Genomic DNA, 58,417 nt, shown 5'->3' with positions numbered 1-58,417 from the left:
ATGTCATAGGTATTAAAGGCACTGCGCTGCGGTGGTTTGAATCATATTTGTCTAATAGATTACAGTTTGTTCATGTAAATGGGGAATCTTCTTCACAGACTAAAGTTAATTATGGAGTTCCACAAGGTTCTGTGCTGGGACCAATTTATTCACTTTATACATGCTTCCCTTAGGCAGTATTATTAGACGGTATTGCTTAAATTTTCATTGTTACGCAGATGATACCCAGCTTTATCTATCCATGAAGCCAGAGGACACACACCAATTAGCTAAACTGCAGGATTGTCTTACAGACATAAAGACATGGATGACCTCTAATTTCCTGCTTTTAAACTCAGATAAAACTGAAGTTATTGTACTTGGCCCCACAAATCTTAGAAGCATGGTGTCTAACCAGATCTTTACTCTGGATGGCATTTCCCTGACCTCTAGTAATACTGTGAGAAATCTTGGAGTCATTTTTGATCAGGATATGTCATTCAAAGCGCATATTAAACAAATATGTAGGACTGCCTTTTTGCATTTACGCAATATCTCTAAAATCAGAAAGGTCTTGTCTCAGAGTGATGCTGAAAAACTAATTCATGCATTTATTTCCTCTAGGCTGGACTATTGTAATTCTTTATTATCAGGTTGTCCTTTGTTCAAAATTCAAATTCAAAATGCTGCAGCTAGAGTACTGACGGGGACTAGCAGGAGAGAGCATATCTCACCCGTGTTGGCCTCTCTTCATTGGCTTCCTGTTAATTCTAGAATAGAATTTAAAATTCTTCTTCTTAATTATAAGGTTTTGAATAATCAGGTCCCATCTTATCTTAGGGACCTCGTAGTACCATATCACCCTAATAGAGCGCTTCGCTCTCAGACTGCAGGCTTACTTGTAGTTCCTAGGGTTTGTAAGAGTAGAATGGGAGGCAGAGCCTTCAGCTTTCAGGCTCCTCTCCTGTGGAACCAGCTCCCAATTCAGATCAGGGAGACAGATACCCTCTCTACTTTTAAGATTAGGCTTAAAACTTTCCTTTTCGCTAAGGCTTATAGTTAGGGCTGGATCGGGTGACCCTGGACTATCCCTTGGTTATGCTGCTTTAGACGTAGACTGTGGGGGGGTTCCCATGATGCACTGTTTCTTTCTCTTTTTGCTCTGTATGCATCACTCCGCATTTAATCATTAGTGATCGATCTCTGCCCCCCTCCACAGCATGTCTTTTTCCTGGTTCTTTCCCTCAGCCCCAACCAGTCTCAGCAGAAGACTGCCCCTCCCTGAGCCTGGTTCTGCTGGAGGTTTCTTCCTGTTAAGAGGGAGTTTTTCCTTCCCACTGTTGCCAAGTGCTTGCTCACAGGGGGTCGTTTTGACCGTTGGGGTTTTTCATAATTATTGTATGGCCTTGCCTTACAATATAAAGCGCCTTGGGGCAACTGTTTGTTGTGATTTGGCGCTATATAAAAAAAAAGTTGATTGATTGATTGATCCATCCATCCATTTTCTTCTGCTACATCCGAGCTCGGGTCGCGGGGACAGCAGCTCAAGTAAAACTGCCCAGACCTCCCGATCCACACACATCTCCCCCAGCTCCTCCAGGGGAATCCCGAGGCGTTCCCAAGCCAGCTACAAGACATAGTCCCTCGAGTGTGTCCTGGGTCTTCCCCGGGGCCTCCTCCCGATGGGTGTTCCCGAAACACCTCTCCAGGGAGGCGTTCAGGGGGCATCCAGAAAAGATGCCCGAGCCACCTCACCTGGCTCCTTTTGACGTGGAGGAGCAGCGGCTCGACTCCGAGCTCTTCCCGAGTGACAGCGCTCCTCGCCCTATCTCTAAGGGAGCGCCCAGCCACCCTGCAGAGGCAACTTATCTCGGCCGCTTGTACTCGTGATCTTGTTCTTTCGGTCATGAGCCAAATCTCATGACCATAGGTGAGGGTCGGAATGTAGAACATAGATCGATCAGTAGCTCAGCTCTCTCTTCACCACGACGGTCCGATACAGCAACCACATCACTGCAGACGCTGCACCGATCCGTCTGTCAATCTCACGCTCCATCCGTCCGTCTCTCGTGAACAAGACCCTGACATACTTAAACTCCTTCACTTGAAGCAAGGACACTCCACCGAATAAAATATTAGCTAAGCAAAGATAAACCTTGGATCACAAAGGGACTTCGAATGCATGCAAAAAGAACATTTTTTGAACAAGCAGTTTTTAAAATGTAGAACCAACTGAAGCTGAGAAAAGATATAAGACATATAAAAACAAACTAACACACATTATGCGATCGTGTAAAAGGCAGTATTACAGTGATTTTCTGGAAAAAAATAAAACAAATATAAAGAGTACTTGGAGGTTTTTAAATGAAATCATAAATAAGAAAAAAGTTGTTAAAGAATATCCTGCCTATTTTTATACAAATGCTGACACAATTGTTAAAGAAAACAAAGCTATAGCAGACTGGATGACTGGATAGAGAGCTACTTATATAGTAGGTATCAGTGTATCCACTATGGTGGGACAAATTCCGAATTTTTGAAGATTACTTGTGGGGTGCCCCAGGGTTCAGTCCTTGGGCCACTGTTGTTTCTTTTGTATGTTAATCAGATATGTTTGGTTTCAAAGTATGTAAGATGTATTTTATTTGTGGATGATATGACTGTGTTTTGTAGTGGGGATCATTTGGGACAAATCATGGACAAGATAAAGAACGAATTACATAAATGTAAACAGTAGTTTGATTTAAATAAATTATCGCTCCATTTTGGTAAAACTAAGTGTTAGGGTTTGGGAATAAGTCCAGGAACTTGAGCAAAAATCTATTACATGATATTGAAATTGAAATTGTAACAGATACAAAATTTCTTGGTGTTCATATTGAAGATAGATTAAGCTGGAAAACACATTAACTATGTTACAGCCTTACTTTAAAGCTAAAAGAAACAAGGCATCAGACTAAAACATGGAAGAGTGTTGAAATGTGTGCAGCTGCACAGGAGCTAATTTATACACAGCAGTTTACTACAGAAAATCATTACAATTTTTTTTTAGTTGAAGAATAATTTCTGATTACATTTTGAAGTTTAAAAAACACCAAAGAAGGCCCTTTATGAGCAAAAAAAAAAGCAAAAGCTTAAGTGGGGTAGAAGCCTAAGCAGCCCCCGAACCCTCAGCTTCAACTACACACCCGGGTATACATGGAATAAATACATTATATTGTATGTTGATATTAAAAATGTAACATAACTTACATTGTGATATTCAACCACTTCCTCAATGAAATCCATCCCATCAGCTAGCGGAATCTGAACTCCTCTCTTTGTCCAGTCTGAAACACAATTAATGTATCTGTTGTGAAGCTGGGTCTGGTTTGGCATTGGAACACTTTATTGTGTGGATGCATATATATATATATATATATATATATATATATATATACGAGGTCTGTGATAAAAATAACGGACCTTTTTATTTTTTTCAAAAACCATATGGATTTGAATCACGTGTGATTACATCAGACATGCTTGAACCCTCGTGGGCATGCGAGAGTTTTTTCACGCCTGTTGGTTACGTCATTCGCCTGTGGGCAGTCTTTGAGTGAGGAGTGGCCCACCCTCTCGTCGTTTTTTCATTGTTTAGGAATGGCTCAGAGACTGCTGCTTTGTTTGATAAAAATTTTTTCAAAAACTGTAAGGCACAACTGAGTGGACACCATTCAATAAATTCAGCTGGTTTTCGGTAAAAGTTTTAACGGCTGATGAGAGATTTTGGTCTGGTAGTGTTGCTTTAAGGACGACCCACGGTGCCTGACGGCGATCTGCGCTTCAAGGCGGCAGCGTCTCGCCGTTTCAAGTTGAAAACTTCCACATTTCAGGCTCTGTTGACCCAGTAAGTCGTCAGAGAACAAAGAACTTTCAGAAGAAGTCGGCATGAGGAGTTTATTCGGACATTCCATTGTTAACGGACATTTTGTAATGAAAGAATGTGCGGGCAGAGTCGCATGTTGGGCCAGACCCGACCGCGGGGGTTGCGACAGGAAAAACACCTCTGTTGGAAACCTTAATGGGCAAGTTGGAACATGCCCAAGCTGTTAAACAATTTCTCAGTTACTCACTTGTTGAAAGCCATCAAAAGCCGCCTGAATTTTACAAATGGTTTTCAACACGGAGGTGTTTTTCCTGTCGCGGTGCACACAGATTTGCGCGCACGTCTTTCATTACAAAATGTCCTTAAACAGTGGAATGTCCGCATAAAGTCCTCATGCCGGCCTCTTCTGAATCTTCTCTGTTCTCTCACGACGTCCTGGGTGAATTAAGCCTTAAATTAGGATGTTTTCAGCTCGAAACAGGCTGACGACGGCACCTGGAAGCGCTACACGACGTCCCGCTCCGTGGGAAGTCCTTACAGTGACAGAAACACTCCATAATCTCTCATCAGCCGTTAAACCTTTCATCGAAAACCAGCTTAATTTCTCGAATAGTGTCCACTCGGATATTCCTCACAGGTCCAGAAAAAATGTTGATAAAGCAACGCGCACCGTCCGCAGTGGCTATTCAGACAAAGAGATTCCAATGGGTGGGGTGGAGCACTCCTCACTCAAGGCCTGCCCACAGGCGAATGACGTCACCGACACGCGTGAAAAAACTCACGCATGCGCAGAGTTCAAGCTTGTCTGACATAAAAACATATGAATCAAATCCATTTATTTTTTGAAAAAAATAAAAAGGACCGCTTTTTTCATCACAGACCTCGTATATATATATATAGATAGATAGATAGAGAGAGAGAGAGAGAGAGAGAGAGAGAGAGAGAGAATAGAATGCTTTTTATTATCATTATACACAAGGTACAATGAAATTAAAAGACAACTCCCATAGTACAAAGGTATAAAAGTAAATATAAAAAGACAAATAAGAATAGATACATGTATTTACAAGGAGCCTTGTAGTCCTTAGTCTGGGTCTCATTAACATAAGATCACTGTCCTCAAAATCATTGTTGATTAATGATCTAACTATTGATCATCAATCAATCAATCAATCAATTTTATTTATATAGCGCCAAATCACAACAAACAGCTGCCCCAAGGCACTTTATATTGTAAGGCAAAGCCATACAATAATTACAGAAAAACCCCAACGGTCAAAACGACCCCCTGTGAGCAAGCACTTGGCGACAGTGGGAAGGAAAAACTCCCTTTTAACAGGAAGAAACCTCCAACAGAACCAGGCTCAGGGAGGGGCAGTCTTCTGCTGGAACTGCTTGGGGCTGAGGGAGAAAACCAGGAAAAAGACATGCTGTGGAAGAGAGCAGAGATCAATCACTAATGATTAAATGCAGAGTGGTGCATCTAAGTCTATACCAGCATAACTAAGGGATGGTTCAGGGTCACCTGATCCAGCCCTAACTATAAGCTTTAGCAAAAAGGAAAGTTTTAAGCCTAATCTTAAAAGTAGAGAGGGTGTTTGTCTCCCTGATCCGAATTGGGAGCTGGTTCCAGAGGAGAGGAGCCTGAAAGCTGAAGGCTCTGCCTCCCATTCTACTCTTAAAAACCCTAGGAACTACAAGTAAGCCTGCAGTCTGAGAGCGAAGCGCTCTATTGGGGTGATATGGTACTATGAGGTCCCTAAGATAAGATGGGACCTGATTATTCAAAACCTTATAAGTAAGAAGAAGAATTTTAAATTCTATTCTAGAATTAACAGGAAGCCAATGAAGAGAGGCCAATATGGGTGAGATATGCTTTCTCCTTCTAGTCCCTGACAGTACTCTAGCTGCAGCATTTTGAATTAATTGAAGGCTTTTCAGGGAACTATTAGGACAACCTGATAATAATGAATTACAATAGTCCAGCCTAGAGGAAATAAATGCATGAATTAGTTTTTCAGCATCACTCTGAGACAAGACCTTTCTAATTTTAGAGATATTGCGCAAATGCCATCCAGAGTAAGGATCTGGTTAGACACCATGTTTCTAAGATTTGTGGGGCCAAGTACAATAACTTCAGTTTCATCTGAGTTTAAAAGCAGGAAATTAGAGGTCATCCATGTCTTTATGTCTGTAAAACAATCCTGCAGTTTAGCTAATTGGTGTGTGTCCTCTGGCTTCATGGATAGATAAAGCTGGGTATCATCTGCGTAACAATGAAAATTTAAGCAATGCTGTCTAATAATACTGCCAAAGGGAAACATGTATAAAGTGAATAAAATTGGTCCTAGCACAGAACCTTGTGGAACTCCATAATTAACCGTAGTCTGTGAAGAAGATTCCCCATTTACATGAACAAATTGTAATCTATTAGATAAATATGATTCAAACCACCGCAGCGCAGTGCCTTTAATACCTATAGCATGCTCTAATCTCTGTAATAAAATTTTATGGTCAACAGTATCAAAAGCAGCACTGAGGTCTAACAGAACAAGCAGAGATGAGTCCACTGTCTGAGGCCATAAGAAGATCATTTGTAACCTTCACTAATGCTGTTTCTGTACTATGATGAATTCTAAAACCTGACTGAAACTCTTCAAATAGACCACTCCTCTGCAGATGATCAGTTAGCTGTTTTACAACTACCCTTTCAAGAATTTTTGAGAGAAAAGGAAGGTTGGAGATTGGCCTATAATTAGCTAAGATAGCTGGGTCAAGTGATGGCTTTTTTTGTTTTTGAACTTTTTATTTAGCCGTTTAAAACATTGAACAGAACAATTCTTGACATCTCATTTCCCTTAAAATAAGAGGGTACACTCCATACATATATGATTTAGGGGTATAGTGAATAGAGTCTATACATGGTGTCTAGGGTAAACTTTTCACAATCTAATGGGGAGGTAATATTTTGTTACATTTCTCGTCAAACCTCCACGTATCTCAAGATGCATGTCCATTTTTGTTCAAAGATGTCCATAGATAGCTGGAGATTTGCACGTCAGCCGCTCCATTATGTACACATTTTTCAGTTTCTGTTTCCATTGTTCTATAGTTGGCGGTTTTACCTCTTTCCAATTTACCGTAATCATTTTCTTTGCTATCAGCAAGAGGATCCTCAATATGTATCGCTGATTAGTATTATATAGGTCTCTAGGAATAACTCCCAGTAGGAACAACATAGGTTCTGGGGTAATATTTATTCCTAGAATAGTGTCTATCTCTTTTTTAATGTTGTCCCAATATTCCTTTATTACCGGACAATCCCAAAAAATATGTGTTGTATCTCCTATATTTCCACAGTTCCTCCAACAGAGTGCTGTGGTAGGTTTCTCTGCAAATGAAGAGGTGATAAGAGGGGTATAAAAATATCTAGTTTTCGCTTTCCAGTCGAATTCCTTCCACAATTGGCTGTTAATTCCCTTATGGCAACCTATACATATATCATTCCATGTGGAATCTTCAATTATTATATTCATTTCCATCTCCCATTTTTCTTTGATATAGTTTGTGTTTTGTAGAGTGTCTGTTTTCAACCTTTTGTATATATTAGATATATGTCTTTTTGTTGGAAAGTGTTTTTCCACAATGCTGATAAAATACTCCTCCATCTCATTTGGGGCTTCACTAATCATTTCCTTTTCTTTGTGGCTTGTAATATAATGCCTAATCTGAAGATATCTATAGAAGTCATTCGACGGAAGGTCAAATTGCTCTCGAAGTTGGGAGAAGGATTTGAGTTCTGTTTCTGTAAAAAGTTGGTTAATTATATGGAGGCCTTTTTCTGCCCATCTTCTAAACCCATTGTCCCACATCGAAGGGGGAAAATCAATATTTCCTACTATAGGCATAGCCCTTGAGATTGACTGAGGCCCCCCAAGCGCTTTTTTAACTGTTGTCCAAATTTTTAAGGTGTATTTTATCCATTCATTCTTTAATTTAATCTTTTTGACTGACTTTGTGTCCATAAAGGATAGTATTGATAAAGGAACACCCTCAGTTGAATTTTGCTCTATCTGAGTCCATATTGTTTCCTGATCATTTCTAAGCCATGCCACAATTGCATTTATTTGTGCTGCCCAATAGTAGTTTTTAAAATTTGGTAAACTCAGTCCTCCTCTATCATTAGGCAGATGGAGGCATTTCAATTTTATCCTCGGCCTCTTCCTTTGCCAAATAAATGTTGATATTAGTTTATCTAACATTTTTAAGGTGGAAGCAGGTACTCTTATTGGGAGGGATTGGAACAAAAAAAGAAGTCTGGGCAGTAGGTTCATTTTTATTGTCTCTACTCTACCAAATAAAGACAGGGGAAGCACCTCCCAACGTGTCACATCTTTCTTTAATTGTCTAATTAATTTGTTATAGTTGGCCTCAAACAATTGAGTGGAGTTGGGTGTAAGAATAACTCCTAGATATCTGAATCCTTGTTTGGACCAGTGAAAGGAGACACTATCATTCAATTGTGTAGGCCAAGTACCCGAGATCATCATAGCTTCTGATTTAGTCTCATTAATTTTGTATCCCGATACTGACCCGTATTTATGCAAGCATTTTATAAGTGTGGGAATGGAAAGGACAGGGTTTTTTATAAAGAGCAAAATATCATCCACGAATAAGGCTATTTTGTGGATTGTCCCTCCTTCATCTGCTATCCCTTGGATCTGCGTGTTTTGGCGTATTGCCTCTGCCAGAGGTTCAATACTTAAGGCAAATAAAATGGGAGATAATGAGTCTCCCTGTCTCACACCTCGCTCAATCCTGAAGGAGCTAGAGCAATGGCCATTGACTCTTACTTTGGAACGAGGTTCTTTATATAGAAGACTAATCCATGTCACAAATTCTTTTCCAAAACCCATTTCTAACAATGTCTGTCTCAAAAATATCCAGTCAACTCGATCAAATGCTTTCTCCGCATCTAAACCGAGAAGCATCGACGATTGTTTCTCCCTTGCTGCAATTGTTTGCAAATTCAGGGCTCTTCTAATGTTATTTGTTCCATGACGTCCTGGTATGAACCCCGTTTGTTCTGGGTGTATTAATTTCTTAATATTTTTTTGAATTCTGGTAACTAATATAGAGGTCAGGATTTTATAATCCACACACAAAAGGCTTATTGGGCGGTAACTAGCACACTGAAGAGGATCCTTTCCCTCCTTATGTATAACCGTTATCATGGCTTCTGACCATGAATTTGGGGGATTTCCTGATTTCAGTGCGTAATTGTATACTTTACATAATACAGGAGTGAGTTCCTTCATAAATATTTTATAATATTCACCTGAGAAACCATCTGTTCCTGGTGATTTATTATTTTCAGTTTAGTAATAGATTCTTTAATTTCATTTTCTGTAATAGGTTTTATTAATAGTTCTGCTTCCTCACTTGTTAGTTTATTCAATTTAAGTGGCTTTAAGAATTCTACGCTCTCCTGTCTCCTAGATTCTGATTCATCTGTCCTATATAATTGTTTGTAATATGTTGCAAAGGAGTCTGATATTTTAATTGGGTCGGTTTCTATCTGGTTAGTTTCTGGGTTCCTTATCTTAGGGACTGCGTGGTTAGATTGGGTTTTTCTAAGTTGGAAAGCCAGTAGCCTACTGGCTTTATTACCCATTTCATAGTATTTTCTGTTGGTGTATCTAAGAGCTCCCTCTGCCTTATATGTCAAAAGTTCATCTAATTGTTGTCTAACCTTTTTTATTTTGTCAAGGGTGTCTTTATTTCCATATTGTTTGTGTTCCCCTGTTAATTTTTTTATTTCTGCTTCCAATCCTTGTTGTTTTACATGCCTTTGCTTCTTTATTCTAGATCCTATAGATATAATTGGGGTTTTTCATAATTATTATATGGCCTTGCCTTACAATATAAAGCGCCTTGGGGCAACTGTTTGTTGTGATTTGGCGCTATATAAAAAAAAAGTTGAAGTTGATTGATATAATCTTCCCTCTAATTGTGACTTTACTGGCATCCCATACAACTGAGGGTGAAACACTACCATCATCATTAATAGCAAAGTATTCAGTCAGAGCTTTTTGTATTTCTTGTCTAATATTTGAGTCCGTTAATAATGAAACATTAAGTCTCCAGTGTTTAAAGTAGTTTTCTGCTCCCAGGTTAATTTTCATGGTCACAGGGCCATGATCCGAAATAGTTATTGGTTCAATTGTACACTCTTTTACCCTGTGGAATTCGGTTTTTGATAAGCAGAAGAAGTCTATCCTCGAATAGCTTCCGTGTGCTTGAGACATAAACGTAAAGTCTCTCTCATTAGGGTGAAGTTGGCGCCAAATATCTACGAGGCCCAGTTCTTTCATCATGTCCGTCAGCCCCTTAGCCATTTTGGATTGAGATAATCTTATTTTAGGTAGCCTATCTAGCTTTGAATTTAGAGTGCAGTTAAAATCACCCCCTATCAGTATGATCCCCTCGCTTTTCTCCGCTAATAAAGCTGTTATTTTTTTAATAAAATGTGGACAGTCTTCATTTGGGGCGTACACATTAACTATAGTTATTTTCTTTCCTGCAATCGTGCCTATCACCATCACATACCTTCCTTCCTCATCTTGAAAGAGTTTCTCATTATTATAGTACACAGATTTGTGAAACAATATGGCAACCCCTCTCTTCTTTGCTCTCTCGCATGATGAGCTATAAACCTGATCTACTCATTCTCTCTTCAATTTTAAATGCTCCACCGTTGATAGGTGTGTTTCCTGTATCAGAGCAACAGAGCAATGTAGTTTCTTTAATTGTCCCAGAATTTTTTTCCTCTTGATCTGGTTGTTGATTCCTCTTATATTATAACTTATGAAATTCAACTCAGTCATAGTCCCCATAGAGTCTCACCATATAATTCTCTATCTGTTCACCCTTAAACATCATATTGAAGTTAACCCCCAACCAAGTGATATCAGTTATGTATGTCAAGAGAACCAAAACACAAAGAACATAAGAAAAAGAAAAAAATGCTTCCACTACATCAATCTGACATATCGGCTGAGCTATGACCATGTCAGATCCCCGTTGGTATTGGGGCAGAGAGGTGTGACCTACCTTCTCTGTGGAAAAAAGTACATACAATGCAAATGTGACCAATGTTACACTAAACTGTAAGAGAGGTCCAGCAGAGTGTATACCACTCACAGGGTCAGCGTATCCGCCTTGGACCATCTATCATATATCCTTGTTTTGTGACAACAAAATATACTCAAATCATAGAACATAGTGACGCTTGTTGTGTTCCTTTAAGTCCGTTAGATGTATCTACTATAAGTCCAGAAACCTTATCTCTATGCTAGTTAGAATATGCTTATTGTCCACCTTAATGGTAGGGACCCTTCAGTCTTCTCCTTGCAGAAAGGTTTTGAGATCAGCTGAAGACAAAGGCATCCCTCTCCTTCTCTTTTCTTTGCTCCTCCATCCATCCTTCAGTTCTTCCTCAATGCGTTCCTTCTCCTCGTATCGCCCCTCGATCCCCAGCTCCTTCAGCAATGTGGCAGCGCTCATTAGTGATCTGAACGTCTTCTCTCCGGTGCTCAGCTTAATTTTCAGTTGTGCCGGGTACACACACTTTGCCTGGATGTTCTTCTTTTTAAGTTGTTTGATAACTTCAAGGACCCTCATTCGTTTCTGTTGCAGATCGGGAGAATAGTCCTGGTCGAAGTAAATCCTTTTACCTTGGTAGACCACCTTCCCCTGGCTCCATGCCTGCTTTATAATCGTGTCCTTTACCGCTGCATCCAGGAATCTCACTATTATCGACCTCGGTGGGGCTGTTGGATCCTTGGGTTTGGCCGCCAGGGAGCGGTGTGCCCTTTCGATTTTTATGTCTAAGTTTGGTGGTAGTTTAAGCTCTTTCAGGAGCAAGTCTTTAACAAAGCCAGCTACATCCCCTCCTTCACTATCCTCTGGGATTTGAAAGATCCTGATATTGTTTCTTCTCAATCTGTTTTGGAGGTCATCACACTTTGCTGTAAGCTCAATATCGCGGTGCAGCAAATACCTCAGTGCTCTGTGGTGACGCGTCTCTGTGTCCTCCACCGTGCTAATTCTCTCCTCCAACCTCCCCATTTGTTGTTCGTGTTCAGCCAGTTGGTTTTTTAAATCGGAAATAGATTGTTCCACACGGTTAAGAGACAGTTTAGTTTGACTGTGTCCGTCTTGGTTTTCTTTTCGAAGTTTTCTCAGTTCTTCCAGTACCATTGTATCTGGTTGATTTATGCTGCTACTAGCCGAATTCTTGCTAGTTGGGCTCGGCGGGTTCAGCTTGTTATCGTCTTTTCCTCGCGTGGGGTCAAGTTTCTCCTGTCTTCTTTGTCCCGCAGAGGAACTCATGTTTTAGTATTCTGTTTCTAACGTTTCAGCGTCGAATTATTATAGTTGTCACCTTTATTTTCTTTTATGTCCGGCGGAGCTCCGTTACTTTGCTACCGCTGCATCCATGACGTCACCGGAAGTCCGTGATGGCTTTTTAAGTAATGGTTTAATTACTGCCACCTTAAAAGCCTGTGGTACATAGCCAACTAATAAAGATAGATTGATCATATTTAAGATTGAAGCATTAATTAATGGTAGGGCTTCCTTGAGCAGCCTGGTAGGAATGGGGTCTAATAGACATGTTGATGGTTTGGAGGAAGTAACTAATGAAAATAACTCAGAACAATCGGAGAGAAAGAGTCTAACCAAATACCGGCATCACTGAAAGCAGCCAAAGATAACGATATGTCTTTGGGATGGTTATGAGTATTTTTTTCTCTAATAGTTAAAATTTTATTAGCAAAGAAAGTCATGAAGTCATTACTAGTTAAAGTTAAAGGAATACTCGGCTCAATAGAGCTCCGACTCTTTGTCAGCCTGGCTACAGTGCTGAAAAGAAACCTGGGGTTGTTCTTATTTTCTTCAATAAGTGATGAGTAGTAAGATGTCCTAGCTTTACGGAGGGCTTTTTTATAGAGCAACAGACTCTTTTTCCAGGCTAAATGAAGATCTTCTAAATTAGTGAGACGCCATTTCCTCTCCAACTTACGGGAAATCTGCTTTCAGCTGTGAGTTTGTGAGTTATACCACAGAGTCAGGCACTTCTGATTTAAGGCTCTCTTTTTCAGAGGAGCTACAGCATCCAAAGTTGTCCTCAAAGAGGATGTAAAACTATTGACGAGATACTCTATCTCACTTACAGAGTTTAGGTAGCTACTCTGCACTGTGTTGGTATATGGCATTAGAGAACATAAAGAAGGAATCATATCCTTAAACCTAGTTACAGCGCTTTCTGAAAGACTTCTAGTGTAATGAAACTTATTCCCCACTGCTGGGTAGTCCATCAGAGTAAATGTAAATGTTATTAAGAAATGGTCAGACAGAAGGGAGTTTTCAGGGAATACTGTTAAGTCTTCAATTTCCATACCATAAGTCAGAACAAGATCTAAGATATGATTAAAGTGGTTGAGTGAAGCCAATTGAGTCTAATAATAGATTAAATGCAGTGTTGAGGCTATTCTCAGCATCTATATGGAAATCCGTCACTCCTTGCTTGCCTCTACTGGTGGTTGGCTCTCACTGCGGTATTGTATCACTTCCTGTTCCGGAACACAGCGGTGTTTTGCTGTATCTGTTAGCTGTTTAATCTGCGCAGTTAGATTGATCTAGTTATCTAGATTACGATTTGTTTCCCAGTGTAATCTTTACGTGCCTTAACTAAAGCACTCCTTCTGCTGAATCACCTCTAAATTATTTACACATTATTCACTTTGCGTGTTTTTAGGAATCCGCTAGCTTAGCGTAGCTACTAGCTCTTAGCCGATTTAGCATGGCGGCTTCTCCTGTCTCTCCTGCACTTTTCTGCTCTGGGTGTGAAATGTTTAGTTATTCCTCGGCCTCCTTTAGCAGTAACGGTACTTGTAATAAGTGTAGCTTATTCGTAGCTTTGGAGGCCAGGCTGGGCGAATTGGAGACTCGGCTCCGCACCGTGGAAAATTCTACAGCTAGCCAGGCCCCTGTAGTCGGTGCGGACCAAGGTAGCTTAGCCGCCGTTAGTTACCCTCTGGCAGATCCCGAGCAGCCGGGAAAGCAGGCCGACTGGGTGACTGTGAGGAGGAAGCGTAGCCCTAAACAGAAGCCCCGTGTACACCACCAACCCGTTCACATCTCTAACCGTTTTTCCCCACTCGACGACACACCCGCCGAGGATCAAACTCTGGTTATTGGCGACTCTGTTTTGCGAAATGTGAAGTTAGCGACACCAGCAACCATAGTCAATTGTCTTCCGGGGGCCAGAGCAGGCGACATTGAAGGAAATTTGAAACTGCTGGCTAAGGCTAAGCGTAAATTTGGTAAGATTGTAATTCACGTCGGCAGTAATGACACCCGGTTACGCCAATCGGAGGTCACTAAAATTAACATTAAATCGGTGTGTAACTTTGCAAAAACAATGTCGGACTCTGTAGTTTTCTCTGGGCCCCTCCCCAATCAGACCGGGAGTGACATGTTTAGCCGCATGTTCTCCTTGAATTGCTGGCTGTCTGAGTGGTGTCCAATAAATGAGGTGGGCTTCATAGATAATTGGCAAAGCTTCTGGGGAAAACCTGGTCTTGTTAGGAGAAGCGGCATCCATCCCACTTTGGATGGAGCAGCTCTCATTTCTAGAAATCTGGCCAATTTTCTTAAATCCTCCAAACCGTGACTATCCAGGGTTGGGACCAGGAAGCAGAGTTGTAGTCTTACACACCTCTCTGCAGCTTCTCTCCCGCTGCCATCCCCTCATTACCCCATCCCCGTAGAGACGGTGCCTGCTCCCAGACTACCAATAACCAGTAAAAATCTATTTAAGCATAAAAATTCAAAAAGAAAAAATAATATAGCACCTTCAACTGCACCACAGACTAAAACAGTTAAATGTGGTCTATTAAACATTAGGTCTCTCTCTTCTAAGTCCCTGTTGGTAAATGATATAATAATTGATCAACATATTGATTTATTCTGCCTAACAGAAACCTGGTTACAGCAGGATGAATATGTTAGTTTAAATGAGTCAACACCCCCGAGTCACACTAACTGTCAGAATGCTCGTAGCACGGGCCGAGGCGAAGGATTAGCAGCAATCTTCCATTCCAGCTTATTAATTAATCAAAAACCCAGACAGAGCTTTAATTCATTTGAAAGCTTGACTCTTAGTCTTGTCCATCCAAATTGGAAGTCCCAAAAAACAGTTTTATTTGTTATTATCTATCGTCCACCTGGTCGTTACTGTGAGTTTCTCTGTGAATTTTCAGACCTTTTGTCTGACTTAGTGCTTAGCTCAGATAAGATAATTATAGTGGGCGATTTTAACATCCACACAGATGCTGAGAATGACAGCCTCAACACTGCATTTAATCTATTATTAGACTCTATTGGCTTTGCTCAAAAAGTAAATGAGTCCACCCACCACTTTAATCATATCTTAGATCTTGTTCTGACTTATGGTATGGAAATAGAAGACTTAACAGTATTCCCTGAAAACTCCCTTCTGTCTGATCATTTCTTAATAACATTTACATTTACTCTGATGGACTACCCAGCAGTGGGGAATAAGTTTCATTACACTAGAAGTCTTTCAGAAAGCGCTGTAACTAGGTTTAAGGATATGATTCCTTCTTTATGTTCTCTTATGCCATATACCAACACAGTGCAGAGTAGCTACCTAAACTCTGTAAGTGAGATAGAGTATCTCGTCAATAGTTTTACATCCTCATTGAAGACAACTTTGGATGCTGTAGCTCCTCTAAAAAAGAGAGCTTTAAATCAGAAGTGCCTGACTCCAGTGGTATAACTCACAAACTCGTAGCTTAAAGCAGATAACCCGTAAGTTGGAGAGGAAATGGCGTCTCACTAATTTAGAAGATCTTCACTTAGCCTGGAAAAAGAGTCTGTTGCTCTATAAAAAAGCCCTCCGTAAAGCTAGGACATCTTTCTACTCATCACTAATTGAAGAAAATAAGAACAACCCCAGGTTTCTTTTCAGCACTGTAGCCAGGCTGACAAAGAGTCAGAGCTCTATTGAGCTGAGTATTCCATTAACTTTAACTAGTAATGACTTCATGACTTTCTTTGCTAACAAAATTTTAACTATTAGAGAAAAAATTACACATAACCATCCCAAAGACGTATCGTTATCTTTGGCTGCTTTCAGTGATGCCGGTATTTGGTTAGACTCTTTCTCTCCGATTGTTCTGTCTGAGTTATTTTCATTAGTTACTTCATCCAAACCATCAACATGTTTATTAGACCCCATTCCTACCAGGCTGCTCAAGGAAGCCCTACCATTATTTAATGCTTCGATCTTAAATATGATCAATCTATCTTTGTTAGTTGGCTATGTACCACAGGCTTTTAAGGTGGCAGTAATTAAACCATTACTTAAAAAGCCATCACTTGACCCAGCTATCTTAGCTAATTATAGGCCAATCTCCAACCTTCCTTTTCTCTCAAAAATTCTTGAAAGGGTAGTTGTAAAACAGCTAACTGATCACCTGCAGAGGAATGGTCTATTTGAAGAGTTTCAGTCAGGTTTTAGAATTCATCATAGTACAGAAACAGCATTAGTGAAGGTTACAAATGATCTTCTTATGGCCTCGGACAGTGGACTCATCTCTGTGCTTGTTCTGTTAGACCTCAGTGCTGCTTTTGATACTGTTGACCATAAAATTTTATTACAGAGATTAGAGCATGCCATAGGTATTAAAGGCACTGCGCTGCGATGGTTTGAATCATATTTGTCTAATAGATTACAATTTGTTCATGTAAATGGGGAATCTTCTTCACAGACTAAAGTTAATTATGGAGTTCCACAAGGTTCTGTGCTAGGACCAATTTTATTCACTTTATACATGCTTCCCTTAGGCAGTATTATTAGACGGTATTGCTTAAATTTTCATTGTTACGCAGATGATACCCAGCTTTATCTATCCATGAAGCCAGAGGACACACACCAAGTTATTGTACTTGGCCCCACAAATCTTAGAAACATGGTGTCTAACCAGATCCTTACTCTGGATGGCATTACCCTGACCTCTAGTAATACTGTGAGAAATCTTGGAGTCATTTTTGATCAGGATATGTCATTCAAAGCGCATATTAAACAAATATGTAGGACTGCTTTTTTGCATTTACGAAATATCTCTAAAATCAGAAAGGTCTTGTCTCAGAGTGATGCTGAATAATTAATTCATGCATTTATTTCCTCTAGGCTGGACTATTGTAATTCATTATTATCAGGTTGTCCTAAAAGTTCCCTAAAAAGCCTTCAGTTAATTCAAAATGCTGCAGCTAGAGTACTGACGGGGACTAGAAGGAGAGAGCATATCTCACCCATATTGGCCTCTCTTCATTGGCTTCCTGTTAATTCTAGAATAGAATTTAAAATTCTTCTTCTTACTTATAAGGTTTTGAATAATCAGGTCCCATCTTATCTTAGGGACCTCGTAGTACCATATCACCCCAATAGAGCGCTTCGCTGTCAGACTGCAGGCTTACTTGTAGTTCCTAGGGTTTGTAAGAGTAGAATGGGAGGCAGAGCCTTCAGCTTTCAGGCTCCTCTCCTGTGGAACCAGCTCCCAATTCAGATCAGGGAGACAGACACCCTCTCTACTTTTAAGATTAGGCTTAAAACTTTCCTTTTTGCTAAAGCTTATAGTTAGGGCTGGATCGGGTGACCCTGAACCATCCCTTAGTTATGCTGCTATAGACGTAGACTTCTGGGGGGTTCCCATGATGCACTGTTTCTTTCTCTTTTTGCTCTGTATGCACCACTCTGCATTTAATCATTAGTGATCGATCTCTGCTCCCCTCCACAGCATGTCTTTTTCCTGGTTCTCTCCCTCAGCCCCAACCAGTCCCAGCAGAAGACTGCCCCTCCCTGAGCCTGGTTCTGCTGGAGGTTTCTTCCTGTTAAAAGGGAGTTTTTCCTTCCCACTGTAGCCAAGTGCTTGCTCACAGGGGGTCGTTTTGACCGTTGGGGTTTTACATAATTATTGTATGGCCTTGCCTTACAATATAAAGCGCCTTGGGGCAACTGTTTGTTGTGATTTTGCGCTATATAAAAAAATTGATTGATTGATTGTTTAATCTGCGCAGTTAGACTGATCTAGTTATCTAGATAACGATTTGTTTCACAGTGTAATCTTCACGTGCCTTAACTAAAGCACTCCCTCTGCTGAATCACCTCTAAATTATTTACACATTATTCACTTTGTGTGTTTGTAGGAATCCGCTAGCTTAGCATAGCTACTAGCTCTTAGCCGGTTTAGCATGGCGGCTTCTGTCTCTCCCGCACCTTTCCCGCTCTGGGTGTGAAATGTTTAGTTATTCCTCGGCCTCCTTTAGCCGTAATGGTAGCTTTGGAGACCAGGCTGGGCGAATTGGAGACTCGGCTACGTCTACGTAATTATTGTATGGCCTTGCCTTACAATATCAATCAACTTCAATCAACTTTTTTTTTATATAGCGCCAAATCACAACAAACAGTTGCCCCAAGGCGCTTTATATTGTAAGGCAAGGCCATACAACAATCATGAAAAACCCCAACGGTCAAAACGACCCCCTGTGAGCAAGCACTTGGCAATATAAGGCGCCTTGGGGCAACTGTTTGTTGTGATTGGCGCTATATAAATAAAACTGATTGAAATTGATTGATATCTGATGATCCACTGGGATTACTTTGTGCAATACCGTGACTGGTATCAAAGTATATGGCATTCAAATCAATCAAATCAATTTTATTTATATAGCACCAAATCACAACAAACAGTCGCCCCAAGGCAAAAGCCATACAATAATTACAGAAAAACCCCCAACGGTCAAAACGACCCCCTGTGAGCAAGCACTTGGCGACAGTGGGAAGGAAAAACTCCCTTTTAACAGGAAGAAACCTCCAGCAGAACCAGGCTCAGGGAGGGGCAGTCTTCTGCTGGGACTGGTTGGGGCTGAGGGAGAGAACCAGGAAAAAGACATGCTGTGGAGGGGAGCAGAGATCAATCACTAATGATTAAATGCAGAGTGGTGCATACAGAGCAAAAAGAGAAAGAAACACTCAGTGCATCATGGGAACCCCCCAGCAGTCTACGTCTATAGCAGCATAACTAAGGGATGGTTCAGGGTCACCTGATCCAGCCCTAACTATAAGCTTTAGCAAAAAGGAAAGTTTTAAGCCTAATCTTAAAAGTAGAGAGGGTGTCTGTCTCCCTGATCTGAATTGGGAGCTGGTTCCACAGGAGAGGAGCCTGAAAGCTGAAGGCTCTGCCTCCCATTCTACTCTTACAAACCCTAGGAACTACAAGTAAGCCTGCAGTCTGAGAGCGAAGCGCTCTATTGGGGTGATATGGTACTATGAGGTCCCTAAGATAAGATGGGACCTGATTATTCAAAACCTTATAAGTAAGAAGAAGAATTTTAAATTCTATTCTAGAATTAACAGGAAGCCAATGAAGAGAGGCTCGCAGCAAACAGCTACAGAGACATCCCAAAACAACACTCAGGTGTTTCCGACAGGTAACGTAGTTACTCAAAGCATCCCAGCGTGCGCTTCAATGAGCTGAGGCACAGATTAATGCCAAGGTTTACACACGTGTGATCAGACTTCAGACTTCAGACAACTTTATTGATCCCAAAAAAGGGCAATTATGTTTACACTCCAATTACCTCATGCAAGATACAGCAATTAATCCACAATTATTACTTCTTTACCGTAATAATGGCACACATCAAAATTAAAGACAACACATATACATTTGACATTGTTTATGTGCACTAAACTTGAAGCAGTCCGTCATCCAAATGGAGGCAAAGTGGGTGAAGGCCCCTGCAACTCTAAGTCGCGCCACCAGGCCAGCTTGGGGAGAACGAGGCCTGCCGCAGTGAGGGAGGGGCAGAGAGTGATAAGAGGATATTCTACATGCTTTGGTCAATGTGCAAATCTGTCAGTTTACTGTCCTTGTGGGTTGAGATACGATTGGAGCCAAATAATCTCAGAGCCTAGATAAATTCCACTGGAGGAAAAACAGTGGGCAATTGACCTTGATGCCTGTAGTGTTGCAGCCGAGCAGTGAAAAACACTTTTTATAGTTCCACACAGTCAGCCAAATCCCAATTATGAATTAAGAATATTCCTAACTTTGAATTAAGAATATTCACCGGCCTCCGAAATCTTCAGCTTCATCTGCAAGGCACGCATCAGCTCCAAGGTGTCATCCAATTTGCGTCTGAGTTCAAGAGTCAATGCAGTCTGAGAATGCACTGCCTTGCCAACCTCATTAGTCATGACGGACAAGCGAGGGGCCGTGGTTCTTGATGCCGCCGTCTTGCCAATTTTCCGGTAGATCAGGGCAGCACATAAGCCAAAAAGTACCAGCCCTGCTACCATAAGACCAAAAATGAATAGGTCCTCGATGTCCTCCACAGAGAAAGGCTCCAAGCACGCCACACGCCAGGAACTCCAGGAGTCGAGAACATAGCCCGCAGGATACGTTCCATCTGGGCAGGTTAGATCCCCCGGTCCTGACCTTCTTGTAGAAAAGATGGTGTCAATAGCGTTCAGAGACCAGTTGATCAATTCCATGGTTAATCCAATAGTAGTCCAATAGATCCAGAATCCAATATAGTTTTGAGGAATTCACAAGTCTGGTGAAGTAGGGACTTGAAGGTTAAAAGCAGAGAGATAAGGGAGAGTGGAGGAGATGCGACCGCCCTCGTCGGCGTCTCAAGCTGTGATGTTGCGTTACGATAAGTAATAACTGTTCATTTTGATGCAGTCACAGTAAAAGCAGTAGCTGTGAGAAGGTTTTGTGCACCTGCAGCAATTAGTCATTAACGCAGCCTGTTAACAACGCTAATAAGTGTTTTATATAACTGTGAAAAAACTAATAAATGTAAATACAGTAGTGTTCAGAATAATAGTAGTGCTATGTGACTAAAAAGATTAAACCAGGTTTTGAGTATATTTCTTATTGTTAATTTCAAAAATTCTTGAAAGGGTAGTTGTAAAACAGCTAACTGATCATCTGCAGAGGAATGGTCTATTTGAAGAGTTTCAGTCAGGTTTTAGAATTCATCATAGTACAGAAACAGCATTAGTGAAGGTTACAAATGATCTTCTTATGGCCTCGGACAGTGGACTCATCTCTGTGCTTGTTCTGTTAGACCTCAGTGCTGCTTTTGATACTGTTGACCATAAAATTTTATTACAGAGATTAGAGCATGCCATAGGTATTAAAGGCACTGCGCTGCGGTGGTTTGAATCATATTTGTCTAATAGATTACAATTTGTTCATGTTAATGGGGAATCTTCTTCACAGACTAAAGTTAATTATGGAGTTCCACAAGGTTCTGTGCTAGGACCAATTTTATTCACTTTATACATGCTTCCCTTAGGCAGTATTATTAGACGGTATTGCTTAAATTTTCATTGTTACGCAGATGATACCCAGCTTTATCTATCCATGAAGCCAGAGGACACACACCAATTAGCTAAACTGCAGGATTGTCTTACAGACATAAAGACATGGATGACCTCTAATTTCCTGCTTTTAAACTCAGATAAAACTGAAGTTACTGTACTTGGCCCCACAAATCTTAGAAACATGGTGTCTAACCAGATCCTTACTCTGGATGGCATTACCCTGACCTCTAGTAATACTGTGAGAAATCTTGGAGTCATTTTTGATCAGGATATGTCATTCAAAGCGCATATTAAACAAATATGTAGGACTGCTTTTTTGCATTTACGCAATATCTCTAAAATCAGAAAGGTCTTGTCTCAGAGTGATGCTGAAAAACTAATTCATGCATTTATTTCCTCTAGGCTGGACTATTGTAATTCATTATTATCAGGTTGTCCTAAAAGTTCCCTAAAAAGCCTTCAGTTAATTCAAAATGCTGCAGCTAGAGTACTGACGGGGACTAGAAGGAGAGAGCATATCTCACCCATATTGGCCTCTCTTCATTGGCTTCCTGTTAATTCTAGAATAGAATTTAAAATTCTTCTTCTTACTTATAAGGTTTTGAATAATCAGGTCCCATCTTATCTTAGGGACCTCGTAGTACCATATCACCCCAATAGAGCGCTTCGCTCTCAGACTGCAGGCTTACTTGTAGTTCCTAGGGTTTGTAAGAGTAGAATGGGAGGCAGAGCCTTCAGCTTTCAGGCTCCTCTCCTGTGGAACCAGCTCCCAATTCAGATCAGGGAGACAGACACCCTCTCTACTTTTAAGATTAGGCTTAAAACTTTCCTTTTTGCTAAAGCTTATAGTTAGGGCTGGATCAGGTGACCCTGAACCATCCCTTAGTTATGCTGCTATAGACGTAGACTGCTGGGGGGTTCCCATGATGCACTGTTTCTTTCTCTTTTTGCTCTGTATGCACCACTCTGCATTTAATCATTAGTGATCGATCTCTGCTCCTCTCCACAGCATGTCTTTTTCCTGGTTCTCTCCCTCAGCCCCAACCAGTCCCAGCAGAAGACTGCCCCTCCCTGAGCCTGGTTCTGCTGGAGGTTTCTTCCTGTTAAAAGGGAGTTTTTCCTTCCCACTGTAGCCAAGTGCTTGCTCACAGGGGGTCGTTTTGACCGTTGGGGTTTTACATAATTATTGTATGGCCTTGCCTTACAATATAAAGCGCCTTGGGGCAACTGTTTGTTGTGATTTGGCGCTATATAAAAAAATTGATTGATTGATTGATTGATACATGGGAAACAAGGTACCAGTAGATTCAGTAGATTCTCACAAATCCAACAAGACCAAACATTCATTCATCATTCAGGGGAGGTGATGGTCTAGTGGTTAAGGTGTTGGGCTTGAGTCCAGAAGATCATGGGTTCAAATCCCCACCTGACTGGAAAATCACTAAGGGCCCTTGGGCAAAGCCTTTAATCCCCTATTGCTCCCTATTGTACTGCACGTCTTGTATGGCAGCACAGGTGAATGTGAGGCATTATTGTAAAGTGCTTTGAGCGTCTGATACAGATGGAAAAGCGCTATATAAATGCAGTCCATTTACCATTTACCATTCATGATATGCACACTCTTAAGGCTATGAAATTGGGCTATTAGTAAAAAAAAAGTAGAAAAGGGGGTGTTCACAATAATAGTAGTGTGGCATTCAGTCAGTGAGTTCGTCGATTTTGTGGAACAAACAGGTGTGAATCAGGTGTCCCCTATTTAAGGATGAAGCCAGCACCTGTTGAACATGCTTTTCTCTTTGAAAGCCTGAGGAAAATGGGACGTTCAAGACATCGTTCAGAAGAACAGCGTAGTTTGATTTAAAAGTTGATTGGAGAGGGGAAAACATATACGCAGGTGCAAAAAATTACAGGCTGTTCATCTACAATGATCTCCAATGCTTTAAAATGGACAAAAAACCAGAGACGCGTGGAAGAAAACAGAAAACAACCATCAAAATGGATAGAAGAATAACCAGAATGGCAAAGGCTCACCCACTGATCAGCTCCAGGATGATCAAAGACAGTCTGGAGTTACCAGTAAGTGCTGTGACAGTTAGAAGACACCTGTGTGAAGCTAATTTATTTGCAAGAATCCCCCGCAAAGTCCCTCTGTTAAATAAAAGACGTGCAGAAGAGGTTACAATTTGCCAAAGAACACATCAACTGGCCTAAAGAGAAATGGAGGAATATTTTGTGGACTGATGAGAGTAAAATTGTTCTTTTTGGGTCCAAGGGCCGCAGACAGTTTGTGAGACGACCCCTAAACTCTGAATTCAAGCCACAGTTCACAGTGAAGACAGTGAAGCATGGTGGTGCAAGCATCATGATATGGGCATGTTTCTCCTACTATGGTGTTGGGCCTATATATCGCATACCAGGTATCATGGATCAGTTTGGATATGTCAAAAATACTTGAAGAGGTCATGTTGCCTTATGCTGAAGAGGACATGCCCTTGAAATGGGTGTTTCAACAAGACAATGACCCCAAGCACACTAGTAAACCAGCAAAATATTGGTTCCAAACCAACAAAATTAATGCCTCGCAGATGTGAAGAAATCATGAAAAACTGTGGTTATACAACTAAATACAAGTTTAGTGATTCACAGGATTGATAAAAAAAGCAGTTTGAACATAATAGTTTTGAGTTTGTAGTGTCAACAGCTGATGCTACTATTATTGTGAACACCCCCTTTTCTCCTTTTTTTTTACTAATAGCCCAATTTCATAGAAGTCTGTGCTATTCATTGCATTCACCTTTATAAAAAAATAAATGCAATGAATGGTGCAGACTAAAGGTTAATGTGCATTCAATACTCGTATTACACTTGGGTAGAACATGTTGGTGAGTCTGGATGTGAGGGCCTTGATGGACCGGTACCTCTTTCCTGAGGGCAGCAGTGAGAACAGGCTGTGCCCGGGGTGTGAACTATCCAAGCTGATGCTTCTGGCCCTGCGCAGACATCTGGTGTTATAGATGTCTGACAGAGAGGACAGCTGCGCTCCTATGATGTTCTATGCTGTTCTGTTTTGCTCTGTCTGTCTCTGTCTGGGATCTTTCTGTTTTTCTCTTAACTACGTCACACACAGAGAAATGCCAAGAATTGCTGAGCAAGACATATTCTGGAAATGCACCTGTTTCCTCGCTTCAAGAGAGGAATAAAAAACATCAGGAACCACTAATTATGAGTGCATTTGCATAGGGAGACTTACAATCATGAGTACTTTGATGATGTGATGATGCTAACTGGGACATTAAAACACATGCAGCATGTCCTTTAAGAATGTGTTTGCAGTTAAGTGAGTGTCTGACAGGGTGAAGAGTGCAAAGCTGGGTTAGGGTTAGCCTGACTGATTTTAATTAGTTCAGCCTAAGGCAGGGGTGGGCAATTAATTTTTACAAGGGGCCACATAGGGAACCTGAATTATGTCCGAGGGCCACGCCATCAATAACTCGGCTGTCTCCCATTACAAATTTTACAAAAAATTACCTATTTAATAGCTTTTATAGGTAATTTTTATTATTGTAATAATATGTAAATATTTAAATATACCTAAATAAACCTCTCTAATGATTTGCAACACACAAGCTTGACATTTTTAATATATGTAATAATATTCACAGACCTCATGAGGGCCAGACAGAGACATGCAAAGGGCCGCATGTGGCCCCGGGCCGCAGTTTGCCCAGGTCTGGCCTAAGGACAGGATCCCTATTTACAAACAGAGCAATGTAGTGTATTCTATCAGATGTCAGGGAAACTGTAATGAACACTACATAGGTCAGACTAAGCAGCCGTTACACAAAAGGCACCACAGAGAGGGCGCCAGTGGACCTCAATCTGCAGTTCATCTCCACCTTAAAGACACTAACCACACGTTTGAGGACAAGGAAGTTAAAATATTAGCCAGAGAGAAGAAATGGTTTGAGATAGGGGTGAAGGAGGCATTGTATATGAAACAGTTGAAACCCAGCCTTAACCGGGGAGGGGGTCTGAGACACGCTTTGTCCCCTGTTTACAATGGGGTACTCAGGTCAAAGCAGTTTCAGTCTTTTGTTCATGGTAATGAGTTATTCACGTCATCAGGAGACGCGTTAGGAGAGCTGTCAGGGGAGCCGTCAGTCCCATCATTAGGAGGGACAGCTACCCTGTCATTAGAACTGTGCTAACTGGAGCACAACAGGTGCTAATTAAAGCAAGTGTTTAGTCACTAGCCAATAGCAGTCTGCCTCTTGGTAGGAGGGGTCTGGTTAGGTTTAAAACTCCAGCTTTTGTGGCTTCTGTTTGTTCTTCTCTACAAGAGTCAAGACAGAAGTCAGACTACCAGAGCAAGAATTTTAGCTGAGGAAGCTTCTGCGATTTGAAGCTAAACATCCACGCGTCAATCAACCCAGTCCAGTCGAAGATTCAAGCTTCTCTACTTTGCACTGGTAACAATCTGGATGGTCTTTTTCCTCTTTTGTCTGGAGGACATATGCTTTCTAAAAACAATTTGAAATGTGGCCTCATCAGACCACAGCACACTTTTCCACTTTGCATCTGTCCATTTCAAATGAGCTCGGGCCCAGAGAAGGCGGCAGCGTTTCTGGATGTTGTTGATGTTTGGCTTTTGCTTTGCATGGTAGAGTTTTAACTTGCACTTGTAGATGTAGTGACGAACTGTTTAACTGACAATGGTTTTCTGAAGTGTTCCTGAGCCCACACAGTAAGATCCTTTACACAATGATGTTGGTTTTTAATGCAGTGCCGCCTGAGGGATCGAAGGTCACGAGCATTCAATGTTGGTTTTCGGACTTGCCGCTTACGTGTAGAAAGTTCTCCAGATTCTCTGAATCTTCTGATTATATTATGGACTGTAGATGATGGAATCCCTAAATTCCTTGCAACTGAATGTTGAGAAACATTGTTCTTAAACTGTTGGACTATTTTTAATGCAGATGTTCACAAAGTGGTGATCCTCACCCATCTTTGCTTGTGAACGGCTGCTCCTTTTATACCCAATCATGATGCTCACCTGTTTCCAATTAGGTGTTCTTTGAACATTCATCAGCCTTCCCAGTCTTTTGTTGTCCAGTTCCAACTTTTTTGAAACGTGTTACAGGCATCCTGACAGGACATTTTAATATATTATCAATTATTACTGTCTTTACTTTGATTTGCTGTCTTTGATTTTGTCTTTGATCTCATTCTTCATATACACATTTATGTACATGTGTTTCATTTAATATTACTGTCTTAGTTAATCACTGATTTACTAAAGTAATTATATACACTGAACTGTTTAAGTAATCATTAAACTGCTCACACGGGAAGATGAACAGATGAACTTTGGCTCAGTGAGAGTGCAGACTGTTTTGCTAAGACCATGTTTTTGCTGAGCACAGATGTACATTTTAATTAACAGTCCAATCTTGAGCAGAGAGCGGTGTGACCTGCACACTAGCTCAGGGTTGAGTGCTGTTTTCCTGTTTCCTTTATGTTATGAGACAACCCGTGAGACTGGAGGTTTTAAAACCATAACAATGTTCATATCCATGTGAGAAAAGACTTCGTGTCGCTGCTTGTTTGGCATTTTGTCTCTTTCATATCTGTCTGTATGCAAGTTATTCTAATAAATACAGGAAGCAAGTGGGTGGGGCCCTTCAGAGCTGACAAGACGGTCGGTGACGAGGGTCACGTTCATTTTGCTCTCTCCTGATTCAGGAAAAGAAATTCAGTGTCTCCTGCGTGATTATTTTCTGGGTTAACTGAGGTGTTCTTTTTCAGGTCCAACTCTGACACATCCATTTCAAAATGAGCAAATATCTGCACAATAACAAAAATAACTATCAGTTTGAACATGAAATATCTTGTCTTTGTGGTGTATGTTAGATAAATTATACTGTAAAAAACATGTTTATCTTTTATTATCATCTCATTTGCAAATTGTTCTTTCGGTATGTTAAAATCTGCAAATTGTTTCTTTTAGATATTCACAGCTGCAGCCTGTTTATAGTTTTTGGCAAGCTTCAGCAAAACCACTCACTCTGTACATAAAGATCGGATGATTCAGTTGTTTGCAAACGTATCTACACATGACTAATGGCACATGAATGATTCAGTTGATTACAAACGTATCTGTACAACATGTTGTGACCATGGACTCAACTCACTCCTCTCTTATCCTTGTTTTTCCTTATACAATAAAAGGGCTCCGCCAGGAGGTCACAGTCAGAGAACTGCATGAAGCTGCCAGCCTCTGCTGTTTCTCTCCTTTGCAAAGCTCACTAAAGACATGTCAAGTCTCTGTCTGAGTTATTTTGTGTATGTCAGAACAAGGTCAAACCTGACAGTGTATTCATCTGAATATAGGTTGAAGAGGATTTGCAAATCATTGTATTCTATTTTATTTATATTTTACACAACATCCCAACTTCATTGGAATTGGGGTTGTATGTGGATGAGACAAGTCCAGAATTAAGATGCACTTATTTTCCCTTTCGTATGGCTAGCATACTGGCATAGTATGTTACTATGCTTTTTACTCCTTTAATTCATTTTATTAGTAAACGGAGTGTGCCGCGGCCTCAACTTTACCTAAATTCTGGGTGTTTTAGTGAAGCTTAGGGCCAGTGGCCGACGAGGACCTTAGTATTTCTTCTGTTTTTCTTGTTGTTTATTGCTGACAAATTATACTGTATTTCTTGTCTTTCTGATGCCTGATTGTTTTTTTTTTCTCTCTGTTTGAGGTGTGGTTCCATCCAGAGATGGGTGTGGTGTCTGCTTTGGAAACCCTCCTGTCCTGTGCACTGGCAACATTTCCTCTATATTGTTTTGTAAATTCTTTTGTAATTTGTGTCTGTATCATGGCCCAAGCAGAGGTTCACCCCTTTGAGTTTGGTCTGTTTGAGGTTTCTTCCTCAGAGGGAGTTTTTTTCTGACCACTGTTGCCTGTGTTCTTGCTCTGGGGGTTGGTAATTTCAGACCTTACTTATGTGAAGCACCTTGAGGCAACTTTGTTGTGATTTGCTGCTATACAAATGAAATAAATTAAACTGAAATGAGATTACCAGCAGTTATCGGCATATATAACTGAGTATCATCAGCATAGCAATGAAAGGTAAGTACACACCTTACTTGTGTGAAGTGCTATGAGGCAGCTTTGTTGTGATTTGTTACTATGTAAACTAAATAAACTGAAACATAAATTGAAAAGCTAATGAAAAGGCATACAGCAAGCTGTACAAGAAGTTGAATACTGTAACTCCGGACTATAGAACCTGAATATTAGCTGCACCCACAAATTTTAAAAAGAAAAAAAGAAATTGTACATAAATAGGCCACACTTGTCTATAAGCCGCGAGTCTCCATGTTGTAACGAGATATTTACACAGAAAGATGTTAGACAGAAAGATTTTTTAACTTTTAATTACTGTAAATACGTACCCTAAATGCTTTTTTCCCTGAAGAGTCACACGTAAATATTGACACGCATGTCACCCAACACGCACACGATGTCACTGCTCCACACGGAGAACTGAGTAATTTTAACTTTTTCTTGAGATTTCATCACGTGCAGCCAGAATCGGATGGAGTCTGTGGTGAATGAGATGTTAATGAGACTTTTTCGACTTGTTGTGCCAAGACAGAACCAGAACCGCTGGGGAAGGGTGGGGGGAGATGGCTCCGCTCCGCTAACTGATCTGACGGAGCAACTCCGGCACAAACTGCCGGAGAGGGACTTTTCTTCAGCCACTACACGGAATTAAAGTATGATTAATCCACTAAAACAAACAGGTAAGACCTTATATTTACACTGTGTGTGAATTTACATCGCATGAGGAGCGAAGATTTCAGGAAATCAATTGACAGCATCAATTGTCAGCATCAACTGACGTATTTGGACTTATGAAAACGCCTGTAAAAATCCATAAATTAGCCTCGTCATTGTAAAAGCCACAGTGTACAAAGCATGTGAAAAAAGCATTAGGAATGAACATATCAGAGGGACAGCTCAGGTGGGACGGTTTGGAGACAAAGTCAGAGAGGTGAGACTGAGATGGTTTGGGCAGAGGAGGGACCCAGGGTATATAGGGAGAAGGATGCTGAGGATGGAGCCACCAGGCAGGAGGAGAAGAGGGAGACCAAAGAGGAGGTTCATGATGTGCTGAGAGAGGACATGCAGGTGGTTGGTGAGACAGAGGAAGATACAGAAGACAGGGTGAGATGGAAACAATTGAGCTGCTGTAGCGACACCTAACGGGAGCAGCCAAAAGAAGAAGAAGCGATGGGGGCAAAAAAAACCTGATCGGGACATCCAGAGTTCTTTGCATTCATTTAGAAATCAGTTTACTGCTTACTGTTTATCAAAGGAACCACTGACATCTGCAACATGGCCTTCAGAGGACCCTGTAGAGGAATTAGCTAAGAGACATATAAGGAGTTAGACACAAATTCCTGTCAACAGAGAGACAGACAGACAGACAGGTTCTTACTGCAAGTGACTCCAACGCTGACTGATTAGAGAAGATCTTAAACCTAGAAAATAAAAAAGATTTAAATGTCAGCATCTGAACTTCTGTTTATGAGTTTGAGGTTTTCACTTTCACATGTGATCATCTTAAACAGTTTTGAGAGTAAATAGTTAGTCACCTGTTCCACAACTTATGACATATCATGTAGTGTAGGCCTGTGAGGCACCTGGAGTGGATGTTCTAAAAATAACCAGTGGTGGATAGTGAGTAGACGTACCTTCTCATAAAACATTAAACAATAATTTGATGCAAACTTACACAGTGGCTCAATGATATTGAGGTCAGGAGATCGAGATGGCCACTCAAAAACCTTTACTTTATTTTGCTGTAGCTCCTGTCGACTTGGCTTTGTGTTTCGGATCATTGTCATGTTAGAACATCCAAGTATGTCTCATGTGCAGCTTCCGGGCTGATGACTACAAATATTCCTCCACTATTTTCTGATAACATGCTGCAATCACCCTGCCATCAATTTTGACAAAGTTTCCTGTGCCTTTGTAGCTCACACTTCCCCAAAACATGTATTGATGACTCGGAACTTATTTCTACCATTGAGCTTGCTTCTCAGCACCTGTCTTACCTTCTGGAGGTATATGGCTGTAGCTGACCATTCAACCACAATTATCAAATCCAAATGACATCCCGATATCCTCACTGTAGATCCTGGTGAGGTGGATCAATGAGTCAATGTCTCACTCAGTCTTGGCATACAGCTTGATGTCATCCATGTACAGGAGGTGGCTGATGGTTACTCCATTTCTGAATTGATAGCCATAGCCACTCTTTGTGATGAGTTGACTGAGGGGGTTGATGCCTTGCAGAACAGCAGTGGGGACAGTGCATCATCTTGGTATATTCCACACTTGATGGTGACTTATGCAATTGACTTGGAGCCTCCAGTGACATCTTCCACAGTCCCATTGAGTTCATGATGAAGGTTATCAGTGCACTGTTAGCCTTGTATAGTGCCAAGGACTCCAGTATCCATGTGTGAGGCAGAGTCATAAGTCTTCCTGTAGTCAATCCAGGCTGTGCTCAGGTTGGTCAAGTTTTTCTTTAAGAAGCCCTCTTATTCTGCACTCTTTACCTGTATTAATTGCACCTGTTTGAACTTGTTCCCTGTATAAAAGACACCTGTTCACACACTCAATCAATCACACTCCAACCTGTCCACCATAGCCAAGACCAAAGAGCTGTCTAAGGACACCAGGGACAAAACTGTAGACCTGCACAAGGCTGGGATGGACTACAGGACAACAGGCAAGCAGCTTGGTAGAAGACAACAACTGTTATGATTATTTATTAGAAAGTGGACGAAACACAAGATGACTGTCAATCTCCCTCGGTCTGGTATTCCATGCAAGATCTCACTTTGTGGGGTAAGGATGATTCTGTTTGGTCCTGGAGTGGCCTGGTCAGTCTCCAGACCTGAACTCAATAGAAAATCTTTGGAGGGAGCTGAAACTCCAAAGCTGAAAGATTTGGAAAAGATCTGTATGGAGGAGTGGACCAAAATCCCTGCTGCAGTTTGTGAAAACCTGGTGGAAAAACTACAGGAAACGTTTGACCTCTGTAATTGCAAACAAAGGCTACTGTACCAAATATTAAGGTCTGTTTTTCTATTGGATCAAATACTTATTTAATGCAATAAAATGCAAATTAACAATTTAAAATCACACAATGTGATTTTCTGAATTTGTTTTTAGATTCTGTCTCTCACAGTTGAAGTGTACCTATGATAAAAATTTAACTTTTTCATTTCATTTATTTATTTAAAAGGGACAACACATATTGATGGACACATAAAGTGTAAATATGTCAGATTGTAGCCATGGACTAATTTCCATCTGTAGTCCCTGACAGACTGTAAAAATTAACAAACAATTTACAGTAGAAAACACACAGACATCACGGGAGCTTACAGTACAACAACAGACTATATTACATAAGGGTCACTAACTACAACACCAACAAGACACAGACTGGACAAGAGACAGGAAACAAGAGGACACTGATGTGATCTGAGTGTGAACGGTTATCTTACACAAACCAAACTCAGTCAAAGGAGGGCACACAGTTTAAAAAAAAAATTACAGACCTCTCCATTCTTTGTAGACCTCTCCATTCTTTGGGAAAACTTGCAAAATCAACAGTGGAATATATATATATATATATATATATATATATATACACACACACACATACACACACACACATATATATACGAGGTCTGTTAGAAAAGTATCCGACCTTTTGATTTTTTTCAAAAACCTGATGGATTTGATTCACGTGTGTTTGCATGTGCAAACCTTGAACCTTCGTGCGCATGCGTGAACTTTTTTCACGGCTGTTGATTTCGTCATTTTCTGTTAAGCAGCCTTTGTGTGGGACATGTGTGGTGCACTCGGCGTTTTTTTCACTACAAGGAAAAGACGGAACGACTGGAGCAGCGCGACTGCATCAAATTTTGCTAGAATCCTCTGGGCATCACATAGATTAAGGAGCGGTACAACCGGTTTAAAGACGTCCGCACAACGGTGGAGAGCGAGCCACGCTCCAGTCGGCCATCAACATGCTGAAATGACCAGATCATTTCCAAAGTGAATGCTGTGGTGATATGCGACCGTCGTGTGACTATCCAAGAAACTGTGGAAGAGGTGGACATCAGCACTTTTTTGGCACATTCCACTGTGACAGAAGATTTTGGCCATGAAAAGTTTTGTAGCGAAATTCATCGGCACGAAGCTGATGGCGCAGCAAAAGCGCCACCGTGTTGAAGCCCCACAGGACATGTTGTAACATGCCCAGCTCATCCACCATTCGGAAGATTCAGACGGCTTTCGGTGGCTTTTCAGTGTGACTATCCAAGAAATTGTGGGCATTGTATCACTTCCTGTTCCGGAGCACAGCGGTGTTTTTCTGTATCTGTTAGCTGTTTAATAGGTAGGTAGGTAGATAGGTATTAAAGGCACTGCGCTGCGGTGGTTTGAATCATATTTGTCTAATAGATTACAGTTTGTTCATGTAAATGGGGAATCTTCTTCACAGACTAAAGTTAATTATGGAGTTCCACAAGGTTCTGTGCTAGGACCAATTTTATTCACTTTATACATGCTTCCCTTAGGCAGTATTATTAGACGGTATTGCTTAAATTTTCATTGTTACGCAGATGATACCCAGCTTTATCTATCCATTAAGCCAGAGGACACACACCAATTAGCTAAACTGCAGGATTGTCTTACAGACATAAAGACATGGATGACCTCTAATTTCCTGCTTTTAAACTCAGATAAAACTGAAGTTATTGTACTTGGCCCCACAAATCTTAGAAGCATGGTGTCTAACCAGATCGTTACTCTGGATGGCATTTCCCTGATCTCTAGTAATACTGTGAGAAATCTTGGAGTCATTTTTGATCAGGATATGTCATTCAAAGCGCATATTAAACAAATATGTAGGACTGCCTTTTTGCATTTACGCAATATCTCTAAAATCAGAAAGGTCTTGTCTCAGAGTGATGCTGAAAAACTAATTCATGCATTTATTTCCTCTAGGCTGGACTATTGTAATTCATTATTATCAGGTTGTCCTAAAAGTTCCCTAAAAAGCCTTCAGTTGGTTCAGAATGCTGCAGCTAGAGTACTGACGGGGACTAGCAGGAGAGAGCATATCTCACCCGTGTTGGCCTCGCTTCATTGGCTTCCTGTTAATTCTAGAATAGAATTTAAAATTATTCTTCTTACTTATAAGGTTTTGAATAATCAGGTCCCATCTTATCTTAGGGACCTCGTAGTACCATATTACCCCATTAGAGCGCTTCACTCTCAGACTGCGGGCTTACTTGTAGTTCCTAGGGTTTGTAAGAGTAGAATGGGAGGCAGAGCCTTCAGCTTTCAGGCTCCTCTCCTGTGGAACCAGCTCCCAATTCAGATCAGGGAGACAGATACCCTCTCTACTTTTAAGATTAGGCTTAAAACTTTCCTTTTCGCTAAGGCTTATAGTTAGGGCTGGATCAGGTGACCCTGGACCATCCCTTGGTTATGCTGCTTTAGACGTAGATTGTGGGGGGTTCCCATGATGCACTGTTTCTTTCTCTTTTTGCTCCGTATGCATCACTCTGCATTTAATCATTAGTGATCGATCTCTGCCCCCCTTCACAGCATGTCTTTTTCCTGTTTTTTTCCCTCAGCCCCAACCAGTCTCAGCGGAAGACTGCCCCTCCCTGAGCCTGGTTCTGCTGGAGGTTTCTTCCTGTTAAAAGGGAGTTTTTCCTTCCCACTGTTGCCAAGTGCTTGCTCATAGGGGGTCGTTTTGACCGTTGGGGTTTTTCATAATTATTGTATGGCCTTGCCTTACAATATGGAGCGCCTTGGGGCAACTGTTTGTTGTGATTTGGCGCTATATAAGAAAAAAGTTGATTGATTGATTGATTAATCTGCGCAGTTAGATTGATCTAGTTACCTAGATAACGATTTGTTTCACAGTGTAATCTTCACATGCCTTAACTAAAGCACTCCCTCTGCTGAATCACCTCTAAATTATTTACACATTATTCACTTTGTGTGTTTTTAGGAATCCGCTAACTTAACGCAGCTACTAGCTCTTAGCCGGTTTAGCATGGCGGCTTCTCCTGTCTCTCCCGCACGTTTCTGCTCTGGGTGTGAAATGTTTAGTTATTCCTTGGCCTCCTTTAGCAGTAATGGTACTTGTAATAAGTGTAGCTTATTCGTAGCTTTGGAGGCCAGGCTGGGCGAATTGGAGACTCGGCTCCGCACCGTGGAAAATTCTACAGCTAGCCAGGCCCCTGTAGTCGGTGCGGACCAAGGTAGCTTAGCCGCCGTTAGTTTCCCTCTGGCAGATCCCGAGCAGCCGGGAAAGCAGGCCGACTGGGTGACTGTGAGGAGGAAGCGTAGCCCTAAACAGAAGCCCCGTGTACACCGCCAACCCGTTCACATCTCTAACCGTTTTTCCCCACTCGGCGATACACCCGCCGAGGATCAAACTCTGGTTATTGGCGACTCTGTTTTGAGAAATGTGAAGTTAGTGACACCAGCAACCATAGTCAATTGTCTTCTGGGGGCCAGAGCAGGTGACACTGAAGGAAATTTGAAACTGCTGGCTAAGGCTAAGCATAAATTTGGTAAGATTGTAATTCACATCGGCAGTAATGACACCCAGTTACGCCAATCGGAGGTCACTAAAATTAACATTGAATTGGTGTGTAACTTTGCAAAAACAATGTCGGACTCTGTTGTTTTCTCTGGGCCCCTCCCCAATCGGACCGGGAGTGACATGTTTAGCCGCATGTTCTCCTTGAATTGCTGGCTGTCTGAGTGGTGTCCAAAAAATGAGGTGGGCTTCATAGATAATTGGCAAAGCTTCTGGGGAAAACCTGGTCTTGTTAGGAGAGATGGCATCCATCCCACTTTGGATGGAGCAGCTCTCATTTCTAGAAATCTGGCCAATTTTCTTAAATCCTCCAAACCGTGACTATCCAGGGTTGGGACCAGGAAGCAGAGTTGTAGTCTTACACACCTCTCTGCAGCTTCTCTCCCCCTGCCATCCCCTCATTACCCCATCCCCGTAGAGACGGTGCCTGCTCCCAGACCACCAATAACCAGCAAAAATCTATTTAAGCATAAAAATTCAAAAAAAAAAAAATAATATAGCACCTTCAACTGCACCACAGACTAAAACAGTTAAATGTGGTCTATTAAACATTAGGTCTCTGTCTTCTAAGTCCCTGTTAGTAAAAGATATAATAATTGATCAACATACTGATTTATTCTGCCTTACAGAAACCTGGTTACAGCAGGATGAATATGTTAGTTTAAATGTCAACACCCCCGAGTCACACTAACTGTCAGAACGCTCGTAGCACGGGCCGAGGCGGAGGATTAGCAGCAATCTTCCATTCCAGCTTATTAATGAATCAAAAACCCAGACAGAGCTTTAATTCATTTGAAAGCTTGACTCTTAGTCTTGTCCATCCAAATTGGAAGTCCCAAAAACCAGTTTTATTTGTTGTTATCTATTGTCCTTCTGGTCGTTACTGTGAGTTTCTCTGTGAATTTTCAGAACTTTTGTCTGACTTAGTGCTTAGCTCAGATAAGATAATTATAGTGGGCGATTTTAACATCCACACAGATGCTGAGAATGACAGCCTCAACACTGCATTTACTCTATTATTAGACTCAATTGGCTTTGCTCAAAATGTAAATGAGTCCACCCACCACTTTAATCATATCTTAGATCTTGTTCTGACTTATGGTATGGAAATTGAAGACTTAACAGTATTCCCTGAAAACTCCCTTCTGTCTGATCATTTCTTAATAACATTTACATTTACTCTGATGGACTACCCAGCAGTGGGGAATAAGTTTCATTACACTAGAAGTCTTTCAGAAAGCACTGTAACTACGTTTAAGGATATGATTCCTTCTTTATGTTCTCCAATGCCATATACCAACACAGGGCAGAGTAGCTACCTAAACTCTGTGAGTGAGATAGATTATCTCGTCAATAGTTTTATATCCTCTTTGAGGACAACTTTGGATGCTGTAGCTCCTCTGAAAAAGAGAGCCTTAAATCAGAAGTGCCTGACTCCGTGGTATAACTCACAAACTCGCAGCTTAAAGCAGATAACCCGTAAGTTGGAGAGGAAATGGCGTCTCACTAATTTAGAAGATCTTCACTTAGCCTGGAAAAAGAGTCTGTTGCTCTATAAAAAAGCCCTCCGTAAAGCTAGGACATCTTACTACTCATCACTAATTGAAGAAAATAAGAACAACCCCAGGTTTCTTTTCAGCACTGTAGCCAGGCTGACAAAGAGTCAGAGCTCTATTGAGCCGAGTATTCCTTTAACTTTAACTAGTAATGACTTCATGACTTTCTTTGCTAATAAAATTTTAACTATTAGAGAAAAAATTACTCATAACCATCCCAAAGACGTATCGTTATCTTTGGCTGCTTTCAGTGATGCCGGTATTTGGTTAGACTCTTTCTCTCAGATTGTTCTGTCTGCGTTATTTTCATTAGTTACTTCATCCAAACCATCAACATGTCTATTAGACCCCATTCCTACCAGGCTGCTCAAGGAAGCCCTACCATTATTTAATGCTTCGATCTTAAATATGATCAATCTATCTTTATTAGTTGGTTATGTACCACAGGCTTTTAAGGTGGCAGTAATTAAACCATTACTTAAAAAGCCATCACTTGACCCAGCTATCTTAGCTAATTATAGGCCAATCTCCAACCTTCCTTTTCTCTCAAAAATTCTTGAAAGGGTAGTTGTAAAACAGCTAACTGATCATCTGCAGAGGAATGGTCTATTTGAAGAGTTTCACTCAGGTTTTAGAATTCATCATAGTACAGAAACAGCATTAGTGAAGGTTACAAATGATCTTCTTATGGCCTCAGACAGTGGACTCATCTCTGTGCTTGTTCTGTTAGACCTCAGTGCTGCTTTTGATACTGTTGACCATAAAATTTTATTACAGAGATTAGAGCATGCCATAGGTATTAAAGGCACTGCGCTACGGTGGTTTGAATCATATTTATCTAATAGATTACAATTTGTTCATGTAAATGGGGAATCTTCTTCACAGACTAAGGTTAATTATGGAGTTCCACAAGGTTCTGTGCTAGGACCAATTTTATTCACTTTATACATGCTTCCCTTAGGCAGTATTATTAGATGGCATTGCTTAAATTTTCATTGTTACGCAGATGATACCCAGCTTTATCTATCCATGAAGCCAGAGGACACACACCAATTAGCTAAACTGCAGGATTGTCTTACAGACATAAGGACATGGATGACCTCTAATTTCCTGCTTTTAAACTCAGATAAAACTGAAGTTATTGTACTTGGCCCCACAAATCTTAGAAACACGGTGTCTAACCAGATCCTTACTCTGGATGGCATTTCCCTGACCTCTAGTAATACTGTGAGAAATCTTGGAGTCATTTTTGATCAGGATATGTCCTTCAATGCGCATATTAAATATGTAGGACTGCTTTTTTGCATTTACGCAATATCTCTAAAATTAGAAAGGTCTTGTCGCAGAGTGATGCTGAAAAACTAATTCATACATTTATTTCCTCTAGGCTGGACTATTGTAATTCATTATTATCAGGTTGTCCTAAAAGTTCCCTAAAAAGCCTTCAGTTAATTCAAAATGCTGCAGCTAGAGTATCTGTGCCTCAGCTCATTGAAGCGCATGCTGGGATGCTTTGAGTAACTACGTTACCTGTCGGAAACACCTGAGTGTTGTTTTGGGATGTCTCCGTAGCTGTTTGCTGCGAGCCTCTCTTCATTGGCTTCCTGTTAATTCTAGAATAGAATTTAAAATTCTTCTTCTTACTTATAAGGTTTTGAATAATCAGGTCCCATCTTATCTTAGGGACCTCATAGTACCATATCACCCCAATAGAGCGCTTCGCTCTCAGACTGCAGGCTTACTTGTAGTTCCTAGGGTTTGTAAGAGTAGAATGGGAGGCAGAGCCTTCAGCTTTCAGGCTCCTCTCCTGTGGAACCAGCTCCCAATTCAGATCAGGGAGACAGACACCCTCTCTACTTTTAAGATTAGGCTTAAAACTTTCCTTTCTGCTAAAGCTTATAGTTAGGGCTGGATCAGGTGACCCTGAACCATCCCTTAGTTATGCTGCTATAGACTTAGACTGCTGGGGGGTTCCCATGATGCACTGAGTGTTTCTTTCTCTTTTTGCTCTGTATGCACCACTCTGCATTTAATCATTAGTGATTGATCTCTGCTCCCCTCCACAGCATGTCTTTTTCCTGGTTCTCTCCCTCAGCCCCAACCAGTCCCAGCAGAAGACTGCCCCTCCCTGAGCCTGGTTCTCCTGGAGGTTTCTTCCTGTTAAAAGGGAGTTTTTCCTTCCCACTGTCGCCAAGTGCTTGCTCACAGGGGGTCGTTTTGACCGTTGGGGTTTTTACGTAATTATTGTATGGCCTTGCCTTGCAATATAAAGCGCCTTGGGGCAACTGTTTGTTGTGATTTGGCGCTATATAAATAAAATTGATTGATTGATTGATTGATTTCAGCATGTTGATGGCCGATCGGAGCGTGGCTCGCTCTCCACCGTTGTGCGGATGTCTTTAAACCGGTTGTACCGCTCCTTAATCTGTGTGATGCCCAGAGGATCATCACCAAAAGCCGTCTGAATAATCCGAATGCTTTCCACCTGGCTGTCGCCCAGTTTCTGGCAAAATTTGATGCGGCGCTGCTCCAGTCGTTCCGCCATTTCCTTGCAAAGAAAAAAACGAGAGACTCCACCCATCCTCACACAAAGGCTGCTTACAAGCAAATGACGCTATCGACAGGCGTGAAAAAATTCACGCATGCGCACGAAGGTTCAAGGTTTGCTCATGCAAGCACACATGATTCAAATCCATCAGGTTTTTGAAAAAACTAAAAAGGTCCGATACTTTTCTAACAGACTGTGTGTGTGTGTGTGTATATATATATATATATATATATATATACACACACACACACACACACACACACACACACACACACACACACACACACACACACACACACACACACACACACACACACACACACACGTGAACTCCGTTAACTTGCGTATGCGTAACTTGTGTTACGGCTTTACTCACGGTCGATTTGTGGACCCTGAAAATTTAGACTACTGTATGTTTTAGTCAACCTCATTAACTCACAGTTTCAGACAACTTGCAGTTTGATTTTGTGGACCGTAACTTACACGTGTTAATGAAGTTAACCTGTACATATATACACAAACGTGTGTGTGTGTGTGTGTGTGTGTGTAGTTGTTTTTTAAACTTACCTTGGGATAAATTAAACTTTGGAACTGGCAAAAATAAATAAATAAATGAAAAATGAACTGTAATGTTTAATAGTATTGATATGTTCAGATTAATGTGATTATGATTATTCATAATTAAAATGTTCATGTTTTAATATCAGTCTCTATTCCTTTGTTGTTAATGAAAAACAATTAATCCGGCAGATTTATTTTAAAGAGATGTTAAATTGTTTGTCTAATTTCAGAGAATTATTATGAACGGGTAGCCCTTCATATAGTCTCTCATCCCTCGGGTGGCTCTCAGCCCCAGAATGGGTGGACACCCCTGATCGAGATTTTTTTTGGAAGTACAGTTAATCCCATCCAACTGTCAATACAAATATGTATTTTTTAAGCCTAGAGCAAAGCTACAGTCTGTGTTATGCTTCTGCAGTGTGTGTGTGTGTGTGTGTACATACGCACCTGCGGAGGTCTGCATGAATAGCCAGTCGCTTTCCCTTCATAGAGACTTTAGCATTAAAATTTGCCTCCTGCAGACAAAGACAACACAAGCTTCAGTTGTTTTTTATTGTTCTGAAATAAACTCAAGTTTATTTTATGGAGCACATGGCTAATCTGGATGCTGAACAGCACCATTAAATAAGTTGTCACACAAGTATGATATGAGGACAATGTGATCAAAACTTCACAATCACCCTTCATATGGTCAGGGGTGATTGTGAAGTTTGGAACCTGACCCAGAAAAGGTAGGGGGTGGTTCTCAGTCTTTTGCATTGGGACAAACCAACATTTCTCAATATTGCACCCAGTGAGTCAAAACGTCACATATTCGAGAAATGTTCGTCTTCTAAGTACAAGACTTGCTCTCTATAATCCTCTAATTACAAGACTCCTTTTCTCAAAGGCAGGCATCACACTTCTTGGCAAAAAGGGCACAGACCTCCCTAACGGCACCTCATCTGTTTATATTCAGGAACCAAATGGGCGTTTGTCAAAGGCAGACATAAGATAACTGCTTTGCCTCAGACAAAGCTCCTGAGCTCAGTTTTTGATATGGCCACTGAACCTATGGCTGCAGCTCCTCACAGCTATAAGAAGAGATAAGGTTTAATATGCTTCTTATTTTAAAGCCACAGGTCAGCTTTGTTTCTGTTCCATTTGTTCAGTCATAGTGGAGCAGATATCCGCAATATTTGAGGTGAATCGTGACTTAGATGATAAAAGCATGAAATCTGGCACACAGTTAGAGCATAGCAACCAGATCATTTTGGGCTATCCGGTTGTTAAGCGCTGATGTAACGCATCACGTGATAAATCTGTTTCTGGTCCAAAGACCTCCAAGTTTACAGTTAAAGTTATGTCTGTCTGATCCTTTTAAGGATCTACAGTTTAAGTTTAGTTTGTGTTTACATTGTGCGCAAACCTCCGTCCCTCTGTTAACCGCATTCGTCTGGTTCTATGGTCAGAACACTTAATAAAACTTTTTTTTTCTTTTACTTTACATATTTTATTATGCACAGGTAAAATATACATGTCTGTTTGTTAATAAAAAAGTATTTATTACAATAAACAGGACGTTACAGTGCAAACTTCACTTTCTCCCCGAACGACATGAACAGGAAGCAATCGCAGCTCACAACAACTCCCACTGAAAATAACGGAGAAACGACCTGAGCGTCTGACATTTTTACATAAAACAAACGCAATAGCAACTTCTAAAAACCCAGTTAATATATCCAGGAGAGTTTTAGGTACAATATACAAAGAGTTTTATGTTGCCATGTTAATGCTGTTGTCCATGTGCAGCCTGATCAGAGCGTCTTAGTGCAGTTCTCAGTGTTAATGACAGTGCGCCTTTTTTGTTTGGAGCCGGAAGTTGAAAATCACATGATGTGTTACGTAAACACTTAACAACCGGATTGGGACATCGCAGGGGTGGCCATTTTCCAAGATGGCTGCCACAGGTTGTTTAATCAGGTGCTCAGGCTCTAGACCATCAAGGCTCTTGATTTCGGTTGTTAATCCTACATATTCAAGGATGAGGAAGGCAGTAGTACTATTTAAAACATGCTAGCACCTATTTAACAACATATGGCTAGCATTCAGGTAATTAAATAACTGTAAAACTATGAAAATATGTAATATTGGTGATTTTATACATGCTTTCAACCTGTGATTAATGAGAGTACAACACAGTACCCCAAAGCAGAAAGTTTGACCACATTACACCCATTTTGGCGTCTCTTCACTGGCTTCCTGTCCCAGTGAGATCAGATTTAAAGTTCTGCTACTAACCTATAAAATTATTCATGGACTGGCACCTCCCTACCTAGCTGACCTAATTAAACCTTACGTACTGGCCTGGGCTTTACGTTCTCAGGGTGCAGGACTATTTTGTGTCCCTAAGGTGAATAAGAAGTCTGCAGGTCACAGAGCTTTCTCTTATTGTGCCCCTGTTCTGTGGAATGATCTCCCTGCATCAATAAAACAGTCAGATTCTGTGGAGACTTTCAAGTCCAGACTTAAGACGCACTTATTTTCCCTTTCATATGGCTAGCATACTGGTACAGTTTTGTTTTACGCTTTTTACTCTTTTAATTCATGTTATCAGTAATTGGAGCGTGCCGCGGCCTCAACTTCACCTAAATTCTGGGTCTTTTAGTGAAGTTTAGGGCTAGTGGCCGGCGATCACCTTAGTATTTCTGTTTTTCTTGTTGTTTAATGCTGACAAATTATACTGTATTTGTTGTCTTTCTGATGCCTGATTCTGTTTTTTCTCTCTGTTTAAGGTGCAGCTCCATCCAGAGATGGGAGTTGTGTTTGTGCTGGAGACCCTCCTGTCCTGTGCACCAACAGCAATTCTTGTATATTCATTTTGTGAATTGTTCTGTAATTTATGTTTGTATCATGGCCCAAGCAGAGGGTCGCCCCTTTGAGTCTGGTCTGCTTGAGGTTTCTTCTTCAGAGGGAGTTTGTCCTTACCACTGTTGCTCTGGGGGTTGGTAAGGTTAGACCTTACCTGTGTGAATCATTTTCTGTCATAATTAGCTGTTGAAAACACCTCTAATTGCTTCCGGAATCACAAAGGACTGTTGCAGCTGTACCTTTTTTTCTCTCTCTCACTCTCATCTGCTCCATGAGGTGGAGAACGTATTGGAACAGTCTAAAGGCTAATTTGTAATATTTATATTGTAATGTCTTGGTAAAACAGTTACATGTTCTTTCCTTCTTATGAGTAGATGTAAAAGTATGTCTATGAAAGATTTAACATCTCATTACAATTGTTCAGATGAGCTGCGTTGTGTGCACTGAAGCAATCACTTGCACTCAAACAGTTTTTTAATTGTTTGCGCAATATTCACATGACGTTCATGTTATTAATGTGTGATGGAGATTATGAACATTTCAAAATTTTCTTTGCGCACTTGCACAAAGCCGCACACAGTTTACAATGAGCTTGAGATGAGTTTACTCTCCTCCACGGAAGAGTGCATGCAAGTGCGCGGATCAAAGTCATGCAGGTGTCAGGCGGCCTTAACTGTACTCTTCCATGTGACTGTGCTCGCAGCTGACGTACCTTCCTGGTGGTTTCAGCTGATTCTGGATTGGTGGTGCTAGAGCTAGTACATACTGTTCTTTAAGTAGCATAGTGAATTGTGAGACAAGGGCCAAACTATTTGAGCCTGGAATGTCAGATACACAGAGCCTGACCACAGACTGGATGTCCAGCTAATTCAACACGTGGCAGAGATGGGGCAGGATACAAGACCACAGCTGAACTTCTTGTATCACCAGAATCTACCAGCGTCTGTCGTGAACTCCTCTGCTGTGGATGCAAGAAAGGGATGCAGTGGAAAGTGCAAATGTTTCAAGGCAGAGCTTAAGTCAATCAATCAATCAATCAATTTTTTTTTTTATATAGCGCCAAATCACAACAAACAGTTGCCCCAAGGCGCTTTATATTGTAAGGCAAGGCCATACAATAATGATGTAAAACCCCAACGGTCAAAACGACCCCCTGTGAGCAAGCACTTGGCTACAGTGGGAAGGAAAAACTCCCTTTTAACAGGAAGAAACCTCCAGCAGAACCAGGCTCAGGGAGGGGCAGTCTTCTGCTGGGACTGGTTGGGGCTGAGGGAGAGAACTAGGAAAAAGACATGCTGTGGAGGGGAGCAGAGATCGATCACTAATGATTAAATGCAGAGTGGTGCATACAGAGCAAAAAGAGAAAGAAACAGTGCATCATGGGAACCCCCCAGCAGTCTACGTCTATAGCAGCATAACTAAGGGATGGTTCAGGGTCACCTGATCCAGCCCTAACTATAAGCTTTAGCAAAAAGGAAAGTTTTAAGCCTAATCTTAAAAGTAGAGAGGGTGTCTGTCTCCCTGATCTGAATTGGGAGCTGGTTCCACAGGAGAGGAGCCTGAAAGCTGAAGGCTCTGCCTCCCATTCTACTCTTACAAACCCTAGGAACTACAAGTAAGCCTGCAGTCTGAGAGCGAAGCGCTCTATTGGGGTGATATGGTACTACGAGGTCCCTAAGATAAGATGGGACCTGATTATTCAAAACCTTATAAGTAAGAAGAAGAATTTTAAATTCTATTCTAGAATTAACAGGAAGCCAATGAAGAGAGGCCAATATGGGTGAGATATGCTCTCTCCTTCTAGTCCCCGTCAGCACTCTAGCTGCAGCATTTTGAATTAACTGAAGGCTTTTTAGGGAACTTTTAGGACAACCTGATAATAATGAATTACAATAGTCCAGCCTAGAGGAAATAAATGCATGAATTAGTTTTTCAGCATCACTCTGAGACAAGACCTTTCTGATTTTAGAGATATTGCGTAAATGCAAAAAAGCAGTCCTACATATTTGTTTAATATGCGCTTTGAATGACATATCCTGATCAAAAATGACTCCAAGATTTCTCACAGTATTACTAGAGGTCAGGGTAATGCCATCCAGAGTAAGGATCTGGTTAGACACCATGTTTCTAAGATTTGTGGGGCCAAGTACAATAACTTCAGTTTTATCTGAGTTTAAAAGCAGGAAATTAGAGGTCATCCATGTCTTTATGTCTGTAAGACAATCCTGCAGTTTAGCTAATTGGTGTGTGTCCTCTGGCTTCATGGATAGATAAAGCTGGGTATCATCTGCGTAACAATGAAAATTTAAGCAATACCGTCTAATAAGTGCACTGAACTTTGCCACTGTGGTGGCTTGTGTTTTCAGAACTAATGTTGTATGTAACTGGGACCTCTTTTTGTTGTCACTGTGCCACTGCGGTTGTGTTTTCAGAGCTAGCATTGCATTTCAGCATTCACTGTAACTGTGTGACATCTTTTATTTTTGTCATTAAAAACAAACAAAACAAAGAAAGAAACAAACAAAAAAAATTAGATTTCACTGATTTTGTTGAAAGCTTTTAAAAATACACTAATCCTAATTCAAATGTTTGACCTAATGGTGGCACTAGAGGGAAGGTCCAAGGGTCACCAAAATCAATAGACTTCATCCTTAGGGGGCCATGAGTTTCCAGATAATTTGAAAAGAATCATATGAAAGCTCTTGGAGTTAACACACTAATGTGAAAACTCTACAGAGGCGGACATTGTGGCGGTCCACAAAAAACAATAATATCCCTCTCTGACTCATCGTTTGGGGATATAAATAGTACCACTACATTCTTCATCCTTAAAATGTAGGTTTGGCACCAGGATCAAGACCCTTGATGGTCTAGAGCCTGAGCTGCTAATAAAACAACAATGCATGGTGGCCATCTTGGAAAATGGCTGCCTCTGCGATGCCCCTATAGACAAAAAGTATCTTTAGGGTATGCTCGGACACTGTGCCAAATTTCACGCTTTTATCATCAAAGTCAAGATTCAACAACATATCTGCTCTATCAGCGTTCAGGCTACAAGCTAAATCTTCACAAACGTGAACTTTTCTATATTAACAGTACAGGCCAGAGACCTCATGAATATGACTTTCAAAATTTTGGAGGGGTGGGTGGTTTCCTATGTTGGCATCTTAGGAAACATAAGGATGTATTTAACAAAACTTTACTAAGTTGTTAAACTAGATTCCGTAAACCAGGACATAGTGGTCACCATATTAATTCTGTCAAAATGGCCATCAAGGCCTTACCAGGTTTTAGGCCCATCTTCAACAAACCAGGGCCGCCATTTATTGTGTTTAAATCTTTTTTGGCACTGGTATTTTTATATTACTAGAAAAATCATGGGATCCCTGTGAGCACAAGGACACCCCAAGGCTGTGTGCTGAGCCCCCTGCATGACACAGTCTTCACATATGACTGTGTAGCCCCCCAGAACAACACTAGCATCTTTAAATTGTGGATGACACTACAGTCCTCGGACTGATCACTGGTGGGGACAAGACAGCATACAGAATACCGGACAGAGGTGGCAAATCTGGTAGCCTGGTGTCACGACAATAATCTTTACCTCAATGCAGACAAGACCAAAGAGATGGTTATTGATTGAAGGAGAAGTGGGGAGCTGCACACACCACTATACATTGATGAGACAGAGGTGGAGAGGGTGAAAACCTTCAAATTTCTCAGCACTCACATCAGTGATGATCTCACCTGGTCTTAAGGCACCTGACAAGTCATCAAGAAGAGACTGAACTTTCTGAGAATTCTGAGAAAATTTGGTCTGTCTGTAGTGGCTGCACTCTGCGTTGTTATGACTCCACGCAATAGTTCCCCTCGGGACGCGAACTCCCAATCCTCGGCATGGGAGTCAGACTCTCTAACCAGAAGGTCAAAACACAGGGCTCTGGCCTTGTGACCAGAGAATCCTTTTGAGCTGTTGGGAGTGAGGTTTACTAACTACATATGCACAGCAACACCTTCTGGCCTACGTTTCATGTCAGCCAAACTTCTCAACAACTTCTACAGGTGTATGAATGAGAGTGTCCTCAACACTGCCATCACAGTCTGGTACAGTAACTGCGCAGTCCAAGACAGGAAGGCTCTCTGGTGTGTAGTTAAGACCTCACAGTACATCTCTGGGGCAGCCTCACAGCAGGACATTTACCAAAGCAAAGTCCTACATAGGACTCCTACAAAGTCCTACATAGGACACACAACCTGATCAGGGACCATCAGGCCATCAGGCAGATGCATCAGGAGTCTGAAATCCAGGACTACTAGGCTGGGGTACAGCTTCTACCCACAGGTCATTAGGCTTCTCAATAACTCTGACACACTGACCCCTCCACTACTTGACTGACTGTTATGTCACTGTCATTATTCCCCTCATCATTATTACTATCATCCTCTAAGTGTTTATTAAAACAGCTCTGTTCACTAGTTATACACCCGTGAGCATGTTACGACTCCTGCACCGGACTGTAGTGGAGCTGAGCAGGTCCTTCAGTGACAGACTGAGGCACCCTCAGTGCAAGAAGGAACGATACCGCAGGGCGTTCCTTCTTGCTGCTGTCAGACTGTACAATAACACTGTGAAATAACCACATGCAATAATATGTCCACAAATCAGGTGCAATTACAACTCATTTACAAATCCCAGCACTAATGTCACCTTATCACATTTAAATTCCATTTCACATATTGTAAAGAAGATGCTCCTATCTCTCTTTCAATCCCAATCATGTTTATATATATATATGCATATGTATATGTGTATGTGTATAGGTATGTGTGTGCATATGGGTATGCCTGTATGTATATCAAATCAAATCAAATCAATTTTATTTATATAGCACCAAATCACAACAAACAGTTGCTCCAAGGCGCTTTATATTGTAAGGCAAAGCCATACAATAATTAAGTAAAAACCCTAACGGTCAAAACGACCCCCTGTGAGCAAGCACTTGGCGACAGTGGGAAGGAAAAACTCCCTTTTAACAGGAAGAAACCTCCAGCAGAACCAGGCTCAGGGAGGGGCAGTCTTCTGCTGGGACTGGTTGGGGCTGAGGGAGAGAACCAGGAAAAAGACATGCTGTGGAGGGGGGCAGAGATCAATCACTAATGATTAAATGCAGAGTGGTGCATACAGAGCAAAAAGAGAAAGAAACACTCAGTGCATCATGGGAACCCCCCAGCAGTCTACGTCTATAGCAGCATAACTAAGGGATGGTTCAGGGTCACCTGATCCAGCCCTAACTATAAGCTTTAGCAAAAAGGAAAGTTTTAAGCCTAATCTTAAAAGTAGAGAGGGTGTCTGTCTCCCTGATCTGAATTGGGAGCTGGTTCCACAGGAGAGGAGCCTGAAAGCTGAAGGCTCTGCCTCCCATTCTACTCTTACAAACCCTAGGAACTATAAGTAAGCCTGCTGTCTGAGAGCAAAGCAGTATTACTAGAGGTCAGGGTAATGCCATCCAGAGTAAGGATCTGGTTAGACACCATGTTTCTAAGATTTGTGGGGCCAAGTACAATAACTTCAGTTTTATCTGAGTTTAAAAGCAGGAAATTAGAGGTCATCCATGTCTTTATGTCTGTAAGACAATCCTGCAGTTTAGCTAATTGGTGTGTGTCCTCTGGCTTCATGGATAGATAAAGCTGGGTATCATCTGCGTAACAATGAAAATTTAAGCAATGCCGTCTAATAATACTGCCTAAGGGAAACATGTATAAAGTGAATAAAATTGGTCCTAGCACAGAACCTTGGGGAACTCCATAATTAACCTTAGTCTGTGAAGAAGATTCTCCATTTACATGAACAAATTGTAATCTATTAGATAAATATGATTCAAACCACCGCAGCGCAGTGCCTTTAATACCTATGGCATGCTCTAATCTCTGTAATAAAATTTTATGGTCAACAGTATCAAAAGCAGCACTGAGGTCTAACAGAACAAGCACAGAAATGAGTCCACTGTCTGAGGCCATAAGAAGATCATTTGTAACCTTCACTAATGCTGTTTCTGTACTATGATGAATTCTAAAACCTGACTGAAATTCTTCAAATAGACCACCTTAAAAGCCTGTGGTACATAGCCAACTAATAAAGATAGATTGATCATATTTAAGATCGAAGCATTAATTAATGGCAGGGCGCAGTTCGCCCGTTATATATAACATTTGAACGTCCTGCCACTGAAAAATGCGCACACCCCCTGAACAGCTTCCCGCTGAGCACCAAGCCGAAAATACGTCACAGGCTGTGGACCGTATCGGCTTGTGCGCCTGGCGGCCATTGTTTACACTTTGTTTAGCGGCAGAAACTTTGATTAAACACAGCTCTCAGGGACTTGTTTGTCGATATGCCTGACCAGTGTGTCACAGCATACTGCACAAACACAAGGGCGAAAGGTTTTAGTCTTTTCAAGTCCAGGCAGATTGATCGAAAGCTGCGGTGTTGTGTGACGCACAAAATGTCAGGCTGCCGCTCACTCCGCTCGCACACACGCATTTGCTCCAGAGAGCAGACACTTTCCTCTACCATCTCCATGTTCTCACACCGCTCACAGGAACACATAAAATGTCAACCCCAAATAATATGTTCACAATAATCTTGCAGCATGAAAACACGGCGGCATAAACACGGCAGCGGCATGTAAACACGGCAGCGGCATGAAAACACGGCGGCGTAAACACGGCAGTGGCATGTAAACACGGTAGTGGCATGTAAACACTGCAGCGGCATGAAAACACGGCGGCGTAAACACGGCAGCGGCATGAAAACACAGTGGCGTAAACACGGCAGCGGCATGTAAACACGTGGTGTAAACACGTGGTGTAAACACGGCAACGGCATGAAAACACGGCAGCGTAAACACAGCAGCAGCATGAAAACACGGCAGCGTAAACACAGCAGCGGCATGAAAACACGGCAGTGGCATGAAAACACAGCGGCGTAAACACGGCAGCGGCATGAAAACACGGCTGCGTAAACACAGCAGCGGAATGAAAACACAACGGCGTAAACACGGCAGCGGCATGTAAACACGGCAGCGGCATGTAAACACGGCGGCGTAAACACGGCCGCGGCATGAAAACACGGCGGCGTAAAAACACGGCAGCGGAATGAAAACACGGCGGCGTAAACACGGCAGCGGCATGTAAACACGGCGGCGTAAACACGGCAGCGGCATGAAAACACGGCGGCGTAAGCACGGCAGCAACATGTAAACACGGCGGTGTAAACACGGCAGCGGCATGAAAACACGGTGGCGTAAACTCGGCAGCAGCATGTAAACACGGAGGCGTAAACACGGCAGCAGCATGAAAACACGGCGGAGTAAACATGGCAGCGGCATGAAAACACGGCGGCGTAAACACAGCAGCGGCATGAAAACACAGCGGCGCCATGTAAACACGGCAGCGGCATGAAAACAGGGCAGTAGCATGTAAACACGGCAGCGGCATATAAACATGGCAGCGGCATGAAAACAGGGCAGTAGCATGTAAACACGACGGCGGCATGTAAACATGGCAGCGGCATGTAAACACGACGGCGGCATGTAACATGGCAGCGGCATGTAAACACGGCAGCAGCATGAAAACATAGCAGTGTAAACACGGCAGCGGCATGAAAACACGGCGGCGTAAACAGCAGCGGCATGAAAACACGGCGGCGTAAACAGCAGCGGCATGAAAACACAGCAGCGGCATGAAAACACAGCGGCGTAAACACAGCAGCGGCATGAAAACACAGCGGCGTAAACACAGCACCGGCATGAAAACACGACAGCGTAAACACAGCAGCGGCATGAAAACACGGCAGCGGCATGAAAACACGGTGGTGTAAACACAGCAGTGGCATGAAAACACAGCGGCGTAAACACAGCAGGGGCATGAAAACACGGCAGCGGCATGAAAACAGGGCAGTGGCATGTAAACACGGCAGCGGCATGTAAACACAGCAGCGGCAAGTAAACAGGGCGGTGGCATGTAAACACGGCAGCGACATGTAAACACAGCAGTGGCATGTAAACACGACGGCGGCGTAAACAGGGCGGCGGCATGTAAACACGGCGGCGGCATGAAAACACGGCAGGGGCATGTAAACACGGCAGCGGCATGTAAACACGACGGCGGCGTAAACAGGGCGGCGGCATGTAAACACGGCAGCGGCATGAAAACACGGCAGCGGCATGTAAACACGACAGCGGCGCAAACAGGGTGGCGGCATGTAAACACGGCGGCGGCATGAAAACACTGCAGCGGCATGTAAACACGATGGCAGCGGCATGTAAACACGATGGCAGCGTAAACAGGGCGGCGGCATGTAAACAGCAGCGGCATGTAAACACGACGGCGGTGTAAACACGGCAGCGGCATGTAAACACAGCAGCGGCATGTAAACACGACGGCGGCGTAAACACGGCAGCGGGATGTAAACACGACGGCGGCGTAAACACAGCAGCGGCATGTAAACACAGCAGCGGCATGTAAACACAGCAGCAGCATGTAAACACAGCAGAGGCATGAAAACACAGCGGCGCCATGTAAACACGGCAGCGGCATGAAAACAGGGCAGTAGCATGAAAACAGGGCAGTAGCATGTAAACACGGCAGCGGCATGTAAACATGGCAGCAGCATGTAAACACGGCAGCGGCATGAAAACAGGGCAGTAGCATGTAAACACGGCAGCGGCATGTAAACACAGCAGCGCCATGTAAACACAGCAGCAGCATGTAAACACGGCAGCGGCATGAAAATGGCAGTAGCATGTAAACACGGCAGCGGCATGTAAACACGACGGCGGCATGTAAACATGGCAGCGGCATGTAAACATGGCAGCGGCATGTAAACACAGCAGCAGCATGAAAACACAGCAGCAGCATGAAAACACAGCAGCAGCATGAAAACACGGCAGCGGCATGAAAACACTGCGGCGTAAACAGCAGCGGCATGAAAACACAGCAGCGGCATGAAAACACAGCGGCGTAAACACAGCAGCGGCATGAAAACACGGCAGCGTAAACACAGCAGCGGCATGAAAACACAGCAGCGGCATGAAAACACAGCGGCGTAAACACAGCACCGGCATGAAAACACGGCAGCGTAAACACAGCACCGGCATGAAAACACGGCAGCGTAAACACAGCACCGGCATGAAAACACGGCAGCGTAAACACAGCAGCGGCATGAAAACACGGCAGTGGCATGAAAACACGGTGGTGTAAACACAGCAGCGGCATGAAAACACAGCGGCGTAAACACAGCAGGGGCATGAAAACACGGCAGCGGCATGAAAACAGGGCAGCGGCATGTAAACACGGCAGCGGCATGTAAACACAGCAGCGGCAAGTAAACAGGGCGGTGGCGTGTAAACACGGCAGCGACATGTAAACACAGCAGCGGCATGTAAACGCGACGGCGGCGTAAACAGGGCGGCGGCATGTAAACACTGCGGCGGCATGAAAACACGGCAGGGGCATGTAAACACGGCAGCGGCATGTAAACACGACAGCGGCGTAAACAGGGCAGCGGCATGTAAACACGGCAGCAGCATGTAAACACGGCAGCGGCATGAAAACAGGGCAGCGGCATGTAAACACGGCAGCGACATGTAAACACAGCAGCGGCATGTAAACACGACAGCGGCGTAAACAGGGCGGCGGCATGTAAACACGGCAGCGGCATGTAAACACGGCAGCGGTATGTAAACACGACGGCAGCGTAAACAGGGTGGCGGCATGTAAACAGCAGCGGCATGTAAACACGACGGCGGCGTAAACACGGCAGCGGGATGTAAACACGACGGCGGCGTAAACACGGCAGCGGGATGTAAACACGACGCCGGCGTAAACACGGCAGCGGGATGTAAACACGACGGCGGCGTAAACACGGCAGCGGGATGTGAACACGACGGCGGCGTAAACACGGCAGCGGGATGTAAACACGATGGCGGCGTAAACACGGCAGCGGCATGTAAACACAGCAGCGGCATGTAAACACGGCAGCGGCATGAAAACAGGGAAGCGGCATGTAAACACGGCAGCGACATGTAAACACAGCAGCGGCATGTAAACACGACGGCGGCATGAAAACACGGCAGCGGCATGTAAACACGGCAGCGGCATGTAAACACGACGGCGGCGTAAACAGGGCGGCGGCATGTAAACACAGCAGCGGCATGTAAACGCGACGGCGGTGTAAACACGGCAGTGGCATGTAAACACAGCAGCGGCATGTAAACACGACGGCGGCGTAAACAGGGCAGCGGCATGTAAAAACAGCAGCGGCATGAAAACACGGCAGCGGCATGTAAACACAGCAGCAGCATGTAAACACGACGGCGGCGTAAACACGGCAGCGGGATGTAAACACGACGGCGGCGTAAACACGGCAGCGGCATGTGAACACGGCAGCGGCATGTAAACACGGCAGCGGCATGTAAACACGGCAGCGGCATGTAAACAGGGCGGCGGCATGTAAACACGGCAGCGGCATGAAAACACAGCAGCGGCATGTAAACAGGGCAACAGCATGTAAACACAGCAGCGGCATGTAAACACGGCAGCGGCATGTAAACACGGCAGCGGCATGTAAACAGGGCGGCGGCATGTAAACACGGCAGCGGCATGAAAACACAGCAGCGGCATGTAAACACGGCAGCGGCATGAAAACACGGCAGCGGCATGTAAACAGGGCAGCGGCATGTAAACACAGTAGAGGCATTTAAACACGACGGCGGCGTAAACAAGGCGGCGGCATGTAAACACGGCAGCGGCATGACAACACGGCAGCGGCATGTAAACAGGGCAGCGGCATGTAAACACGGCAGCGGCATGTAAACACAGAAGAGGCATTTAAACACGACGGCGGCGTAAACAGGGCGGCGGCATGTAAACACGGCGGCGGCATGAAAACAGGGCGGCATAAACACAGCAGCGGCATGTAAACACGGCAGCGGCATGAAAACAGGGCGGCATAAAGACAGCAGCGGCATGTAAACACAGCAGCGGCATGTAAACACGACGGCGGCGTAAACAGGGCGGCGGCATGTAAATACAGCAGCGGCATGTAAACACGGCAGCGGCATGAAAACAGGGCAGCGGCATGTAAACACAGCAGCGGCATGTAAACACGACGGCGGCGTAAACAGGGCGGCGGCATGTAAACACAGCAGCGGCATGTAAACACGACGGCGGCGTAAACAGGGCGGCGGCATGTAAACACAGCAGCGGCATGTAAACACGACGGCGGCGTAAACAGGGCGGCGGCATGTAAACACAGCAGCTGAATGTAAACATGACGGCGGCGTAAACACGGCGGCGGCATGTAAACACTGCAGCGGCATGAAAACAGGGCAGCGGCATGTAAACAGAGAAGCGGCATGTAAACACGACGGCGGCGTAAACACGACGGTGGCTTAAACACGGCGGCGGCATGTAAACACAGCAGCGGCATGTAAACACAACGGCGGCGTAAACATGGCGGCGGCATGTAAACACAACGGCGGCGTAAACATGGCAGCGGCATGTAAACACAACGGCGGCGTAAACATGGCGGCGGCATGTAAACACAGCAGCGGCATGTATGACTTGCTTTGTCATGACTTTCTTTGCTAATAAAATTTTAACTATTAGAGAAAAAATTACTCATAACCATCCCAAAGACGTATCGTTATCTTTGGCTGCTTTCAGTGATGCCGGTATTTGGTTACGTGGCGGCAGCATGTAAACACGACAGCGGCATGAAAACAGGGCAGCGGCATGTAAACACGGCAGCGACATGTAAACACAGCAGCGGCATGTAAACACGACGGCGGCATGAAAACACGGCAGCGGCATGTAAACACGGCAGCGGCATGTAAACACGACGGCGGCGTAAACAGGGCGGCGGCATGTAAACACAGCAGCGGCATGTAAACGCGACGGCGGTGTAAACACGGCAGTGGCATGTAAACACAGCAGCGGCATGTAAACACGACGGCGGCGTAAACAGGGCAGCGGCATGTAAAAACAGCAGCGACATGAAAACACGGCAGCGGCATGTAAACACAGCAGCAGCATGTAAACACGACGGCGGCGTAAACACGGCAGCGGGATGTAAACACGACGGCGGCGTAAACACGGCAGCGGCATGTGAACACGGCAGCGGCATGTAAACACGGCAGCGGCATGTAAACACGGCAGCGGCATGTAAACAGGGCGGCGGCATGTAAACACGGCAGCGGCATGAAAACACAGCAGCGGCATGTAAACAGGGCAACAGCATGTAAACACAGCAGCGGCATGTAAACACGGCAGCGGCATGTAAACACGGCAGCGGCATGTAAACAGGGCGGCGGCATGTAAACACGGCAGCGGCATGAAAACACAGCAGCGGCATGTAAACACGGCAGCGGCATGAAAACACGGCAGCGGCATGTAAACAGGGCAGCGGCATGTAAACACAGTAGAGGCATTTAAACACGACGGCGGCGTAAACAAGGCGGCGGCATGTAAACACGGCAGCGGCATGACAACACGGCAGCGGCATGTAAACAGGGCAGCGGCATGTAAACACGGCAGCGGCATGTAAACACAGAAGAGGCATTTAAACACGACGAGGCATTAAACAGGCGCGGCATGTAAACACGGCGGCGGCATGAAAACAGGGCGGCATAAACACAGCAGCGGCATGTAAACACGGCAGCGGCATGAAAACAGGGCGGCATAAAGACAGCAGCGGCATGTAAACACAGCAGCGGCATGTAAACACGACGGCGGCGTAAACAGGGCGGCGGCATGTAAATACAGCAGCGGCATGTAAACACGGCAGCGGCATGAAAACAGGGCAGCGGCATGTAAACACAGCAGCGGCATGTAAACACGACGGCGGCGTAAACAGGGCGGCGGCATGTAAACACAGCAGCGGCATGTAAACACGACGGCGGCGTAAACAGGGCGGCGGCATGTAAACACAGCAGCGGCATGTAAACACGACGGCGGCGTAAACAGGGCGGCGGCATGTAAACACAGCAGCTGAATGTAAACATGACGGCGGCGTAAACACGGCGGCGGCATGTAAACACTGCAGCGGCATGAAAACAGGGCAGCGGCATGTAAACAGAGAAGCGGCATGTAAACACGACGGCGGCGTAAACACGACGGTGGCTTAAACACGGCAGCGGCATGTAAACACAGCAGCGGCATGTAAACACAACGGCGGCGTAAACATGGCGGCGGCATGTAAACACAACGGCGGCGTAAACATGGCAGCGGCATGTAAACACAACGGCGGCGTAAACATGGCGGCGGCATGTAAACACAGCAGCGGCATGTATGACTTGCTTTGTCATGACTTTCTTTGCTAATAAAATTTTAACTATTAGAGAAAAAATTACTCATAACCATCCCAAAGACGTATCGTTATCTTTGGCTGCTTTCAGTGATGCCGGTATTTGGTTACGCGGCGGCAGCATGTAAACACGGCAGCGGCATGAAAACAGGGCAGCGGCATGTAAACACGGCAGCGACATGTAAACACAGCAGCGGCATGTAAACACGACAGCGGCGTAAACAGGGCGGCAGCATGTAAACACGGCGGCGGCATGAAAACACGGCAGCGGCATGTAAACACGGCAGCGGCATGTAAACACGACGGCAGCGTAAACAGGGCGGCGGCATGTAAACAGCAGCGGCATGTAAACACGGCAGCGGCATGTAAACACGACGGCGGCGTAAACACGGCAGCGGGATGTAAACACGACGGCGGCGTAAACACGGCAGCGGGATGTAAACACGACGCCGGCGTAAACACGGCAGCGGGATGTAAACACGACGGCGGCGTAAACACGGCAGCGGGATGTGAACACGACGGCGGCGTAAACACGGCAGCGGGATGTAAACACGATGGCGGCGTAAACACGGCAGCGGCATGTAAACACAGCAGCGGCATGTAAACACGGCAGCGGCATGAAAACAGGGAAGCGGCATGTAAACACGGCAGCGACATGTAAACACAGCAGCGGCATGTAAACACGACGGCGGCATGAAAACACGGCAGCGGCATGTAAACACGGCAGCGGCATGTAAACACGACGGCGGCGTAAACAGGGCGGCGGCATGTAAACACAGCAGCGGCATGTAAACGCGACGGCGGTGTAAACACGGCAGTGGCATGTAAACACAGCAGCGGCATGTAAACACGACGGCGGCGTAAACAGGGCAGCGGCATGTAAAAACAGCAGCGGCATGAAAACACGGCAGCGGCATGTAAACACAGCAGCAGCATGTAAACACGACGGCGGCGTAAACACGGCAGCGGGATGTAAACACGACGGCGGCGTAAACACGGCAGCGGCATGTGAACACGGCAGCGGCATGTAAACACGGCAGCGGCATGTAAACAGGGCGGCGGCATGTAAACACGGCAGCGGCATGAAAACACAGCAGCGGCATGTAAACAGGGCAACAGCATGTAAACACAGCAGCGGCATGTAAACACGGCAGCGGCATGTAAACACGGCAGCGGCATGTAAACAGGGCGGCGGCATGTAAACACGGCAGCGGCATGAAAACACAGCAGCGGCATGTAAACACGGCAGCGGCATGAAAACACGGCAGCGGCATGTAAACAGGGCAGCGGCATGTAAACACAGTAGAGGCATTTAAACACGACGGCGGCGTAAACAAGGCGGCGGCATGTAAACACGGCAGCGGCATGACAACACGGCAGCGGCATGTAAACAGGGCAGCGGCATGTAAACACGGCAGCGGCATGTAAACACAGAAGAGGCATTTAAACACGACGGCGGCGTAAACAGGGCAGCGGCATGTAAACACGGCGGCGGCATGAAAACAGGGCGGCATAAACAGCAGCGGCATGTAAACACGGCAGCGGCATGAAAACAGGGCGGCATAAAGACAGCAGCGGCATGTAAACACAGCAGCGGCATGTAAACACGACGGCGGCGTAAACAGGGCGGCGGCATGTAAATACAGCAGCGGCATGTAAACACGGCAGCGGCATGAAAACAGGGCAGCGGCATGTAAACACAGCAGCGGCATGTAAACACGACGGCGGCGTAAACAGGGCGGCGGCATGTAAACACAGCAGCGGCATGTAAACACGACGGCGGCGTAAACACGGCAGCGGGATGTAAACACGACGGCGGCGTAAACACGGCAGCGGGATGTAAACACGACGCCGGCGTAAACACGGCAGCGGGATGTAAACACGACGGCGGCGTAAACACGGCAGCGGGATGTGAACACGACGGCGGCGTAAACACGGCAGCGGGATGTAAACACGATGGCGGCGTAAACACGGCAGCGGCATGTAAACACAGCAGCGGCATGTAAACACGGCAGCGGCATGAAAACAGGGAAGCGGCATGTAAACACGGCAGCGACATGTAAACACAGCAGCGGCATGTAAACACGACGGCGGCATGAAAACACGGCAGCGGCATGTAAACACGGCAGCGGCATGTAAACACGACGGCGGCGTAAACAGGGCGGCGGCATGTAAACACAGCAGCGGCATGTAAACGCGACGGCGGTGTAAACACGGCAGTGGCATGTAAACACAGCAGCGGCATGTAAACACGACGGCGGCGTAAACAGGGCAGCGGCATGTAAAAACAGCAGCGACATGAAAACACGGCAGCGGCATGTAAACACAGCAGCAGCATGTAAACACGACGGCGGCGTAAACACGGCAGCGGGATGTAAACACGACGGCGGCGTAAACACGGCAGCGGCATGTAAACACGGCAGCGGCATGTAAACACGGCAGCGGCATGTAAACACGGCAGCGGCATGTAAACAGGGCGG

General features: G+C 43.5%; 1 protein-coding gene across 1 annotated transcript; it reads right to left on the bottom strand.

Moving 5' to 3' along the window:
* Positions 1-3,190: 3,190 nt before the first annotated feature.
* On the bottom strand, positions 3,191-40,236 carry LOC117506145 (phospholipid transfer protein-like; the record flags this gene model as incomplete). The annotated part of the gene is made up of 4 exons (XM_034165647.1): positions 3,191-3,308; positions 29,714-29,777; positions 29,849-29,891; positions 40,169-40,236. Coding segments are annotated over 4 exons (293 nt in total), but the record flags the coding sequence as incomplete, so codon positions are not given.
* Positions 40,237-58,417: the final 18,181 nt, after the last annotated feature.

Source organism: Thalassophryne amazonica, unplaced genomic scaffold (genome assembly GCF_902500255.1).
Source record: "Thalassophryne amazonica unplaced genomic scaffold, fThaAma1.1, whole genome shotgun sequence".
Classification (NCBI taxonomy): domain Eukaryota; kingdom Metazoa; phylum Chordata; class Actinopteri; order Batrachoidiformes; family Batrachoididae; genus Thalassophryne; species Thalassophryne amazonica.
The sequence above is the reverse complement of the archived record's forward strand: the minus strand, read 5'-3'. Positions and strand labels throughout refer to the sequence as shown.